General features: G+C 43.5%; 2 protein-coding genes, 1 long non-coding RNA gene and 1 pseudogene across 4 annotated transcripts; 1 reads left to right on the top strand and 3 right to left on the bottom strand.

Annotated features, from left to right (window-relative positions):
- Positions 1–28,899: 28,899 nt before the first annotated feature.
- On the bottom strand, positions 28,900–53,563 carry LOC120872080. The gene is made up of 3 exons (XR_005723161.1): positions 53,549–53,563; positions 38,893–38,898; positions 28,900–29,728 (listed from the first exon to the last, which is right to left on the bottom strand). It is a non-coding gene; the product is annotated as an uncharacterized LOC120872080 (long non-coding RNA).
- Positions 31,361–43,296, bottom strand: ZNF331 (zinc finger protein 331). Of its 2 annotated transcripts, none has more exons than XM_040252121.1 (5): positions 43,122–43,296; positions 41,185–41,256; positions 37,841–37,925; positions 35,524–35,659; positions 31,361–33,041 (listed from the first exon to the last, which is right to left on the bottom strand). In XM_040252121.1, exons 3-5 carry the CDS (start codon positions 37,847–37,849, stop codon positions 31,726–31,728), a joined length of 1,461 nt encoding a protein of 486 aa, XP_040108055.1. In that variant the 5' UTR covers positions 37,850–37,925; positions 41,185–41,256; positions 43,122–43,296; the 3' UTR covers positions 31,361–31,725. The 2 variants fall into 2 exon arrangements, with proteins under 2 accessions (XP_040108055.1, XP_040108054.1); XM_040252120.1 differs by having other exon boundaries at positions 43,190–43,296.
- Positions 51,998–52,510, top strand: LOC120872052 (annotated as a pseudogene).
- A 501-nt stretch (positions 53,564–54,064) lies between the features above and the next one.
- On the bottom strand, positions 54,065–58,659 carry LOC120872070 (cationic amino acid transporter 3-like). The gene is made up of 9 exons (XM_040252220.1): positions 58,287–58,659; positions 57,514–57,672; positions 56,083–56,260; positions 55,766–55,878; positions 55,394–55,616; positions 55,082–55,221; positions 54,875–54,977; positions 54,489–54,688; positions 54,065–54,280 (listed from the first exon to the last, which is right to left on the bottom strand). The coding sequence occupies exons 1-9, from the start codon at positions 58,657–58,659 to the stop codon at positions 54,078–54,080; spliced, it is 1,692 nt and encodes a 563-aa protein (XP_040108154.1). The 3' UTR covers positions 54,065–54,077.
- Positions 58,660–71,918: the final 13,259 nt, after the last annotated feature.

Raw genomic sequence — 71,918 nt, 5'->3', positions numbered from 1 at the left:
GAAGACATACGGATGGCTAACAAACACATGAAAAGATGCTCAACATCACTCATTATTAGAGAAATGCAAATCAAAACCACAATGAGGTATCACTTCACACCAGTCAGAATGTCTGCGATCCAAAAATCTGCAAGCAATAAATGCTGGAGAGGGTGTGGAGAGAAGGGAACCCTCCTACACTGTTGGTGGGAATGCAAACTAGTACAGCCACTATGGAGAACAGTGTGGAGATTCCTTTAAAAATTGCAAATAGAACTGCCTTATGACCCAGCAATCCCACTGCTGGGCATACACATGGAGGAAACCAGAATTGAAAGAGACACATGTACCCTAATGTTCATCGCAGCACTGTTTATAATAGCCAGGACATGGAAACAACCTAGATGTCCATCAGCAGATGAATGGATAAGAAAGCTGTGGTACATATACACAATGGAGTATTACTCAGCCATTAAAAAGAATACATTTGAATCAGTTCTGATGAGATGGATGAAACTAGAGCCGATTATACAGAGTGAAGTAAGCTAGAAAGAAAAACACCAATACAGTATACTAACACATATATATGGAATTTAGAAAGATGGCAATGATGACCCTGTATGCAGGACAGCAAAAAAGACACAGATGTGTATAGCGGACTTTTGGACTCAGTGGGAGAGGGAGAGGGTGAGATGATTTGGGAGAATGGCATTGAAACATGTATAATATCATGTAAGAATCGAATTGCCAGTCTATGTCCGATGCAGGATATGGCACGCTTGGGGCTGGTACACGGGGATGACCCAGAGAGATGTTGTGGGGAGGGGGGTGGGAGGGGGGTTCATGTTTGGGAACGCATGTACACCTGTGGTGGATTCATGTCAATGTATGCCAAAACCAATACAGAATTGTAAAGTAAAAATTAAAAAAATAAATAAATTAATTATTTTTTTTAAAAAAAATAAATAAATAAAAGTAAATTTGCCACCTCAAAAAAAAAAAAAAAAAAAGGAGTTAGGATAGGAATGACTCCCCTTGTTGGCTCTCACAAACAGAGTATTTTTAACAGTTGAAAGTCACCAATTCATGTTGAGAATTCATCATGCTCCATAGAAAGTTAGGATACAAACAATGGAGAAAAGGCTCTGGGACACAGGAAGTAGTCTAAAGGGCAGATCTTCACTATTATAAGAAGAAAATGAAGAAAATAAGATGATAACAAACACCCCCAGGCAGCAAAACTAGGAGCAGAGAGTTAAGGCTTGCAGATTCTCATTCTAGGCATTTCAGGAGGAAAAGCAGACACAGCCCCAGACCCAGGACAGGACGTTTACCTGAGAAGCTGCCATTTCCTCCTCTTCTTCTTCCTGCTCTGCATCATCTCTAGGGATGCTATGCTGCAATTCTGGGACATGACTTCAGGGGATCTATGCTGATGACCTGGTGAAAACAACATCTGAGAGACACCAGGGCCATGTCCCATTATACCCATGGTTAAAGCGGGGCCAAGCGCAGTGCCAACCAGTGTCACATGAGATTTCACACAAGGCATGAAGGTGACACACAGAGCACACCCCGAGGTGAACATCCCCAGAGGAGCAATCCTCTGGCTTCTCCCCACTGGATGTGCTCCAATCCCACCTGCCTCGACCACAGATCAGAATCACAGAAACAGATCTCGGGGCTCTGTTCCACCAACGAAGGAGCAGACCCCACCACAGACAGGGCAGTGACGACCACAGAGCAAAGGGGAAGCTCCCTTCGATATCCAGCGCAGGCTTGGGTCACAATAACAGCAAACAAAATCCCCTGCAAGCGGATAAGGGCACAAGTCTCTGGACCAACCTCACCCCCAGGAGACACACACCAGAGCAAGAGCAACTAAGATCCTTCAGCCTTCAGAACGGAAACCACAAACACAGAAAATGTGACAAAATCAGAGGACAAAGAAGTATGGAGTTGAGGAAGGAGCAAGATAAAAAGCTACAAGAACCACTAAATGAAGAGACAGGCAATCTAATGATTTGTTTTTGCTTTAAGTCATATTAAATGGAGACACCAAACATTTTCAGACATACTATATTCCTTTAATTCTTTAGGCCACTTCTTACCACATGTGTTTTTATTTGAGCATGTTTTATTAGATGTTTCAATCTAAAAATAAATGATATTGATGTAGATTTAGTCAGAAAGTGATGACATGAAGGAAATGGCAACCTTTTCCAGTATTCTTGCCTGGAGAACCCCATGGACAGAGGAGCCTGTCGACCTACAGTCCAACATGACTGAGGTCCAAGGAGCGGTGGCTGTGCGGGTGCAGAAGGGCCGAGAGGAGCTACTCCACGTTCAAGGTCAGGAGGGGCAGCGGTGAGGAGATACCCCCCGTCCAAGGTAAGGAGCAGCGGCTGCGCTTTGCTAGAACAGCCGTGAAGAGATACCCCACGTCCAAGGTAAGAGAAACCCAAGTAAGATGGTAGGTGTTGCAAGAAGGCCACAGATGGCAGACAACAGTGAAGCATACTCACAGAAAACTAGTTAATTTAACAACATTAGGACAACAGCCTTGTCTAACTCAATGAAACTAAGCCATGCCCTGTGGGGCCACCCAAGATGGGCAGGTCATGGTGGAGAGGTCTGACAGAAAGTGGTCCACTGGAGAAGGGGATGGCAAACCACTTCAATATTCTTGCCTTGAGAACCCCATGAATAGTAGGAAAAGGCAAAATGATAGGATACTGAAAGAGGAACTCCCCAGGTCAGTAGATGCCCAATATGCTACAGGAGATCAGTGGAGAAATAACTCCAGAAAGAATGAAGGGATGGAGCCAAAGCAAAAACAATACCCAGCTGTGGTTGTGACTAGTGATAGAAGCAAGGTCTGCGCTGTAAAGCAATATTGCATAGGAACCTGGAATGTCAGGTCCATGAATCAAGGCAAATTGGAAGTGGTCAAACAGGAGATGGCAAGAGTGAACGTCAACATTCTAGGAATCACAAAACTAAAATGGACTGGAATGGGTGAATTGAACTCAGATGACCATTATATCTACTACTGCAGGCAGGAATCCCTCAGAAGAAATGGAGAAGCCATCATGGTCAACAAAAGAGTCTGAAATGCAGTACTTGGATGTAATCTCAAAAACGACAGAATGATCTCTGTTCGTTTCCAAGGCAAACCATTCCATATCACAGTAAACCAAGACTATGCCCCAACCAGTAATGCTGAAGAAGCTAAAGTTGAACGGTTCTATGAAGACCTACAAGACCTTTCAGAACTAACACCCCAAAAAGATGTCCTTTTCATTATAGGGGACTGGAATGCAAAAGTAGGAAGTCAAGAAACACCTGGAGTAACAGGCAAATTTGGCCTTGGAATGTGGAACGAAGCAGGGCAAAGACTAACAGAGTTTTGCCAAGAGAACGCACTGGTCATAGCAAACACCCTCTTCCAACAACACAAGAGAAGACTCTACACATGGACATCACCAGATGGTCAACACCAAAATCAGATTGATGATATTCTTTGCAGCCAAAGATGGAGAAGCTCTATACAGTCAGCAAAAATAAGACTGGGAGCTGACTGCAGCTCAGACCATGAACTCCTTATTTCCAAATTCAGACTTAAATTGAAGAAAGTAGGGAAAACCGCTAGACCATTCAGGTATGACCTATTCAAACCCCTTATGATTATATAGTGGAAGTGAGAAATAGATTTAAGGGACTCAAAAAAGCAAGACAGTTCCAGAAAAACACCTATTTCTGCTTTATTGACTATGCCAAAGTCTTTGACTGTGTGGATCACAATAAACTATGGAAAATTCTGAAAGAGATGGGAATACCAGAGCACCTGACCTGCCTCTTGAGAAACCTGTATGCAGGTCAGGAAGCAACAGTTAGAACTGGACATGGAACAACACACTGGTTCCAAATAGGAAAAGGAGTACGTCAAGGCTGTATATTGTCACCCTGCTTATTTAAATTCTATGCAGATAAAATCATGAGAAACGCTGGACTGGAAGAAGTACAAGCTGGAATCAAGATTTCCGGGAGAAATATCAATAACCTCAGATATGCAGATGACACCACCCTTATAGCAGAAAGTGAAGAGGAACTCAAAAGTCTCTAGATGAAAGAGAAAGAGGAAAGTGAAAAAGTTGGCTTAAAGCTCAACATTCAGAAAACGAAGATCATGGCATCTGGTCCCATCACTTCATGGGAAATAGATGGGGAAACAGTGGAAACAGTGTCAGACTTTATTTTTCTGGGCTCCAAAATCACTGCAGATGGTGATTGCAGTTATGAAATTAAAAGACGCTTACTCCTTGGAAGAAAAGTTATGACCAACATAGATAGCATATTCAAAAGCAGAGACATTACTTTGCCAACAAAGGTCCATCTAGTCAAGGCTGTTTTTTCCAGTGGTCATGTATGGATGCAAGAGTTGGACTGTGAAGAAAGCTGAGCACCAAAGAATTGATGCTTTTGAACTGTCGTGTTGGAGAAGTCTCTTGAGAGTCCTTTGGACTGCAAGGAGATCCAACCAGTCCATTCTGAAGGAGATCAGCCCTGGGTTTTCTTCGAAGGAATGATGCTAGAGCTGAAACTCCAGTACTTTGGCCACCTCATGCGAAGAGTTTACTCATTGGGAAAGACTCTGATGCTGGGAGGGATTGGGGGCGGGAGAAGGGGACGACAGAGGATTAGATGGCTGGATGGCATCACGGACTTGATGGACATGAGTTTGAGTGAACTCCGGGACATGGCGATGGACAGGGAGGCCTGGTATGCTGCGATTCATGGGGTCGCAAAGAGTCAGACACGACTGAGTGACTGAACTGAACTGAGTGACTAACACTTTGACTTCTGGTTCTTTGTCCTGGATCTCTGACATTCTGGACTAATCCTGTTCTCAGTTGTCACCAAATGTAATACATGTACAGTAAATAATCTCTTTGCTGTCTTAGTTGAAGAAAAAAAAAAGTAATGACATATAGGACAAAGTTTAGGGAAGCTGATAAGAAATAGGGTAAACTTAATAAGTAGTAATTAAATAAATAAATCTTTAAAAATATGGTTGGAACTCTATTCAGTAGTCTGTGGAGATCTAACTGGGAAAGAAATCTAAATAAGAGTGGAGATATATATATATATATCTATATGTAATTCTCTTTGCTGTATAGCAGCACAACTTTGTAGAACAGCTATAGCCCAATAAGACCGTTTTTAAAATATTACTTTATATAATCTACAAATCATAATTGTTTGCAACAACCATTAAAAATATGGTGGAAAATGTCTAAGTTCTTATGCCAATTTATTTGAAAATTCTTTCAGTTAATTGAATATATTAAATTATTTTAGCATTGAGGAATTGTGGCAAATACACTTAACATATTTAACATGAGTTCATATAAAGAAAATCGAAACTTTGAAGTAAGCCTGAGAATTGCATTCTTTCATTTTAGGGAGGTTTTGCTTCATGCAGTGAAATTATTTGAGTTTAAATTTTACGAGGTCATATTTGTAGCTTTCAGTGTTTTAGAAATTATAAGTGAGAAACAAAATCTGTCCCCAATATTCCTAGAATTTTGGCAGTGTGTCTACAACTCTACTCACACACTTTTGTCTCAAAGAGTAGAAACAAACTTTCAAAGGAGTGTCATAGAGTTATTCAGAAATGTGCAGAGTTTTCGTATAACCCCTAAGAAATCAAACAGCTGTCAATTCATGCAGGTTGTCACAGACCAAGAAGAGAAGTTCAGTTCTCACTGTGAATGAGAAAACTAATTACTGGAGATGAATTCAGGAATGATTCAACAGACAGAATGGGGAAGGCGATATCCGTCTATCACAGCAACAGAAATAAATCCAGAATTCTCCAAATCATTTCCCCTGAAGCAGATCTTCCCAAACCACATGATAAAGGAAGATACCCTCACTGATCCTTGGACCTCTCACCTGAGTCATCGGCCCCATGTATTCACATATGCCTGTGTATATGGCTGTTGTCTCAACTCTCCTTATATTCCTGGGATCCTTCATTTGCTCCAGAAAGGTGGCCAGGTCTGGCTTAGAGACCACAAAACCTGCTTATCAGAAAAAGAAATATATATATATATATATATATATATATATATATATTTGCTAGAAGATTCATCAGTTTCCAATATAATACATATTGGTGAGAAGAGATGATGTGCTTAATACAGCCTAGAGAATGATTTCCCCAAATACTTTACTGAAAGCACCTTTACAATACTAACAAATACATAAAGAACAGATCCTGAAATTCTGGTCAAGTACTACTAAGGCAAAAGTAAGTAGTGGACATGTGATTTGAAGAGGAGGGTACCACTATTGATACTATGAAACTTATACAATTACCACTAAGCTAGAATGAAGGAGGCAGACTACTTCAAGGAAGCAAAAGGTTACAATCATTTTGAATCATCATAAAGCCTTTTTTCTAAACTCTTAAATTCCCATTTTCCCCTAGAAAGCAGGGATCTGAAACTATTGTGGGAAGGAGAAGATTTCAGAAGACGTTTTAGAAATAACGGAACCAAAACCCAGATAAGGGATTTTGGAAGGCAGTTATCCTCACCCAAGGAGGCCAGGTTCCTGTAGTTCTGTAACATCACGTCCCTGTACAATTCACACTGACCAAGGTCCAGGTATTCCCACTCCTCTTGGGTGAAGTCTATGGCCACATCCTGGAACACCAGCAGTCCCTGAAATACAAAGTACAGATACCATGTGGCTGTGGGAAGACTTCCTAATGTGACCCAAGATGAAAACATCAAGTTTGGAGCACTGGTTTTCATCTAGGAGAGTGGCTGGTATAACACAATAATGTAATTTTTACACAATAATATTGTCTACAGTATTTCCAACCCCAAGAAAAGAGAATGAGATATGACCCACAAAACATTTCAGAAACTATTCTGATCTGGAAGAGAAATCATAAAATAATTGGATCAACATTGGAAAATTTATTTTTGAGTGTTGCACTCGTGTGACCCAGGATAAATTGTTTATCAAAGAAACAAGAAATATTGTTAAAAGGCAGATTCTGATCCAAGAGTTCGGGGGCGGGGGGGGGGGCGTGGACAATGTGCCAGATTTTAACAAGCTTATTTTCACTAGTTAAGTTGAAAATTTTGCTCCATGAATGACCATTTTGAACAGCAATGAAGTAGACTAGTAAGGGAAGAATCCATACTTAACTTTGAACTTTAAGTGTTTTAGATTTTACAGGTCTAATAGGATGGTAGCCTGAGCAGCAACAATTTAGTATATACCATATATCTTTCTAATATCTTTTACAGAATCTTGAAGGTACAATAAAAGTCATTTAAAATCAATAATATTGCTGTTCCACCTTTCTGCAATATTTAACACACATCTGTTCAGTGGCAGAGCTTAAATCTACTTCAGTGTATGTACTAACTAATCAAACACAGACAAAAACACAAGGGCAACTCTAATAAAAAATTATAGAAGCTTCTCTAGTTGTGAAGAATGTAAAAAACAGGAAAAATAATTGATCAAATCATGTTAACATGTTCATGCATAGAGACATACTCTAAAATGTGACTATTACTTATTAAGAGTAAGAGAGAAAACTTTTCATGTCAATAAAATCAGGATAATTTTTAACTGGTTAACAATATATCTATCTATGGGGATGATATTCTTTTTATTTTTGTAAATACACGAGTACAGATATATACAATGATATAAAATAAAACAGAGCTCTGGTTCTGAATTTTTTAATTCACTAAAAATGTGTATGATTTGCAGTTTTGTTTTAAAATTTAATACAGTTGAACATAGATTAGCACTAATGATTCTTGTAAACATTTTGGAAAGTACAAAAATATGATGAGACTATGTTTGTGATGTGAACATGGAGTGTACTGGAAACGATCAGACCTGGACTTGAGTGATGAAAACCCCCGCTCCCAAAACCCAGCATCTCTGCTAAACACAAGAGTGTTCATTTTCCAAAGCAAAGAGAAACTAAGAGTATATGGATTTTCTCCATTAACTGTGGTAGTTTAGGCACATTCCTCACTTCTTTGTTCTAAGGCCCTTGTTAAAGCCTGTCAAGTACAAACTGGCACTTATTAAGAGCATTTACCAGCAACTGAACAACATGGAGAAGGCAATGGCACCTCACTCCAGTACTCTTGCCTGGAAAATCCCATGGGCAGAGGAGCCTGGTAGGCTGCAGTCCATGGGGTCGCTAAGAGTCAGACACAACTGAAAAACTTCACTTTAACTTTTCACTTTCATGCATTCAGTTCAGTTCAGTTCAGTTCAGTCGCTCAGTCATGTCCAACTCTTTGAGACCCCATGAATCAGAGCACGCCAGGCCTCCATGTCCATCATCAACTCCCAGAGTTCAGACTCACATCCCTCGAGTCAGTGATGCCATCCAGCCATCTCATCCTCTGTCGTCCCCTTCTCGTCCTGACTCCAATCCTTCCCAGCATCAGAGTCTTTTCCAATGAGTCCATTCTAAAGGAGATCAGCCTTGGGTGTTCTTTGGAAGGAATCATGCTAAAGCTGAAACTCCAGTACTTTGGCCACCTCATGCGAAGAGTTGACTCATTGGAAAAGACTCTGATGCTGGGAGGGATTGGAGGCAGGAGGAAAAGGGGACGATCGAGGATGAGATGGCTGGATGGCATCACTGACTCGATGGACTTGAGTTTGAGTGAACTCCAGGAGTTGGTGATGGACAGGGAGGCCTGGTTTGCTGCAATTCATGGGGTCACAAAGATTTGGACATGACTGAGCGACTGAACTGATGGTGGTTTTAGTCCTAGTTTTTTTTAAAGAATCTCCATACCATCTTCCACAGTGGCTGTATCAATTTACATTCCCACCAACAGTGCCAGAGGCTTCTCCACAGCCTTTCCAGCATTTATTGATTTTTAGACTTTTTGATGATGGCCATTCTGACTGGTGTGAGGTTATATCTCATTGTAGTTTTGATTTGCATTTCTCTAAATGGATGGCATCACTGACTCAGTGGACATGAGTCTGAGTGAACTCCAGGAGTTGGTGATGGACAGGGAAACCTCAGTTCAGTTCAGTTCAGTCGCTCAGTCATGTCCGACTCTTTGCGACCCCATGAATCGCAGCACATCAGGCCTCCCTGTCCATCACCATCTCCCGGAGTTCACTCAGACTCAAGTCCATCGAGCCATCTCATCCTCAGTCATCCCCTTCTCCTCCTGCCCCCAATCCCTCCCAGCATCAGAGTCTTTTCCAATGAGTCAGCTCTTCGCATGAGGTGGCCAAAGTACTGGAGCTTCAGTTTTAGCATCACTCCTTCCAAAGAAATCCCAGGGTTGATCTCCTTCAGAATGGACTGCTTGGATGTCCTTGAAGTCCAAGGGACTCTCAAGAGTCTTCTCCAACACCACAGTTCAAAAGCATCAATTCTTCGGTGCTCAGCCTTCTTCACAGTCCCACTCTCACATCCATATATGACCACAGGAAAAACCATAGCCTTGACTAGATGGACCTTAGTTGACAAAGTAATGTCTCTGCTTTTGAATATACTATCTAGGTTGGTAATAACTTTTCTTCCAAGGAGTAAGCATCTTTTAATTTCATGGCTGCAGTCACTGGCGTGCTGTAATTCATGGGGTCACAAAGAGTCGGACACAACTGAGCGACTGAACTGAACTGAATAATGAGCAATGTTGAGCATCTTTGCATGTGTTTGTTAGCCATCTGTATGTCTTCTTTGGAGAAATGTGTGTTTAGGTCTTATTTCCACTTTTTGATTCGGTTGTTTGTTTTTCTGGTATTGAGTTTTATGAGTTGCTTGCATTTTTTGGAAATTAATGGGAAATAGATGGGGAAACAGTAGAAACAGTGTCAGACTTTATTTTGGGGGGCTCCAAAATCACTGCAGACGGTGACTGCAGCCATGAAATTAAAAGACGCTTACTCCTTGGAAGAAAAGTTATTACCAACCTAGATAGCATATTCAAAAGCAGAGACATTACTTTGCCAACTAAGGTCCGTATAGTCAAGGCTATGGTTTTTCCTGTGGTCATGTATGGATGTGAGAGTTGGACTGTGAAGAAGGCTGAGCGCTGAAGAATTGATGATTTTGAACTGTGGTGTTGGAGAAGACTCTTGAGAGTCCCTTGGACTTCAAGGACATCCAACCAGTCCATTCTGAAGATCAACCCTGGGATTTCTTTGGAGGGAATGATGCTAAAGCTGAAGCTCCAGTACTTTGGCCACCTCATGCAAAGAGTTGACTCATTGGAAAAGACTCTGATGCTGGGAGGGATTGGGGGCAGGAGGAGAAGGGGACGACCGAGGATGAGATGGCTGGATGGCATCACAGACTCGATGGACGTGAGTCTGAGTGAACTCCAGGAGATGGTGATGCACAGGGAGGACTGGCGTGCTGCGATTCATGGGGTTGCAGAGTCGGATACGACTGAGCGACTGAACTGAACTGAATCCTTTTTCAGTTGTTTCATTTACTATTATTTTCTTCCATTCTGAGGGTTGTCTTTTCACCTTTCTTATAGTTTCCTTTGCTGTGGAAAAGTTTTAAAGTTTAATCAGGTCCCACTTGTTTAATTTGGTTTTTATTTCTCTTACTCTAGGAGGTGGGTCATAGAGGATCTTGCTTTGATTTATGTCATTGAGTGTTCTACCTACATTTTCCTCTAAGAGTTTTATAGTTTCTGGTCTTACATTTAGGTCTTTAATCAATTTTGAGTTTATCTTTGTGAATGGTATTAGGAAGTGTTCTAATTTCATTTTTTTACATGTTCAGTTCAGTTCAGTCGCTCAGTCGTATCCGACTCTGCAACCCCATGAATCGCAGCACGCCAGGCCTCCCTGTCCATCACCATCTCCGGGAATTCACTCAGACTCACGTCCATCGAGTCTGTGATGCCATCCAGCCATCTCATCCTCGGTCGTCCCCTTCTCCTCCTGCCCCCAATCCCTCCCAGCATCAGAGTCTTTTCCAATGAGTCAACTCTTTGCATGAGGTGGCCAAAGTACTGGATCTTCAGCTTCAGCATCATTCCTTCCAAAGAAATCCCAGGGTTGATCTCCTTCAGAATGGACTGCTTGGATCTCCTTGAAGTCCAAGGCACTCTCAAGAGTCTTCTCCAACACCACAGTTCAAAAGCATCAATTCTTCGGTGTTCAGCCTTCTCCACAGTCCCACTCTCACATCCATACATGACCACAGGAAAAACCATAGCCTTGACTAGACGGACCTTAGTCGGCAAAGTATTGTCTCTGCTTTTGAATATGCTATCTAGGTTGGTAATAACTTTTCTTCCAAGGAGTAAGCGTCTTTTAATTTCATAACTGCAATCACCATCTGCAGTGATTTTGGAGCCCAAAAAAATAAAGTCTGACACTGTTTCCACTGTTTCCCCATCTATTTCCCATGAAGTGATGGGACCGGATGCCATGATCTTCGTTTTCTGAATGTTGAGCTTTAAGCCAACTTTTTCACTCTCCTCTTTCACTTTCATCAAGAGGCTTTTTAGCTCCTCTTCACTTTCTGCCATAAGGGTGGTGTCATCTGCACATCTGACGTTATTGATATTTCTCCCAGCAATCTTGATTCCAGCTTGTGCTTCTTCCAGTCCAGCGTTTCTCATGATGTACTCTGCATAGAAGTTAAATAAGCAGGGTGACAATATACAGCCTTGATGTACTCCTTTTCCTATTTGGAACCAGTCTGTTGTTCCATGTCCAGTTCTAACTGTTGCTTCCTGACCTGCATACAGATTTCTCAAGAGGCAGGTTAGGTGGTCTGGTATTCCCATCTCTTTCAGAATTTTCCACAGTTTATTGTGATCCACACAGTCAAAGGCTTTGGCATAGTCAATAAAGCAGAAATAGATGTTTTTCTGGGACTCTCTTACTTTTTCCGTGATCCAGCAGATGTTGGCAATTTGATCTCTGGTTCCTCTGCCTTTTCTAAAACCAGCTTGAACATCAGGGAGTTCACGGTTCATGTATTGCTGAAGCCTGGCTTGGAGAATTTTGAGCATTACTTTACTAGCATGTGAGATGAGTGCAATTGTGTGGTAGCTTGAGCATTCTTTGGCGTTGCCTTTCTTTGGGATTGGAATGAAAACTGACTTTTTCCAGTCCTGTGGCCACTGCTGAGTTTTCCAAATTTGCTGGCATATTGAGTGCAGCACTTTCACAGCATCATCTTTCAGGATTTGAAACAGCTCAACTGGAATTCCATCACCTCCACTAGCTTTGTTCGTAGTGATGCTTTCTAAGGCCCACTTGACTTCACATTCCAAGATTCTGGCTCTAGATTAGTGATCACATCATCATGATTATCTGGGTCGTGAAGATCTTTTTTGCATAGTTCTTCTGTGTATTCTTGCCACCTCTTCTTAATATCTTCTGCTTCTGGTTTTTTACATGTAGCTGTCCAGTATTCCCAGCACCAGTTAGTGAAGAGATTGTCTTTGCCCCATTGTATATTCTTGCCCTTTTTGTCAAAAATAAGGTACCCATAGGTGCATGGGTTTATTTCTAGGCTTTCTATCTTGTTCCATTGGTCTATATTTCTGTTTTTGTGCCAGTACCATACTATCTTGATGACTGTACCCTTGTAGTATAAACTGAAGTCAGGAAGGTTGATTCTTTCAGCTCCATTCTTCTTTTTCAAGACTGCTTTAGCTATTCAGGGTCTTTTGTGTTTCCATATGAATTATAAATGTCTTTGTTCTAGTTGAGTGAAGAATACCATTGCTAATTTGATAGGGATCACATTGAATCTGTAGATTGCGTTTGGTAGTATAGTCATTTTCACAATACTGATTCTTCCTACCCATGAACATGTAATATTTCTCCATCTGTATACGTCATCTTTGATTTCTTTCATTAGTGTCTTATGGTTTTCTATGTACAGTTCTTTTGTTTCCTTAGGTAAATTTATTCCTAGATATTTATTTTTGTTGCAATGGTGAATGGGATTGATTTCTTAATTTCTCTTTCTGATTTTTCATTGTTATATAGAAATGTAAGTGATTTCTGTGTATTGATTTTGTATCCTGAAACTTTGCCAAATTCACTGATTAGCTCTAATAATTTTCTATCTTTAGGGTTTTCCATGTACAGTATCTTGTCATCTGCAAACAGTGAGAGCTTTAATTCTTTTCCAATCTGGATTCATTTCTTTTTCTTTCCTGATTGCTGTAGCTAGACTTCCAGAACTATGTTGAATAATAGTGGTGAACGTGGACACCCTTGTCTTGTTTCTGATCTTAGGGGGAATGCATTCAATTTTTCACCATTGAGAATAATGTTTGCTGTAGGTTTATCATATATGTTGATGTAGATTCCTTCTATGCCCATTTTTAAAAGAATTTTAATCATAAATGGATGCTGAATTTTGTCAAAGACCTTGTCTACATCTATTGAGATGATCATATGGTTTTTATCTTTCAATTTGTTAATATGGTGTATCACATTGATTGATTTGCATATATGGAAGAATCCTTGCATCCCTGGAATAAACCCAACTTGATTGGGTGTATGAGCTTTTTGATGTGTTGCTGAATTCTGTTTGCTAAAATTTTGTTGAGGATTTTTGCATCTATGTTCATCAGTGATATTGGCCTGTAGTCTTTTTTTGTGTTGTCTTTTTCTGGTTTTGGTATCAGGGTGATGGTGGCCTTGTAGAATGAGTTTGGAAGTGTCCCTTCCTCTGCAATTTTTTGAAAGCGTTTTAGAAGGATAGGCATTAGCTCTTCTCTAAATGTTTGATAGAATTCTCCTGTGAAGTCATCTGGTCCTGGGCTTGTTTTTTGGGAGATTTTTGATCACAGCTTCAATATCAGTCCTTGTAATTGGGTTGTTCATAATTTCTTTATCTTCCTGGTTCAGTCTTGGAAGATTGAACTTTTCTAATAATCTGTCCATTTCTTCCAGGTTATCCATTTTATTGCCATATAGTTGTTCGTAATAGTCTCTTATAATTCTTTGTATTTCTGCATTGTCTGCTGTAACCTCTCTTTTTTCATTTCTAATTTTGTTGATTTGATCTTTCTTTTTTTCTTGATGAGTCTGGCCAAAGTTTTGTCAATTTTGTTTATCTTCACAAGGAACTAGCTTTTAGTTTTATTAATCTTTACTGTTTCTTTCATTTCTTTTTCATTTATTTCTGCTCTGATCTTTATGATTTCTTTCCTTCTACTAATTTTTTGTTCTTTTTCCAGTTGCTTTAGGTGTAAAGTTAAGTTGTCTATTCGATGTTTTTCTTGTTTCTTGAGGTAGGATTGTATTGCTATAAACTTCCCTCTTAGAACTGCTTTTGCTGTATCCCATAGGTTTTGAGTTGTCATGTTCTCATTGTCGTTTGTTTCTGGAAATTTTTTGATTTCCTTTTTGATTTCTTCAGTAACCTGTTGGTTATTTAGAAACGTATTGTTTAATCTCCATGTGTTTGTGTTTCTTATAGTTTTTTCTTGTAATTGATATCTATCCTCATAGTGTTGTAGTCAGGGTAGATGCTTGACACAATTTCAATATTCTTAAATTTACTGAGGTTTGATTGTGACCCAAGATGTGGTCTATCCTGGAGAATATTCTATATGCACTTGAGAAGAAGGTGTATTCGTCTGCATTTGGATGGAATGTCCTGAAGATATCAATGAGATTCATCTCATCTAATGTGTCATTTAAGACTTGTGTTTCTGTTTTAATTTTCTGTTTTGATGATCTGTCCATTGGTGTGAATAGGGTGTTAAAGTCTCCTACTATTATTGTGTTACTGTCAGTTTCTCCTTTTATGTCTGTTAGTGTTTGTCTTATGTACTGAGGTGCACCTATGTTGGGTGCATAGATATTTACAATTGTTGTCTTCCTCTTGGACTGATCCCTTGATCATTATGTAGTGTCCTTCCTTATCTCTTGTAATATTCTTTATTTTAAGGTCTATTTTGTCTGATATGAGGATTGCTACTCCAGCTTTCTTTAGCTTCCCATTAGGATGGAATATAATTTTCCATCCTCTCACTTTCATTCTAAATGTGTCTTCAGGTCTGAAGTGGGTTTCTTGTAGACAGCATATCTATGTCTTATTTTTTAATCCATTCAGCCAGTCTGTGTCTTTTGGTTGGAGCATTTAATCCATTTACATTTAAAGTAATTATTGATATATATGTTCCTAGACTGATATATATGTTCCTATTTATTTCTTATATAGTCAAGAAATACAAGAAAAGAAAAAGGTCTACAAAATCAACCCCAAATAATTAAGAAAATGGCAACAGGAACATATAATCAATACCAGAAAAGGGTTATTGACTGAATGCTATCTACTATGATTTTTCTGATATTCATTTAGACCTTATTTTCTTAAATTAAATACTTTTCTATATCTTTTAGATCATTAATTGTTCTTCCCAGTATGAACTACCTAGCATTTCCTGATGTGTATGTTTAGAACAAAACTCTTTCATCACTCATTACATTTGTAGGGTCTTTCCTCAGCATACACTGATGCTGAGTGAGGTGATGGCTCGCTTCAAGGCTTTGTCACATTACTTATATTTGTATGAAGCCACTTATGTTGAGTAAGGTTTGAGTGGCAATTAAAGGCCTTCCACATTCTGTACATTAGTAAGGCTTCTCTCCAGTGTGAATTCATTGATGAACAAGATACGAATGTCTGTTAAAGGCTTTGCCACATTTGTACATTTGTAAGGTTTTTTGTACATTTGTAAGGTTTCTCTCCAGTATGAATTCTCTGATGTTTAGTGATATTTGAGTAACAGTTGAAGGCTTTGTCACATTCTGTACATTTGTAAGGCTTCTCCAGTATGAATTCACTGTTGCTGAGCAAGAGCGGAACGCCAGTTAAAGGCTTTGCCACATTCTGTATATTTGTAAGGTTTCCCTTCAATATGAACTTTCCAATGTCTCTTTAGACTTGATGATTTATTAAAGACTTTCCCACATATATTATACTTATAATGTTCTTTCTTAGTATGACTTTCCTGATGCTAAGATTTGAAGACAGGTTGAGAATTCCACCACATTCACTAAATGTACAATCCTCTCCAGTGTGCATGCTTTCTTGTGTAATAAGATTTGAACTTTGATAAAGTATATTATTACATTAATTCCTTTTACCATGGTTCTCTGAACATTTTCTCTGATACTTCATGAGACCAGAGTCTTGGTCAAAGTGATTCCTAGATTCAAGGCATCGGTAGATTCTGGCTCCATCATAAATACTGTTGTAATGATTGAAAGTGGAGCTGTTGCTTAAGGCCTCACTCGTTGGATTACACATGGAAGGTTGTTCCATGTTATAATATCCATTGAATGATGATGGCTGGATAAAGACTTTTTCATTATTATCAACATTATAGATATTGGAATAGGGAGAAAATGTTTGTTGGTGGGAAAATAATGAGCCCTCACTAAAGGATCTCTCAAATTTATCATAGTGAGATTTTCTTCCCTCATTTTCAAATCTCTGGCTTCCAGACATGTATGACTGACTGTTTGATTCAAACCTATATTCATACTGGTCTGAGTAATTATTTATAGCATAGGCTAGGTGATTTTCCATGTTTTCCAAAATTCATTCAGAGAATATACATATATTTTTTAATCATGTGGGTCTTATAAAAATTTGTTTTTCTGCCAAAATTACTGACTTCCAATGAAAATTTTCCCAATTTGATGTATATCCTCAATTTCTTTTGGCAATCATGTTTTCATTATGAGTAATTGTCCTAATTGGTTACATCCAAAATAACATCCTTTTGGCCCTTCACAGGCCCCCTTTCATTCCCACTCTTTCATTAAGTAAATTTCCAAGCCAAGAGCTCTCAGAATTTCCCAGCACATTACACATGAATTTCCTATGCATGGCTTCTTTGGGAACAAACATTGGATGTCATGAGAAGATATCACTGAAAGATAACAAATAACCAAGAGCCCATTTAGTACTTTGAGTGATATGCTTTATAATTGTATGCAATATTGACAAACCCTTAGCCAGATTAAGAAGAGATGAGATGCAACTAAAATGAGAAATGAAAGGAGAGACATAATAATTGGTACCATAGAGCTAAAAGTAATTATATCATGCTACTCTGAACAATACTACAACAAAAAATTGAAGACCTCAACAACAACAACAAAAAGATTGAATTTCTGGAAATAGAACCCCTTAGGTATTAGCATGAATGAATTAAAAATTACAAAATACCTACAACTATTAAATAAACTAAAAGAGTAACTAAAAAAAACCCTGGAGTAGATGAATTAACTGGATTACTCCAGCAACACTAAGAAAAATTAGCATCAACTCTCCATAAGGGATCAATATGTACACATGGCTATTTTTAAAATGGATAACCAACAAGGACCTACTGCATAGCACAGGGAACTCTGCTCAACATTGTGTGACAGCCTGGATGGGATGGAAGTTTGGGGGCGAATTCATACCTAAATATGTTGGCTGAGTCCCTTTGTTGTTCAGCTTTAACTATCTCATTTTTGTTAGTTGGCTACATTCCAATATGAAATAAAAAGTTAAAGAGAAGTTTAAAAAAATGAATTCTATGAGTTAATAGACATATTAAATGGTTTTACAATTGGGGCAAATACACTTGAAATGTCTAATGTTCATTAGTATTATTTTTCTCAATTCCATACATATGCATTAATATACGATATTTGTTTGTCTTTTTCTGAGTTACTTTACTCCGTGACAATCTCAGGGAATGGAATGGGCATGGGAGGGAGACTCAAGTGGGAGTGAAGATATATGTGTGTGTGTGTGTGTATATATATATATATGTGTGTGTGTGTGTGTGTGTGTGTGTGTGATTGATTTGTGTCGATGTATGGCAGAGATCATCACAACATTGTAAAGCAATTTCCTCCAATCTAAAAAAAAAAATAAGGGAAACAGAATTTTTAAAAATGTCTCGGTTCATTCATATGAAGTAAAACAAAATTGGGAGGTAGAAATTGAGAACTTTATGACTTTAGGGAGGTGCTTTACATTCTGATGAAATGACTAAGTCTGAACTTTGGAGACTCATGTTTGAAATTTCAATCAGAAATTAGAATGCAGGAAATATATATCTGTTCCCAGTATTTCTGGAATTTTTTCAACTAATCTCAGTATCTCCAGGACTGTCCTCACACCTGTCTGACGTGAGGCTGACATAGAACTTCAAAAGGGTTTAACACAGAATTTGTCAGACCTGTTAGTAGCATTTCCTAGGTCCTGCAAAGCAGTGGAAGAGCAACCAGATTATGCAGGTCCTCACAGACAGTGAATGTGAGGGAAAACCACTGGAGCTGAAGAACACATGGAGGTTTAAGAGCCCAAGAATTAGGCCGGAGAACTCCCTCTATGACAACAACAGAAATAAACTCAGGTTTCTCAAAGATCATTCTAATGAAGCAGATTTTCCCAAACCAAATTTTTAGCCTGGTTTCCTCTGTGATCTTTAGACCTCTCACCTGTGTCATCTGCTTCATTCATTCACACTTAGCCCAGGGATTCTTCCTTTACTCCACAAAGAGAACCTGTTCATTAGAAAAATAAACATAATTAGGAGTTTGGGATTAACACATACACTGTGCATGTGTGTGCAAGGTTGCTTCAGTCTTGTCCAACCATAGCCCACGAGGCTCCTTTGTCTATGGGATTCTCCAGGCAAGAATACTGGAGTGAGTTGCCATGCCCTCCCCCAGGGGATCTTCCCAACCCAGGGATCGAACCTGCCTCTCTTATGTCTACCTGCACTGGCAGGTATGTTCTTTACTACTAGTGCCACCTGGGAAGCCCATATATACTGTAGTATATATAAAATAGATAATCAATGAATGCCAACTGTGTAGCACAGGGAACTATACTCAATATCTTGCAATAACATGTAAGGGAAGAGAATCTGATTTGACTGGTGAAAACGTATGGTTACAAAACTGGTTATCTCTACTGAACACAGTTGCCTGTTCATATTTCAAAGCCAACTAAAAACAAAGAGAACTGGAAGAAATGAGCTTCCACATTAACGGGACTGGTTTATCCACATTCTTCACTAAATCTTTCCAAGACATTCATTTAAAGACAAAGGGGAAATTACAGGCTTCCCTCTGGTGGCTCAGTGGTGAAGAATTCGCCTGCCAGCACAAGAGACATGAGTTCAATCCCTGGTCCTGGAAGATCCTACATGCCATGGAGCAACTGAACCCATGTGCCACAAGTACTGAGCCTGCAAGCTAGAGCCTGGGAACTGCAACTACTGAGCCCACGTGCTACACTACTGAAGCCTGCAAGCCCTGGAGCTGGTGCTCTGTAATAAGAAGCCCATTCACCACAACTAGAGAGTAGCCCCCCCACTGCCTCCTCCCCCATACCACAATTAGAGAAAAGCCCTAGCAGCAACAAAGAGCCAGCACAGCAATAAATAAATAAATAAAAGGTAAAGGGTAAATTAGGAACTTCACAGTATGTGAATCTGGCGTCAAACACCTGAATCAGTGAATATCAAGTGTAACTGGATAAATCGGTGTCTGCTGACTGAAACACTAAGGACAACTCTGTCATTGGATGGATGTTTTGGGGGAACATGAGGAAATCTGAATCTTGAAAAAAATATCAATTTCATGGAAATTTCAGTCCATACATACCTCCCATATTCTGTATCCCTAACAGTGCATTTAAATAGTAAGTCTTTTTTTTTTTTTTTTTTTTTTTAACCAGTGTAGAGAATAGACTGATTTTTTCTCAGAATTTTTTTAAGGAATTCTGGACCACTAAGGTCATTCTGTTAATATGTGCCTTTTCTTTCTTAATCCTATTCTAAGAGCTGATCTTGTATCCAGATTTAAGGTTAACTCCTCCACTTTCACTGTATTCACTAAGATCCCAGCACCCACATCCAACCCGATGGGAATCCTGCATATCAATGCCTTCCCGTGTTGATCTCTCACAAAGGGAATCTTTTCAATAACTGAAAGTTATTAATTCATGGTGAGAATGCTTCATGCACTATAGGAAGTCTGAATGCAGACAATGGCAAAGAAACTCAGGGAGAGAGAAGAGAGCTGATTGTGACTCATAAGAATAAAAATAAATAAATAACATAAGTAGCTGAAAATAACCTTGCTAGGCAAGAATATCATAAGTAGAGAATTAAATATTTGTATGTTTTCAATTCAGGGCATTTCAGGAGGAAAAGCAGACACAGCCTCTAACCTGGATCAGATCATTTACCTGAGAATCTGCCATTTGCTCCTCCCTCTTCCTCCTGCCCTGGGTAGTTTTCTCACCAAGGTTACATGGAGAAATGACAGCAGCATCATGAGAATATACCTTCAAAGGCATCAGCCAGCTCCTTTGCCTACTCCCAACACCCTCACAGGCAGAAGGACCTTAAAAATCTGAGAAGACCAACGTCGTGGTTTCAGAAAAGATTCAGGAACAATCAACTCCTATGTGAACTCCCCCCTGTGAGTTATTCTTTGTTTACCTCTCTCCTCTCCTATAGAGGTCCCCAAGTTCTGCTCTCCCAGGGTAAGGGCTGCCTGACTTGCCCTTCAAACCCGTGTTGAACAGAACTTACTGCTTCTCCTTGGACTAAATGTTCTAAACTCCCTCAGGAGCTCAAGGATTTAACGCTGGCACACCTCAGGATCATCTGGAGCACTTCATCTAAAGAACACTGACGCTCCCACAGGACCAACTGATGGACTCTGTAAGGAAGGCACATGTGATATTACTTATTAATGCTGGTCATATGACCCTAATGAGAAACCAATAGGAACCACTTAGCCAAATGTTAATCCCACACCCCCCGCCCTTGAGGCGTTACAAAGTCTCCCTCAGTCGTGTCCAACTCTTTGCGACCTCATGGGCTATAGCCTGTCAGGCTCCTCTGTCCATGGGGATTCTCTAGACAGACATACTGGAGTGGGTTGCCATGCCCTAGTCCAGGGGGTCTTCCCAACCCAGGGATCAAACCCATGTCTCCCACATTGCAGGCGGATTCTTTACCATCTGAGCCACCAGGGAGACTACAAAGCCCTTTGGGATTGGTTCTTTCCTCTCAGAAGTTAGTCAGCAGGTTGGAAGGGGGGCCATGAAATGACTCTTTAAAAAGTTCCTTTTAGTGCTGACGCTCCCTCAAGACCTGTCTCCTTTGCAAAACTTCTTGAACCGCCACTGCACTGTATGTTCATTAGCAGTTCCTGGGCCAAATTGTTGTTGATGTTGTCTGTTGTCTTCGCTGCTTTAAGAGCCATGTTGAACTCCAATAAAAATGTTGCTCAAATTTGCTTTTTGTCTAACATCATTTCCATAGTCTAAAATAAATAGCAAGTGATGTCATTAGCAAAAATAAGTAAGTGTGAAATGCACATCAAAATGATGTATAACATAGCCACGTTTCAGAATGTATTCCAATATCAAATCCCAAAGTTCAACAGTGAAAAACTGCAATTACTTTGCACTTCATCTAGAGAAAGCCCCAATCAGCAATGAAGACCCAGCATAACCAAAAATGAATAAATAAATAAATAAACTATTAAAAATGAGGATATTATATCTTCGCTATATGTTAGTTAGAATTCTTCTCTAGAACAGTCCAGTCATGGACCTTTCTTTTTTTTTTTTTTTTGGTTATCTTTATTACAAATTTAATCTATTAGTGATGGGTCTGTTCAGATTTCCCTTTCTTCCTCAGTCAGTCCTGGCAGGTTGTTTTCTGGCTTTCTCTGAGAGTTTCAAAATTATCGGTAGAAATAATTAGGTGTCCTGAAAATTTCCTGAAGCCATTGATTAGCTCTCATAGATTCGTGGTGGAGGCTTCAGGGATTTCTATGTACAGCATTCTGTTATCTGCAAGTGGTGACAGTTTTACTTCTTCCCTTCTCATTAGGATTCCATTTATTCCATAGGCTGATTGCTATGCTAGGTCTTTTAACACTGCGTTAATAGAAATGGTGAGGGTGGGCATCCTTAATCTTGTTATTGATCTTAGGGAAAAGTCTCTCAGCGGGTCCTGGATCCATGGAAATGAGGACAGGGTGATGGACTGGATGCTTATGAGGGCACAGTTATTAATAAAAACGCAAGAAATGAAAGCATCAAAACACACCTCCCATTTATCTATTTTTGGGTTTGGGGAAATTTTGAACACCAGCTGTGGAGAAGTGCACGAAGGAGCCAAACTAAACTCTGATGTTTTCTCATCTGTTCAGTGAGGTGAGGTCCACAGGTGGGCTTAGACCTGACATAGCCTCAGGGGCAGTGGGATTTGTGTAATGTTGGTTTGTAGGAAGTAAAAGAAAACTGGGAGGTAGAAAGAGGGGACTACATTTTATGATTTTAAGGTGCTTTAGCCTCTGATGAAATGCCCGAGTCTGAACTTTGGAGACTTATGTTTTAAGAGTCTATTGAAAATTAGAAAGCAGGAAGCATATATCCTTCCCCAGTATTTCTGGAATCTTGTCAACTAGTCCCAGGATCTCCTCAACTCTCCTCACACTTTTCTGACTTGAGGCAGACACAAAAATTTTAAACGGGTTTAACACAGAGTTTGTCAGAACTGTTAGCAGCTTTTCCTAGGTCCCCCAGAACAGTGGAAGAGCAGCCAGAGTATGCAGGTCCCCACAGACCAGGGGGAAGGCTTTGGCTCTCAGTGAATGTGAGGGCAAACCACTGGAGCTGAAGAACACGTGGAGGATTTAAGAGCACAGAATGGGGTGTCATGTCCCTCTTCGACAGAAATAAACCCAGGCTTCTCAAAACTCCTTCTAGGGAAGCCAATCCCCCCGAACTATCTGAATAAATCTGGCTTCCTCTGTGATCTTTGGATCTCTCACCTGTGTTATCTGCTTCATTCATTCACATCTAGCCCAGGGATCCTTCCTTCACTCCAAAATGGGGACGCGTTCATTAGAAAAATACACATAATTAGGAGTTTGGGATTAACATATACACTTTAGTATATATAAAATAGATAACCAACAAGGATCTGCTGCTAGCACAGGAAACTATACTCAATACCTATAATAATTTATAAAGGAAAAGAACCTGACTTGACTCATGAAAAGCTCTGCTTACAAAACTCAGTATCTCTACTAAAACAATTGCCTGTTCATATTTCAAAGCCAACTATGAGTAAAGAGAAACTAGAAGAAATGGAGTTTCCATATTAACCAGGATGGCTTACGCACATCCCTCACTAAATCTTTCCAAGGTCAGTATTAAAGATAATGGGGAGAAACAAGAACTTCGTAAGTGTGGGAATCGGACAGAAAACACTTGAATCACGAACTTCAGGTGTAAGGGGATAAACTGGTGTCAGGTGACTGGAACACTCAAGAGGACTCATTGTCAGTGCTCAGATATTTTTGACAAAAAAAAGGAAATATCAATCTATCTTTAAAAAATGTTTTATGCAAATTTCAATCCACAGATAACTACTCTTTTTCTGTGTCCCTAACCATGCATTTAAATAGTTGAGTCTTTCTCACCAGTGCATAGTCTCTAGTTTTTTTTCAGAACTTTCTAAGGAATCCTGGACCACTAAGGTCATCCTGATTATATGTGCGTTGTCTTATTTCAGCTCTAAAGAGGTGATGTTGTATCCAGATATAAGGAAATGACTCCACTTTCCCCTTATTCACTAAGATACCAATATCCCACCCCATCCCAATGGGTATCTTAGATGTTGATCCCTTCCTGTGTCGATCTCTCACAAAGGCCGTATTTTCAATACTTGAAATTCACTCATTCATACTGAGAATTCATCATGCTTTACAGGGAGCCTGGATGCAAACAGTGGAGATGTGAGAAAAAGTAGTCTAAAGGGCTGGGTCTTCATTATTGTAATAAATAAAAGTTTAAAAATACACTTTCAAAACAAGCTACCTAGGCAAGAACACCAAAAGTAGATATAGGTTTGCAGGACCTCAAACCATGACATTTCCGGAGGAAAACCAAACCCGGTCTCTAAACACAGGCAGGACATTTACCTGAGAAGCTGCCATTTCTTCCTCTTCTTCCTCCTGCCCTGGATCATTTTCTCATCAAGGTTATGTGGAAGAATCACATTAGATTCGTGAGATTATGCCTTCAAAGGTGTCAGCATAGCTCCTTGCCTGCTCCCAACATACCTATAGGCAGAAGGACCTTGAAAAGCTGAAAAGGCCACACTCTCCTGTCCTTTGTCTCAGGAGAGATTTGGGAACAATCAGCTCCTACGTGGAGATCAATCTATGAGCTTTTCCTTGTTGTCAACACTTCTTCTCTCTTCATATAAATACCCGCACAAATTCTGCTAACATGAGGTGTGTGGGATGCACTGACTTGCCCCTTCAAAGCCCATGGAGAGCAGAACTTGTTGCCTGTCCTCGGACTAAAGCATGGTCTGAACTCACAATCATACCCAGAAAACCACGTGCTTAACCGGGCCTCCCCTTACAATTCCCTAGAGCCACTTCCTACAAGCCACACTGATGTTCCCACAGAGCCAACTGAGAAGTCTGTGAGGAGGGCACCGGTGAGGTCATTTCTTAACACTGGTCACGTGCTCTTGATGGGAAATCACCTGGCTGAATGGTTTTTATCTGAACCTTGAAAATGAAGAAAATCTTTGGGATCATGGCCCCACTCTAAGAAGCTATGAATCTGGAGGTTTGAGGTGGAGCCCGTGAAATGAGTCTTTAACTAAAGTTTTCTGCTGGTGCTGATGCTGCTTTCCCAAGATCCATTTTCAGTAGCCCTGAGCTAGAGATACCACACCCGGCACACCTGAGACCTCTAAGCAGTGTGAGCATTTGGGGTTGGAACTTCTAGAAGCACAAGTTCTGTCAGATTGATATCCCGAGGAGAAGGTTTAAACATGGGAAATTTGCTTAAATAGTTCAATAAATCTTTTTTTTTTTTCTCTTTCTCTCCTATCTTTATTGGCTATGGTGGGTCTTTGTTGTATGTGGGCTTCTCATTGCAGTGGTTTCTTTTTTTGTGGAGCACAGGTTCTAAGGCACCTGGACTTCAGCAGTTGCAGCTCCTAGGTTCTAGAGCACAGACTCAGTAGTTGTGATGCAAGAGCTTAGTTGCCCCAAGGCATGTGGGATCTTCCCAGACCAGGGGCTGAACCAGTGTCCCTTGCACTGAAAGATGTATTCTTAACCACTGGACCACCAGGGAAGCCACCAATAAACCTTAATTGGTAAACAGGGCTCTCAACTTTTCTGTTTCCTACTGGGAGAAACGTGTTCAGTTTCTCATAGAGAAATTGAGGTTCAAGCCATTCAAATTGTCAACAAAGGCACTCAGGCTACATCCTATCCTATCACGCCCCCTACTGGCAGACAGTGGAGGAGCTCGTCTCACTAACTTCCTGCGCTATTCCTGACAGGGATGTTGTTCAGTCCCTCAGTTCTATCCGACCCTTTGCCACCCCATGAAAGACCCTATGCAGCATGCCAGGCTTCCCTGTACTTCACCATCTTCCAGAGTTTGCTCAAACTCCTGTCCACTGAGTGGGTGAAGCCATCCAACCATCTCATCCTCTATATCCCCTTCTCCTCCTTCAATCCTTCCCAGCATCAGGGTCTTTTCCAACGAGTCGGCTCTTCGCATCAGGTGGCCAAAGTATTGGAGTTTCAGCTTCAGTCCTTCCAATGAATATTCATTGATTTCCTTTAGAATTGACTGGTTTGATATCCATGCTGTTCAAGGGACTCCCAAGAGTCTTCTCCAGCACCACGATTTGAAAGAACCAATTCTTTAGCACTCAGCCTTTTTTATGGTCAACACAAAGTCAGGGAAGTAGTCAATACATCATAGAACACAATTCCTGCTATAAATTCTGAAGCAACAAAGAAAAATAATAGGATGTTGAATTCATCCAAAAGGTTCTGTTTTGTTATGGTAATGTCCTTCCCTGCTGTGCATGCAGGCTAAGTCGCTTTCAGTCATGTACGATTCTTTGCAATGCCATGAACTGTAGCCCACCAGGTTGCTCTGTCCATGGAATTCTCCAGGCAAGAATATTGGAGTGGGTTGCCAGTCCCTTCTCCAGGAGATCTTTCCCACCTAGAGTTGGAACTCACATCTCCTCCAGTGTCCTATTTTGGCAGGTGGGTTCTTTACCACTAGCGCCACCTGGCATAGTTCAGTTCAGTTCAGTTCAGTCGCTCAGTCGTGTCCGACTTTTTGTGAGCCCAAGAATCGCAGCACGCCAGGCCTCCATGTCCATCACCAACTCCCGGAGTTCACTCACACTCACGTCCATCGAGTCAGTGACGCCATTCAGCCATCTCATCCTCTGTCATCCCCTTCTCCCCCTGCCCCTAATCCCTCCCAGCATCAGAGTCTTTTCCAATGAGTTAACTCTTCGCGTGAGGTGGCCAAAGTACGGGAGTTTCAGCTTTAGCATCATTCCCTCCAAAGAAATCCCAGGGCTGATCTTCAGAATGGACTGGTTGGATCTCCGTGCAGGGACTCTCAAGAGTCTTCTCCAACACCACAGTTCAAAAGCATCAGTTCTTCGGCACTCAGCTTTCTTCACAGTCCAACTCTCACATCCATACTTGACTACTGAAAAAACCATAGCCTTGATTAGACGGACCTTAGTTGGCAAAGTAATGTCTCTGCTTTTCAACATGCTATCTAGGTTGGTCATAACTTTCCTTCCAAGGAGTAAGCGTCTTTTAATTTCATGGCTGCAATCACCATCAGCAGTGATTTTGGAGCCCCCCAAAATAAAGTCTGACACTGTTTCCACTGTTTCCCATGAAGTGATGGGATCAGATGCCATGATCTTCGTTTTCTGAATGTTGAACTTTAAGCCAACTTTTTCACTTTCCTCTTTCACTTTCATCAAGAGGCTTTTTAGTTCCTCTTCACTTTCTGCCATAAGGGTGGTGTCATCTGCATATCTGAGGTTATTGATATTTCTCCTGGCAATCTTGATTCCAGCTTGTGCTTCTTCCAGTCCAGCGTATCTCATGATGTACTCTGCATAGAAGTTAAATAAGCAGGGTGACAATATACAGGCTTGATGTACTCCTTTTCCTATTTGGAACCAGTCTGTTGTTCCATGTCCAGTTCTAACTGTTGCTTCCTGACCTGCATATAGGTTTCTCAAGAGGCAGGTCAGGTGCTCTGGTATTCCTACCTCTTTCATAATTTTCCAGTTTATTCTGATCCACACAGTCAAAGGGTTTGCCATAGTCAATAAAGCAGAAATAGATGTTTTTCTGGAACTATCTTGCTTTTTCGATGATCCAGGATTTTTTCAATTTGCCAGGAGTTTTCAAATTGCCAGGATGTTGGCAATTTGATCTCTGATTCCTCTGCCTTTTCTAAAACCAGTTTGAACATCTAGAAGTTCACAGTTCACGTATTGCTGAAGTCTGCCTTGGAGAATTTTGAGCCTTACTTTACTAGCATGTGAGATGAGTGCAATTGTGCGGTAGTTTGAGCATTCTTTGGCATTGCCTTTCTTTGGGATTGGAATGAAAACTGACCTTTTCCAGTCCTGTGGCCACTGCTGAGTTTTCCAAATTTGCTGGCATATTGAGGGCAGCATTTTGACAGCAACATCTTTCAGGATTTGAAACAGCTCAACTGGAATTCCATCACCTCCACTAGCTTTGTTCATAGTGATGCTTTCTATGGCCCACTTGACTTCACATTCCAGGATGTCTGGCTCTAGATGAGTGATCACACCATCGTGATTATCCAGGTCATGAAGATCTTTTTTGTACAGTTCTTCTGTGTATTCTTGCCATCTCTTCTTAATATCTTCTGCTTCTGTTAGGTCCAGACCATTTCTGTCCTTTATCGAGCCCATCTTTGCATGAAATGTTCCCTTGGTATCTCTAATTTTCTTGAAGAGATCTCTAGTCTTTCCCATTTTGTTGTTTGCCTCTATTTCTTTGCATTGATTGCTGAGGAAGGCTTTCTTATCTCTTCTTGCTATTTGGATCTCTGCATTCAGATGCTTATATCTTTCCTTTTCTCCTTTGCTTTTCACTTCTCTTCTTTTCACAGCTATTTGTAAGGCCTCCTCAGACAGCCATTTTGCTTTTTTGCATTGTTAGGTAGGTAGAATAGGGAAAAGGGAGTTCAAAATGGCGGTAGCTAAAAGACAAGGGAAAAGCCCACAAAAATAGAACAAAAGAAGGTCCGAGGACCGGACTGAGGACCTCAGGTAAAACAACACTCCTGGCTGGCCCAATTTACATAGGACAGGCCCAGGGAGAGATAAACATATAAAAAGAGGAGCCAAAGCTAGCTCTCTCTCTCCCCTGCACACTGGGGCGCTCTTCTCTTTGAGTCTTTGGATCAACGTGCCCTCACGCCTGAGAGATGGATTTTCCTGCTAGCTTCTAAATAAAATCGAGCTGTAACACTGAGCTGTAACACTGATTTGTCTAAGAGCTATAACATGGTCTATCCAAGACCCAAGAGCTGTGACACACCTAGGGGGCTTTAACATCCATCACTCCAAATCTTTGTTGTAATGAGACAAAGAACCAAGGAACATACATTCACATGAGAGTGATACATGTACCTGTGGGGCTTCCCTTGTGGCTCAGCTGGTAAAAAAATCTGCCTGCAATGCAGCAGAGATACATTCGACCCTTTGATCGGTCAGGAAGGTCCCCTGGAGAAGTGACTGACTTACCCACTCCAGCATTCTTGCCTGGAAAATCCCATGGACAGAGAAGGCTGTCATTCCTTCCACGGGTCACAAAGAGTTGGACATGACTGAAGCGACTTAGCATGCATGCACACACACACACACCGACTCACAGCAAACAAACCTAAATTACACTAATTCATAAATAATATAAAATGGAATGATATACAAAAAGATCACATACAAAAATACTTCATGGCTTTCTTTATTGAAAACAATGGTTGTATCATAACTGAAGGAAACCAGGAACATCACCCTAAAATACACCTGACATAGAATTTATTTTGAGCTGAAGGCAATTAAACAGCAAACACAAAAAGGCAGGAAATCAATTCTCCTTTTGATGAAGATACTCTAACCAGCCTACAGATGGCGCCAGAGGAATTTGCAAATAAATTAAATGAAGATAAGGATTTTTTTTAGTCGCTCAGTCATCTCTGACTCTTTTGCAACCCCATGTACTGTAGTCCCCCTGGCTCCTGTATCCATGCGATTCCCCAAGCCAGAACACTGGAGTGGGTTGCCATTTCCTTCTCCAGGGGATCTTACTGACCCAGGGATCAAACCCATGTCTCTTACATCTCCTATGTCAGCAGGTGGGTTCTTCACCACTAGCACCACCTGGGAAGCCGTTAAGGTATACATAACCCAAGGACAAAACAGCTTTAATGGAGCTGTAACCACAACGCTGAGATACGCCACACATAAGCCCTACTTCAGCTGGGTTCAGGATCCTCTGTTGGCCTTCACAGGACATGCCGCTGGACTCTAACCACCCAGCCACCCCGTGCCACAGTTCTCCCACTGGCTTTAGCTCTCACCCCAGGTCTCCCAAGCTGTATTCATCCACAGCATTCGAGTCCTCCAGCTCTCAAAGGCTCCCTCTCCTGGACTTTTTCTCCAGTCTCCCGGACCTGTCTGAGCCCTGGCTGCTGTGAGCCCCGCTCCAAGCTTATCAAACACTCCTATGGGCTCTAGTCCTCCCCTGCCCAGACTCTCAGATTCCCCACCACGGGCTCAAGTCCTTTCCCCAAGTCAACCCCCATCGTCACTTAGGAGTGACCCTCTTAAGATGGCCGACAAAGGTCCATATGGTCAAAGTTATGGTTTTTCCAATAGTCATGTATGGATGTGAGCCGGACAACAAACGCTGAGCACCAAAGACTTGATGCTTTTGAACTGTGGTGTTGGAGGAGACTTGAGAGTCCCTAGAACGGCAAGGAGATCAAACCAGTCCATCCTAAAGGAAATCAGTCCTGAATGTTCATTGGAGGGACTGATACTTAAGCTGAAGCTCCCATACTTTGGCCACCTGATGAAAAGAGCTGACACACTGGAAAAAGACCCTGATGCTGGGAGAGATTGAAGGCGGGAGAAGGGGATGACAGAGGATGAGCTGGTTACATGGCACCACCGACTCAGTGGGCATGAGTTTGAACAAGCTCCGGGAGATGGTGAAGGATAGGGAAGCCTAGTGTGCTGCAGTCCAAGGGGCTGCAGAGAGTCAAATACAACTGAGTGACTGAATGATAACTCATAAGACAGCTCAGGTCCCTTCTGAGTCTACCTGCTCCTTCCACACTCAGGACTTGACCCTGGGCCCCAGCCCCTCCCCCAGGGAAAATCCACTTGCATCCCTGGAGCACTGACCTCCCCAACCCCCACCCCCAACCCCCTGCTTTGGGACCTCCAGAACCTGGAGAGGTCCAGTGTGCTGGTTCTGTTCCTTCAACAGGCCATGTGTGAACATTCAGCAAAGACACTGGCTCATATGCAATTTCAGTGTCAGCCATTCTGGTGTTTAGTGACTCCCAGGGCAACCTGACTTTGCATATCCCTAGAATGATGACATTTAACTCATCTCCACTTACTTGACATTTGATGATCTTACACGATTACCTAGGTCTTTCACCTTGTATTTATTATTTTTATTGGCCACACTGTGCAGCTTGTGGGATCTTAGTCCTTCAACCAGGGGCTGAACCAACACCCTCAGCAGTGAAAGCGTGGAGTCCTAACCACTGGACTGCCAGGGAAGCCCCTCCTCTCACCTTTCAATTGACTTGCTGTTTTATTATTGACTTGAAGAATTCTTTTTATCCTTTGTGAATCCTTCATCACATTTAGGTAAACGTCTTCTTCCAGTCTGCTTCTTGCTTTTTCATCACCTTCATGATGTCACTCGATGACCGGAACTTTGAACTTTTGATAAATTCCAAGTTAATAATTTTTCATTTTCCGTTGAGAGTTTTCTGTGTACTAAGAAATGTTGCCCACCCCACGGTTATGGCAATCTCCTCTATTTTCTTCTTTCTCTTGCGGTGCACCATGTGGTTTGTGGGATCTTAGTTCCCTGACCAGGGACTGAACCTGCATCCTCCACAGTGGAAGCACAGAGTCCTAACCACTGGACCACTAGGGAAGTCCCTATATTTTCTTACAGAACTCTGATAGACTTTTCTCAACTCACTGCTCCTACAGGATGTCTTCCTGTAATAACTAATGGCAATGCTAATGCTAATAAGAACAACAACAGCAGCTAATATTTATTGAGCTTACACAATATTCCAGATACATGTTCAGGGAGTTCACATGTACCAAACTCATCTAATCACCACGAGAGCAGGATTAGGTGTGATTATCCCCACTTCACGAATAAAGCACAGCAGGTAAGAGCTCCTTTTTCCAGTGTCTCTCAGGCAGTGAGAGGTAGGAGGGTGGTGGTAACAGGTTGGGTTAAGTGCCACAAGAAAAGCTCTCCCACAAACTCACTAGCAGAGTTTCACCTTAGAACACATCTGAAATACGACAGAGATGAAGCGGTACTGGAAGGTTTCTATGCTCTCCTTGAAACTAACCTAATCCAGGAGATAACCGCTGACAGCTGAGTATGCTGTGATCAATAAGAAAAAGCGATTTTCCAAATTCACCACTCACATGACTTCTGATAGTCTATAAGCAGAAGGGCGACCAGTGAAGGCTTCCTTGCATTCACTCTCAACACAAATTTTCCTCATGTCGTGGAAGAAATGAATGTTGAAGGGAGGCCTTTGTACACGAAAGGCTTTTCAACAGCGGGAATCCTCTCATGGTCTCGAAGGTGGTTTCCGTGGTTACATGTGGCCTTTCCACATTCCTTACATTCAGAGGGCTTCTCACCAGTGTGGGTTTTCTGATGCTGTGTCAGCTGGTGGCTGTGACTGAAGGCCTTCCCACACTCCTGACACCCATAGGGCTTAAACCCCGTGTGAATGCGCTCATGCTTGACAAGGCTCGAGCCGTAGATGAAGGCCTTTCCACACTCCTTGCATTTGTAAGGCGTTTCACCAGTGTGGATCCTCTCGTGCTGAGTGAGGTGGTAGCCACAGTTAAAGGCCTTTCCGCATTCTGTACATTTATACGGCTTCTCCCCCGTGTGAATTCTCTCGTGCTTCACGAGACTCGAACCCCAACGGAAGGCCTTCCCACACTCCTTACACTCATGAGGCTTCTCCCCCGTGTGGATTTTCTGATGCTGGGTGAGATAGTTGACACGGGTGAAGGCCTTGCCGCACTCCTGGCACTCATAGGGCTTCTCCCCCGTGTGGATTCTCTTATGTTGCACGAGGCTCGAGCCGCAGATGAAGGCCTTCCCGCAGTCCTTACACTCAAAGGGCTTCTCGCCACTGTGAATTCGCTTGTGCTGAATGAGTTTGTACACCCGGCTGAAGGTCTTGCCACAGTCTTTGCACTCATAGTCCTTCTCACCGGTGTGGAATCTCTGATGCTGGGTGAGCTCGTCACCGCGCCGGAAGGCCTTCCCACAGTCCTTACACTCGTAGGGCTTCTCTCCCGTGTGGATTCGCCTATGGATCACGAGGCTTGAGCCCCATCGGAAGGCCTTCCCGCAGTCTTTACATTCATAAGGTTTCTCACCGGTGTGGATTTTCTGATGCTGAGTAAGCTGATTGCCCCAACGGAAGGCCTTTTTACATTCTTTACATTGATAAGGCTTCTCACCTGTATGAATCTTCTGATGTTGAGTAAGCTGATAGCCTCGGCTAAAGGCCTTCCCACATTCCTTACATTCATAGGAATTTTCCCTGTTAGAGAGTCTCTGCTGTGGCCGAACAGGGGTGCTTTCTCTATAAGCGGGGGTATCCCCACAGCTGATTATCCTTTGACTGGCACGTCCTTCTTGAGGGGCCCGTGATCTGTCCAGCTCACCTTCACATGTCCAGCCAAGGCCACGGGATTTACTTTTTCTATTTGAGGTCCGTTTGGAAAAATTCATCCCATAAGTGTTCTTTTGTGAAGGTAAACTCTTGGTCTCGTATGGTGATTCCAAATCTGGAAAAAAAAAAACCACACACACACACAAACAAAAAAATCCAACATGTTTTGTTATTTTTTAAGGAAACAAAACCAAAACTAATCACAAACCAAAACCTTCTCTAACAGAAATAAAACTTCTCCAGTGGGAAAAATATGAATCACCTAGAGCTCTTATTAAGATGCAGATTCCATGTCTAGCATCACAATACTTAATGAGGAAGCACTGGAGACATTCCTGATAAAATCAAACCCAAAAGGCACTGACTATTATGAATAGCTCTATTTCCTATCACCTATAAAAATTAAGCAAAAAAAAAACCCCAAAAACAAAAAAACGTGGAGGGACAAATCTCAAAAATGAAAATGAAAAAGATCACAATTTGTAGATGTGATGACAAGCCTGGAAAACCAAGAAAATCAAATATACTACGACTGTAAAAAACAAAAAGATATAGTTGGGTGGCTGTATATATATATATATATATATATATACACACACACACACATGTACTACCATTAGAAGTAATTCCTGATACAAAGATTCAACATTCAAAAGATGATGTGTAGAACTAAATTTAATAATAAAACTGTGAAACACTTACGAGGCAATGTTTAGTATAATCTGAACATCGATAAAGATGCTAACTCAAGGGACTACAAAACATCAAACATTTAAATTCATGAGTTTATAAAGACACTAGAAAAATGTTAAATGGCCAACTTAGAGCAGGCTAGGACACCAACCCTTTGTTATTAAAAGCTAATACTTTTTTTTTTTCCTTAGAAGAACAAAGATTTAGCTTTCAACGTGAGCAGTTCCACTACACCACCAGTAAGCAGGTGGATCAAGGTTTCTCTTTAAAGAATTATTACAGTGCACAAATGAAGAGGCAATGATAGAATATCATCATTTTGAACCCTAATGAAATACTGAATCTTGGTACTGAGTGTCAGCAACTGCTAACGACACAAAAAGAGACACAAGCAGTGTTGCTTCATGATGGAAGAATAGAGCACCCAAGAAGCAGTATCACCAAAAAATAATAATAATAATAATTATATATATATACACACATATATATATAAAGAAAATGAAAAAAGCACATGAAGCTAGGAAAATAACCACATTTCAGAAACTACCAATGGCACAGGGTCCTGTTTCCTATGCCCTTGTCTTTCAACAGGGGTGAAACATGAGAAGGAAAATCAATTGGGAGGGAAACAGTAAAGATCAAGTTCAAGGTGGTAACTTCTTCCTCAGAGGCCCTGGACCTGAGACCTTTGTGGAGAACCCCCCCAAACACCTCAGGGGGGGCAACTGCTCCCTGCCCGAGGTCTGCTCTGCACTGTTTTGGTATCTTTTCCCCTCAACCATCAAACCTCTCTCCCTTGCTTCCATAACAGCATTGTGTCTGGCATAGAAATGAGACGTCTTGCTTTCAAAAGAAGAGAAACTTCACAAGAGGCAGAACTTGGGAAAAAACTTATTGGCTCAAGATTTTTTTGATTGCGTTTCAGTCAAATGTGTCACAATCTAAATGTCAAAATGATAAAAGACTTCAGGAAACAGAAAGGACTGGAGGACAAAGAGGAAACCAGATGGGTAGATAAAGGGTCTTGTTTTAAGCTTATAGAGGCAAGTAGAACATGGTGGTTGAATGTATGGATTTGGGGGCCAGAAACCTTAGGTTCCATTTTTGCTTCTGCCTTCTTGACTGACCAAGTCACCCTGTGCCCCAGCATACTGATCTACAGTAATATAATAACTGCTCCCATCAATAAACTAGTGAGAATGGGATGAAATATAGTAATACACACACACACCATGCTCAGGATGCTTCCTGGTATATAGTAAGCACAATATTAGCCATGCATATTATGGCTGTTATTTCTCTAACAGAAAAATATGAAATTTCCTTATAAACAAGATGATATCATCTGGTGTTTAACTCAGAATTCACAGATTATAACTTTCAACCTCACTTCAGGTCCAGTGTGTAGGGAGTGGAATATGCTCAGCGTGGTTCTATATGGATTCTGTTTGTTTGGTTTGCATCTACACAGAAGCTGATATGCTAGAGAAACTCATGTCATGTGTCAGGCTGTCTTCCCTAAAGGTGGGTCCCCACAGCACCACCAACAGCAATCTGGGTGTAAACATGGGCTCATAGCATGAAGCTTGGTTTCTCCAAAGATGGTCATGAAATAAATAAATACATTCATTTTCATAAGTTAAATAACCCTAATCAACCCTTTGGTCATTAAGGAAGAGAAATAATTACATGAGGGCCAGACAGTGGTAGGAAGATTGCTGATGGGTGAGGAAGTAAAGGGGTACACGTGATGCCCATTTCCAACTGGACAAAGCTCAAAATGTCCCTTGGGAGCAGGAAGAAAGAAGTTCAATGAGGCTCTTGAAAGGTGGTCCTGAAGCTCACCATGGAGGGAGCTGATGGTGCGGACACAGAGTCCGGGTTGTCCGAGGCAGGGAACTTACCAAGTGAGACCAGGTTACTGTAGTTCTCCAGCATCACATCCCAGTACAAGTCCCTCTGCCTGGAGTCCAGACATGCCCACTCCTCCTGAGAGAAGTCGATGGCCACATCCGAGAAGGTCACCAAACCCTCGCGTCCCTGATGGAGCAGAAGGACATAACTTCAAGATGAAGGAGGGGGAGGGAGGCCCCTACTCTGTGCAGGGGTGGACACAGTGAGCAGACTAAAGGCCTGGGACCTGGGTCGGGGCCAGGGAGGTCACCGCTGCGACTCACGCTTAGCCGCTCCTGCTGCAAGGAAGACAATCGACACTCTGGGGTACTCTAACCATGCCATTCTGCCAGGAAATGGCTAAAACAAGCCCAGGTTTATCTTGTTCACAAGTACTGAGCCTGCTACATACCTGTCTCATAAATTCTCAGCAAGCGTGCATTCCTACAGCATTTCTGTTTTGTTTAAGGAGAAAGAAAAGAAAAAAAAAAAAAAAAAAAGCCAGGGGTTTGCTTCCTGAATATAAAATCTTTTATCTTAGAAAATCAGGCTTGCAGGTTTGAATGTTTTCAAGCTTCAGGCTCATCATTTTGACAGGTTATCTTTTACGTGGTCGGCCTTTGTGATGACAAAAGCAGTTTTTGTTTTTGTTTTTTACTCCATCATATTGAGAGGGTAACAGGTAGGAAGGCCAAGGGTCTCCAAACAAGGAAACAGGCTGTAACTCTTTAATCTCTCCCTGAAGTGGCAGGAAGAAACGAACTACAAGTGTCAAGTTTTTTTCCTTGTCTATACAAAATTAAAAGGAGGTTTCTCTTAAAATTCTGTGTTGCCATGACAACACCTGGTTCCACCTGAATTCAACTTTCCTCAAACCTTGAGCTAACCAATGCGCTTCTCTTATGGAAATACTTTTCTTAAGCTATGTTAATGAAATCATGTATTTGCTTTGGAATTTGCCTTTCTTCAAAATGGTTCCACCTAAGACTAACTTTTTTTCCTTTTCTCAAACCTTGGGCTGATAAGAGCTCAACAAACCAGTATTCATATCAATTGTTTTATGGCTGGGGGATGACACACCTATCCTATCTCAAAAATGCATATTGTAGGAGAGAGGGCTGGTTAAACTCCCTCAGCCTTGAGGTGTCTCTCTTATCTGATTAATAGCTTTCTAATAAACAAAAAACAGCTTGCTAAAATCTAACAAGGGGGGCACTCTCCATCCCTCTTCTGATGTTTGTCAGAAGCTTCTCTGTCTCTTAATAAAACTCTACTACACAAAAGTTCTTGAGTGATCAAGCCTGGTTCCTGATCCTGAAGCTAAATCTTCTTCAGAGATCACAAATCTGACACTGTTCACTGTAAGCTGTCAATATGAATGGATGAGACTGAATTATTACAGTCACACATTAGGTTGAGTCAAATGTCTTAAGTTCCCCGATTCCAGGAGTATATGATCATCTATTACTTTTACCTGAAATGACCTTCTCACCTGTTAATTATCCACTAACCCTGCCTTTTCTTTTTTCCTGATTTAGAGGAAATAAGTATCAAACGATTTGGAAACACAGAGACAGGTCTGTTTAAAACAAAATTCAGGGACTTCCCTGACGGTCCAGTGGTTAAGAATCTGCCTGCCAATGCAGAAGACACAGGTTTGATTCCTGGTCCAGGAAGATCCCACATGCCTCAGGGCAACTAGGCCCATGTGCTACAACTACTGAGCATGCCCACCCTAGAGCTCATGTTCCAAAACAAGAGAAACCTCCACAATGAAAACCCTGGGCACAGCAACTAGAGAGTAGCCCTCTAGTTACTGCAACAAGAGAAAGTCTACGTGCAGCAACGAAGACTCAGGGCAGCCAAAAATAAACAAAATTAAAACAAACAAACAAAATTCATCTCCTGGGTCTCCTGACAGGAACATGATCTCTGAGCCAGGGCTTCATCACACTCCAGTTCTTCATAAAGCATGAGCCTGGGAAGATCAGTGGAGGTGAAAGAGGACTCTCATGTGGTCATATGGGACCAACATCTATAACTCATCAAATCGTGGACCTGACTCAAATATTTCTCCCGAGGTAGTTTTCTGCTTCCATTGTTGCAATTACTCTTGACAAAAAAAGTGAGCAGAGGAGGGTTCAGTGAAAAACTTTAGCCACAGAAGTGAGCACAGAGCTACATGGCATCATTATTTGCTGGAGCAGGAAGAGCAGGGGAGCAGGTCTTCAATGGAACTCACTTGGGCAGGAGGCTTCACAGTATTTCACAGAAGTATGCACAGGACCCAGACATCACAGCTCAAGATGGAAAGAGAAACACACTCACGTGGGCCATAGTTCTAGAATTCAAGGACTGATCAGCGCTCCTGGGGTCTCCTTTACTGAAGACACAAAATCCAGAGATGCCAGATCTACAAGAGGAAAACAAGGCTTGAAAATAAGTGCACCCTGGTGCCCAAATGACTTAGTACAGCCTTCTCACTCCTCCACCTTCGCTGCCAAAGAACCCCATCTTCTTCCCCTATAGCTCCCCCACAAAAAACACACCTGGAGAAGATTAAAAGGATTCTGGAAAAATCAAGTTCTCCTTGAAACTCCAGGAAACCCAGCTCCATAGATGGGGCAGAGGAGTGCTTATTTTATGTCTTGAAATTAGATCTGACACCGGAGTGGGAGGATTCCTGGCCAGCTCCCTGGTGGGGGATATGGCTGAAAATCCGGCCTTGACCAAAGAAAGGTGCAGCCTTTGCCCTCAGCCTCTGAGAGGTAATGGACATTGCATATAACAGGGATGCTTTTGCTTTGGGTAGGGGCAGGTCACACCGCACCTTAGGGTGGGTACTGGCCACACCAGGAAGACCACTCAGGTGATGGGTGGGGATGGGGAGACCATGGGTCATGGGCTATGAGTTGACTTGGGACTGAGATCAACATCTGGACAACAAATCAATCACCTACGTCCACAAGACCAATCAATTATGTCCACGTGATGAAGCCGCGGTGAAAACTCCAAACACTGAAGCTCAGGTGTGCTTCCCTGGCTGGCAGTACTCTGAGCATACTGTCACTCGCTGATGTTGGCACAATAGCTGGGGTCCTGACTTCACCGGGAGAAGGCACCGGAAGCCCCAGGGTGGGAACTTGCTGGGCCTTACCCTGTGCACCTGCCTCCTTGGCGGCTATTAGTCTGCATCCTGCCCTGTCATTCACAGGAACCGGGAATAGTGCAGCATTTGGTGAGTTCCAGGAGTCCCTTCTAGTCCTGAGTTATGAAACCTCAGGGTGGTTTAGGGAAGCTCCTGAACCTGCCTTCAGTGTGACGACAGAGTGGGGTTTTGTGTGGAGACCAGGCCCTCGAATTTCACTGAAGGTGGCTACGGGACTCTGGGCAGAGGGCCCATTATGGTCATTCACACCGTCCCAGGTGGGAGGGGCTGCACCATGCCAACTCGAGCTCTTCCGGCCTCTGGACAGGGTGAAGTCACCAAGACTTGGCAGGCGGACAAGGCGGAGAGAGAACTACCCAGATAGGGTCTGGCATTCTGAATTCAGCAAAGCTGGCTGCATAAATACAGGTAGAATATCAAAGTGAAAATGTACTAGAGGGCTATTCAATGCTAAGTCAGAAGAAATACTTGAAGATATGAAAAATTTTTCAGGTATATTGTCAGTAGGAAAACCAGGCTATTGAAACAACGTTTCTCAATATGCATATATACGTATTTATATACAATATACACCATGATCAAGATATTTGTACCTATATAGATATAAACACACATACATGTTGAGACAGATTCTCAAAAGATAAAGATCCACTCTCTTTTTCAAAGGGGACCTCTTGAACTTGCAGAAATATCTCTGAATAACTTATTTTGGGGATTTTTTTTTTTTTTAATCTGAATGACATCTCATTTCTTTTTACTTCCTAATACCTAAACCAACTCTGTGATGTCTACATCTTCCCATATATGTTAGAGGACTGACTGGGAAAAAAAATGGCTAAAATGCCAAGATGCCCCACAGATACTGATAGGTACCTTGATGTTGCTTAGTCTTAGTCTTGAAAGGAGGGTGAGCTCTGCTTTTGAACCTATCCTTCATCCAGTGTCCTGTAGATAAACACTAAATCACCTAATCCTGCTAGCATTTTCGTTGCATGCAACGCTATTAGAAGAAAATATGTAAGGTATAAAACATAGAAAATAAATTCATTTATTGACACATAGAATCCGTCATTTGAAAGTACTTTGGTCATGATCTGAAATCATGAGAATGAAGCCCTCTTCCTAGCAGCTCTCAGGGTACATCACCCAGAATTCTCCAAACCCATAAATCCATAAGCTCATGAGGAAAACCTCTGATTGCAACAGAGTGGCAGCCTACAAAATACCTGACCAGTTCCTCTTAAAACCACCAATGTTGTCAGAAACAAGGGAAGTGTGAGAAATCAACACAGCCTAGAGGAGCTTAAGGAGACATGACAACATTACATGAAATGTAATGTGGTATCCTGGATGGGATCCCAGGATCCCACAGATGAAAACCACTATGTAAAAACTAGGGAAACCTGTGGGACTTCCCTGGTGGTCCAGTGGTTAAGATGTTGGCAGTTCCACTGCAGGGGGTGAGGGTTCAATCCCTGGTGGAGGAACTAACACCCCACATGCCTCACAGCCAGATAATAACAAAATAAATAAATAAATAAACGTAGTCAAAACTGTTTTTAAAAAAGCACTAAGGAAATCTGAATAAAGCATGGATTTCAGTTAACAGTAAGGTTCCAGAATCGGTTCATTAATTCTAACTAATATCCTATACTAATATGAGTTGTAAATAATAGGAGAAACTGGGTGCAGGGTACCTGGGAATTCTGTGTACTATCTTTGCAATTTTTCTGTAAAACTAAAACTGTTCTAACTGAAAAAAAAAAAAAGTAAAATGGTTCTAAAAATATAATCTATTAAAAAGAACAATTTGCAACCACATGTGGCCCACAAAGCACAAAATATTTAATACGTGACCCTTTAGAGAAAAAGTTTGCCAAACCCTGCTCGAGATCCAGAACCCACACGCAGTATCAAACCATACTGCCTCTCACCATTAGTAAAAAGATGTAACTGAAACTGTCAGACCTCAAATAAGACCTGGCTGATACAACAAATTTCTATTTACTGATTACTAGAGGAAAAAAAAAACACCTTGCCTTCAATGACAAAGACCTTTACTCAAACGCCATTCATAAAAACCTCACAAAGCTGAACACTTTGTCATTAACTGACTAAAACAATCAAACCCTTCTCCTTTCTTACTGTGTTCTGAAAGTCAGTCCTGTGCAAAAGACCAAAGATATGTAGCCTTTGAGTCCACCTAAAAATTAATATCATAATGATATTATATTACCATATCACATGCTAAAATTGCTAACATTAACCTCCCGGTAGTATCCCTCGATTCTATCAGATTCTTAGAAGATCACATGGGAAGATGTGAACAATTTGCCTGCTGAATACGCGAGTACTCATGGGAGAGGGCTGGTCAATGGGGAAGACACCTGCACAATTGCTTGGAAAGCAATTACTGAGTTAATACCGAGGACATTTCAGGTCAAGGAAGGCAAATATTCTTAAGTGCTACAGATTCAGGTCATTTACTGAACAAAAAGTTCACCTGGAACTTGATGTGAAGGTCTGTGATAATCTGTCTTCTTCTTCAGAATGCTTTTTCTGGAGGACAGCTGGCCTGGAGGAAAGAAAGGACAGAATGAGACACTGGGGCCTTTCCGGAGCACAGACTACATCAGGAAATACCCTCCCATTTCCAGTCTCAAAATGAAGTAATCGCTTTCCTCAAAGACTAAATTGGCGAACCAAAAACTACACTCCCTGATACATAACTGTACTTTTTTGTTGCCTGCCTAAGTTCAGCTATTTCACACCAGTATTTTTGAACCAAACCCTTTCAGGGAAAGCTGTGTCAGTCTTGAAAAATCGAAGTTACATAGTTAAAGGCCATAAAGAGATGTTTTCATTCTTCCTAGTTTAAAGAGAATAGACTTTAAGTAGTGAGCGTCACACAGAAAAATCTAATTAAAGAGCTAAAATTAATTTTAAGGAAAGCATGGGCCCAACCCTGGGTAAGAGCATAAGTCTTTAAAAAGCTAAAAAAAAAAGAGAGAGAGAGAAAATACCCTCCAAGACCACACCTAAGATGTGGTACATATGTACAATGGAATATTACTCAGTCATAAAAAACAATGAAACTGGATCATTTGTAGAGATGTGGATGGACCTACAGTCTCTCATACAGAGTGAAGTTAGAAAAACAAATATCATATATTAACGCATATGTGTGGAATCTAGAAAAATAGTACAGATGAACCTAGTTCCAGGGCAGGAATGGGGACGCGGATCTACAGAATGGACATGTGGACCCAGGGCTGGGGCAGGGAGAGGTGGGTGGGATGAACTGGAGATTAGGACTGACATATACACACTACCAAGTGTAAAACAACCCGTGGGGAGCTGCTGTATAGCAAGGAGCTCAGCTTGGTGCTCTGTGATGACCTAGAGGGGTGGGATTGGTGGGGGGTGCTGGGAGGCAGGTCCAAGAGGAAGGGGATATAAATATACTTACAGCTGATCCACTTCGTTGTACAGCAGAAATTAACACAACATTGTGAAGCAATTATACTCAAAAAAAGCACCAAAAACAAGAAGGGTGCACCCAGACGTATTTCAGAGATTCCGGGAAACTAGCTCTACTAATTGAAGGTACCCCGCCCGCGCCCCGCCCCCCCTCCCCGCACCTCCCAGGTCAGGGACCTCTCCCTTCCAAAATAAGAATCTTTTCCCCCCAAGACCCTTCCATCTTGTCACTCAGGTGGCCTGGACATTAGAAGGACGGCACCTCTAGCTCTAAAGTCGCCATCTCATGACGACACCTGTGTCAATTCCTGTCATTTTCATTACAAAGTTCGGGCTCCCACGTCTCTTGGAGGCCGCTGCGCCCCCGCAAGTGCTGCACGGTAGGAGGGCGGAGGGACCCGCGGAGACACCGGAGCTACAGGTGATACCGTCACACCCCCCCTCCCCGTGCTCACTCAATCCGTGCCCACACACCCGGGGACCAGCCTGCACCTGTCACAGCTGAACAACCTCACACACCGCGGCTGCGACACACCGCCTGACGCCCCCGCCAGAGACACGGCGCCCGGCTCCGCCAACCCCACAGACACGTCAAGGAGGCTCTCACAGCCCCGCCGTCCGCGCCAGAGCCCACGCGCGTGGAACTCACGCGGAGCGGAGCGGAGCGGAGGCGTCCGAGCCCGAGGCTCACACGCACCAGGGATGGGTGGGCACAGCCGCGGGGATGAGGTCGGGTCGCCTCCCCGCTTCACACACGCGCAAGTGCGTCACACCCGCAGGGACCCGGCCCGTGTCCCTCACCGACGCCCACGCGCACCTCAGTCTGTAGACAAGGCCGAGCCTCATCACACACACACACACACACATACCCACACATATACACACACACGCACACGCTCGCACTCCCTCCGCAGCGGCTCCCGAAGCCACAGGCCGACGCTCCGCTTCAGGCCTCTGGACCTTTTTCCTCACCGCCACCGCCCGCCGCTTTCCACTTCAGGTTTCCTCCCGGGATGCTAATTACTCACGGCTCTGGGCCCAACAACTAACAGGGTGTCGGGAAGGAGTGAGCGCAGCCGTGCAGGTTAACTCCGGACAGCGTCGCCAGGAAACCAGAGCTTGAAAAAAAAAAAAAAAAAACGCGCAGAAAGCGCATCTCCCAGCATGCAACTCCCGGCGAGGCTAATGGGCTCGTGCCCCCAGAGCCCTCTGGGAAACGTAGTCCAAAAAACGGGGAATTTGCGGAGCTGAAAGCTCATGGGTCCTTTTTCCCAGCATGCAACTCCGCACCGGCCCCACTAGAGCTGTGCCTCAGAGCCTTCTGGGAAGTGTAGTTCTCATCTCGGGTAATACACAGGGTTCCTCAGAAGGCATCCCTCCCTGCGTATAAAGGAGCTGTGGCCCCCAGACTTGCTACGGAGTGTATTGCAGAGTCGCAGAGTTATGCTGGGAGTCCTGCCAGCCGTTCAGATTTCTTTTATTACTCATTTTAGTATTAGTATCATTACCGCTACTACTTAAAAAAAGAAAAAATCCTTTTTATTTTATACTGGAGTATAAATGCAACCCACACCAGTATTGTTTGCCTGGAAAATTCTAAGGACAGAGGAGCCTGGCGAGCTGCAGTCTATGAGGATGCAAAGAGTCAGACAGGGCTGAGCACAAATTACACTTATAGCTGATTAATAATGTGGTGATAGTTTCAGGTACACAGCAAAGGGACTCAGCCATGCATATATATGTATCCATTCTCCCCCAAATTCCCCTCCCATCCAGGCTGCCAGGTGACTTTGAGCAGAGTTCCCTGTTATACAGTAGGACCTTGTTGGTTATTCATCTTAAATATAGCACTGTACATGTCCATCCCAAACTTCCTAACTATCCCTTTCCTCCTCCTTCTAACAGGAAAAAAAGCTTTATTAAGTTCTTACATATACATGTAAGTTCTTAAATGTACATCTTGGACTTCCCAGATGGCGCTAATAGTAAAGAACCCCCCCTGCAAATGCAGGAGATTTAAGAGACCAGGGTTTGATCCCTGGGTCAGGAAGATCATCTGGAGTAGAGCATGGCAACCCACTCCAGTATTCTTGCCCGGAGAATCCCATGGACAGAGGAGCCGGGTGGGCTACAGTCCATGGGGTCGCACAAAGACAGACACAGCTGAAGCAACTTAGCATGCACGCATGTACGTGAGAGTTTTCAGAAGAGAATGAAGACCTGAAGGACTGACCAGAGCAGTAAGTTTTTATACCTTTTAGACAAAGAAAGGGTAAATTTGTTAAGTATTGACAGTGCAGTGGGCAAGTGAGAGTTCAGTTAGGGCTTGGTAATCAACCAGTCCATTCTGAAGGAGATCTGCCCTGGGATTTCTTTGCAAGGAATGATGCTAAAGCTGAAACTCCAGTACTTTGGCCACCTCATGAGAAGAGTTGAGTCATTGGAAAAGACTCTGATGCTGGGAGGGATTGGGGGCAGGAGGAGAAGGGGACGACCGAGGATGAGATGGCTGGATGACATCTCTGACTCGATGGACGTGAGTCTGAGTGAACTCCGGGAGATAGTGATGGGCAGGGAGGCCTGGCATGCTGCAATTCATGGGGTTGAAAATAGTCCAACACAACTGAGCAACTGAACTGAACTGAATCCTTGTCTTTAGACTTCCCTGGTGGGTCAGTGGTAAACAACCCGCTGCCTGCAAATGCAGGAGAACAGGAGACTCAGGTTTGATCCCTGGAAGCACTGAGGATGGTGGGGTTAAATAAACATGGCTGCTTTTACGGGCAGATAGAGGGAAGCTTCTTATCCTGGTCACTCTCTAGGTGGTGGTAGCTACAAAGAGAAATAGGCAACAGAGATTTCAGGGTGAAGAGTGAAAGGAAAATGAAATGTCCCTGGGACCTAGACAACCCTTCATGGTAGCCCTTCATAACTACCCTTTGAATTCTTTCCAACACTTGGAAATTGTAATATTGCTAGAGCATCTGATATTTTCAGGTGTTTAAATCCCTCAGTTCAGTTCAGTCGCTTAGTCATGTCCGACTCTTTGTGACCCCATGAATTGCAGCACGCCAGGCCTCCCTGTCCATCACTATCTCCCGGAGTTCACTCAGACTCACGTCCATCCAGTCAGTGATGCCATCCAACCATCTCATCCTCTGTCGTCCCCTTCTCCTCCTGCCCCCAATCCCTCCCCACATCAGAGTCTTTTCCAATGAGTCAACTCTTCGCATGAGGTGGCCAAAGTACTGGAGCTTCAGCTTTAGCATCATTCCTTCCAAAGAACACCCAGGACTGATTTCCTTTAGAATGGACTGGTTGGATCTCCGTGCAGTCCAAGCGACTCTCAAGAGTCTTCTCCAACACCACAGTTCAAAAGCATCAATTCTTCGGCACTCAGCCTTCTTCACAGTCCAACTCTCACATCCATACATGACCACAGGAAAAACCATAGCCTTGATTAGACGGCCTTTGTTGACAAAGTAATGTCTCTGCTTTTCAACATGCTATCTGGGTTGGTCATAATTTTATTTCCAAGGAGTAAGGCAAGAACACTGGAGTGGGTTGCCATTTCCTTCTCCAATGCATGAAAGTGAAAAGTGAAAGCAAAGTCGCTCAGTCCTGTCTGACTCGTAGCGACCCCATGGACTGCAGCCCACCAGGCTCCCCCGTCCATGGGATTTTCCAGGCAATAGTATTGGAGTGGGGTGCCATTGCCTTCTCCATAGTGACCACTTTGAACTTGCTGTTTTTGCAAAGAATTCACACCAGGTGGCGCTAGTGTTAACCGCCTGCGAAAGCAGGAGCCAAAAGAGACACAGGTTTGATCCCTGGGTTCAGATGATCCCCTGGAGAAGGGCATGGCAACCCACTCCAGTATTCTTGCCTGGAAAATCCCATGGACAGATGAGCCTGGAAGGCTACAGTCCATAGGGTCGCAAAGAGTTGAACATGACTGAAGCGACTTAGCACACACTCACCATCAGGGAAGGAAGTTACCATAACAAAACAGAAACTTTTGGATGAATCCAACATCCTGTTATTTTTCTTTGCTGCTTCAGAATTTATAGCAGGAATCGATGTGCTCCATGAAATATCGAATATTTCCCTGTCTTTGTGTTCACCATAAAGAAGGCTGAACGCCAAAGAATTGATGCTTCAAATTGTGGTGCTGGAGAAGACTCTTGAGAGTCACTTGGACAGCAAGGAGATAAAGCCGGTCAATCCTAAAGGAAATGAATTGCAAGGACTGATGCTGAAGCCGAAGCTCCAATCCTTTGGCCACCTGATGTGAAGAGCCAACACACTGGAAAAGGCCCTGATGCTGGGAAAGAGTGAGGGCAGGAGGAAAAGGGGATGACAGAGGATGAGATGGTTGGATGGCCTCACCGACTCAATGGACATGAGTTTGAGCCAACTCTGGAAGATGGTGAAGGACAGGGCAGCCTAGCGTGCTGCAGTCCATAGGGTGGCAAAGAATCAGAAATGACTGAGTGACTAAACAACAAAACAAAACACTGTGTCAGTCAGGCCTGTGGGGTTCCAGGTGGGCTAAATCTGTCCATGACAGGATCAGGTGCTCTTTCCTTACTGAGAAGCAGAAAATCATTGTGAAAGTATTGAGAGCATAAGCACAAAGTCAGAAACCTAGGGGGGAAAAAAGTGAAGCTTTTTTGAGTGATAAAAAAATCAAGAAGCCAAAAAAATTTCAAAAAGAAAAAACCTCAAGTTGATAAACTAAAAAAAAAAAGTCAGAAAAGCAAACAACCAAAACAAGAAGGCAAAATATAATAGGGATTAGAGTGGAGAAAAGTGAGTTCAGTTCAGTCGCTCAGTTGTGTTCGACTCTTTGCGACCCCATGAATCGCAGCACACCAGGCCTCCCTGTCCATCACCAACTCCTGGAGTTCACTCAGACTCACGTCCATCGAGTCTGTGATGCCATCCAGCCATCTCATCCTCGGTCGTCCCCTTCTTCTCCTGCCCTTAATCCCTCCCAGCATCAGAGTCTTTTCCAATGAGTCAACTCTTCGCATGAAGTGGCCAAAGTACTGGAGCTTCAGCTTTAGCATCATTCCTTCCAAAGAAATCCCAGGGCTGATCTTCAGAGGGACTGGTTGGATCTCCGTGCAGTCCAAGGGACTCTCAAGAGTCTTCTCCAACACCACAGTTCAAAAGCATCAATTCTTCGGCACTCAGCCTTCTTCACAGTCCAACTCTCACATCCATACATAACTACTGGAAAAAACATAGCCTTGACTAGATGGACCTTTGTTGGCAAACTAATGTCTCTGCTTTTGAATATGCTATCTACGTTGGTAATAACTTTTCTTCCAAGGAGTAAGTGTCTTTTAATTTCATGGCTGCAGTCACCATCTGCAGTGATTTTGGAGCCCCCAAAAACAAAGTCTGACACTGTTTCCACTGTTTTCCCATCTATTTCCCATGAAGTGATGGGACCAGATGCCATGATCTTCGTTTTCTGAATGTTGAGCTTTGAGCTAACTTTTTCACTCTCCTCTTTCACTTTCATCAAGAGGCTTTTTAGTTCCTCTTCACTTTCTGCCATAAGGGTGGTGTTATCTGCATATCTGAGGTTATTGATATTTCTCCTGGCAATCTTGATTCCAGCTTGTGCTTCTTCCAGTCCAGCGTTTCTCATGATGTACTCTGCATAGAAGTTAAATAAGCAGGATGACAATATACAGCCTTGACGTACTCCTTTTCCTATTTGGAACCAGTCTGTCGTTCCATGTCCAGTTCTAACTGTTGCTTCCTGACCTGCATACAAATTTCTCAAAAGGCAGGTCAGGTGGTCTGGTATTCCCATCTCTTTCAGAATTTTCCACAGTTTATTGTGACCCACACAGTCAAAGGCTTTGGCATAGTCAATAAAGCAGAAATAGATGTTTTTCTGGAACTTTCTTGCTTTTTCCATGATCCAGCGGATGTTGGCAATTTGATCTCTGGTTCCTCTGCCTTTTCTAAAACCAGCTTGATCATCAGGGAGTTCACGGTTCACGTATTGCTGAAGCCTGGTTTGGAGAATTTTGAGCATTACTTTACTAGCATGTGAGATGAGTGCAATTGTGTGGTAGTTTGAGCATTCTTTGGCATTGTCTTTCTTTGGGATTGGAATGAAAACTGACCTTTTCCAGTCCTGTGGCCACTGCTGAGTTTTCCAAATTTGCTGGCATATTGAGGGCAGCATTTTGACAGCAACATCTTTCAGGATTTGAAATAGCTCAACTGGAATTCCGTCACCTCCACTAGCTTTGTTCACAGTGATGCTTTCTAAGGCCCACTTGACTTCACATTCCAAGATGTCTGGCTCTAGATGAGTGATCACATCATCGTGATTATCCAGGTCGTGAAGATCTTTTTTGTACAGTTCTTCTGTGTATTCTTGCCACCTCTTCTTAATATCTTCTGCTTCTGTTACGTCCATACCATTTCTGTCCTTTATCGAGCCCATCTTTGCATGAAATGTGCCCTTGGTATCTCTGATTTTCTTGAAGAGATCTCTAGTCTTTCCCATTCTGTTGTTTTCCTCTGTTTCTTTGCATTGATCGCTGAAGAAGGCTTTCTTATCTCTTCTTGCTATTCTTTGGATCTCTGCATTCAGATGCTTATATCTTTCCTTTTCTCCTTTGCTTTTCTCTTCTCTTCTTTTCACAGCTATTTGTAAGGTCTCCCCAGACAGCCATTTTGCTTTTTTGCATTTCTTTTCCATGGGGATGGTCTTGATCCCTGTCTCCTGTACAATGTGAAATTGTACAGGGGAAAAGTGGAAAAGTGAAGTAGATGGGAGTTCCCTGGCAGTCCAGTGGTTAGGACTCTTTTACAGCTGAGGTCTCAGGTTCAATCCTGGTCGGGGAACAAAGATCCTGCAAGCCAAGGGACATAGCAAAAAAAAAAAAAAAGAAAGAAAGAAAATTTAAACATGATATGAGGAATCAATGGAGCTAGAAGTTGGTTCTTTGAAAATGGGAAAATCTTTAGCTAGATTGACCGGGGCAGGGGGAGAAGAACTGATTATGCAAGAAGTCAAAGATCACTAGAGATGCTTCTAGTCTCATCTAGGTATGTGTGTGGCTAAGGTGAAGCATCACAAAAGCAAAAAAACGTGAATACATTGACACTGCAAATAAACAAACCTGAGTTACACCAGACCAGAGTTTGCCAAAGTGTTTCTCTTGAGAGCCAAATAGTCAATATTTTAGGTTGTTTAGGCCACATATGCTCTGGACCACATATTCCTCTGTATTTTTATTAGCAACTTTTTGAAAATAAAAACCACTCAGCCTCTGGCCCATACAAAATCAGGGCCACAGGCAAGATTTGAGCTATGGACCAGAATTTACCCGACTGCTCCCCTGAACCAATAGGTAAGGATGGGGAAAACAAATTCTAAATCAGCATTATCCAGTATGGTACATAGTCTTGAGCACTTGAAATGTGGCTAAGTGGGAAATAAGTGTAAAATGTACACTGAGATTTGAGGACTGTTCAGAAATAAAAAGATAAAGTATCTTATTAGTGATTTTTACATTATATGTTTAAATGATAAAATTTTTATATTTTGAGCTAAATACATTATTAAAATTAGTTGTATCTGTTTCTTTTTCTGTTTCTAATGTGATACTAAGAAAATTTTAATTATATACATGGATTTCATACTTGCTTAGACAGCACTATCCTCTTCTGCAATTTGTCAAATTTGACAGCATTTGCCAAATTTTAAAATGTGCCTGTCTTTGACTCAACGGTCTCACATAAGATATACACTATTTTATACATTAATTAAAGCTTTCTTATGACATATACATGGACACTTATCACCTTTCCTGAAGAACCTCCTCTTATCCTCAAGAGCTCACATGGACCCAGGGATCAACGATCGTTGACTTTTGGATTTGTTTTGTTTTGTTTTGGAGAGTTTTGTTTTTTCTGTTTTGCTATGTTTTGATTTTGTGGGGTGGGGCTTGTTTTGTTTTCTTGTTGGGGAGGGATTTGTTTTGGTTGTTTGCAGAGTGTGGGGAATATCACAGTATTTGTATGAAGCAGAAAGTGTGTATGTTAGTCACTCAGTCACGTCTGACTCTTAGTGACTCCATGGACTGCCGGGCTCCTCTGTCCTCGGGATTCTCCAGGCAAGTATACTGGAGTGGGTTGCCATTTCCTTCTGCAGGGATCTTCCCAGGGATCGAACCTAGGTCTCCCACATTCCAGGCAGATTCTTTACCATCTGAGCCACTGGGGAAGCAGAACTCAGGCACAAATCCATTAGGTTCTCCTGGAGGCTGTCTTCTCCTAGACAGAATTCACCATTTTTTAGGGCTTCCCAGGTGGTGTTAGTAGTAAAGAATCCACCTGCCAAGGCAGAGGGGTTGATCCCTGAGTTGAGAAGATCCCCTGGAGGAGGAAATGGCAACCCACTCCAGGATTCTTGCCTGGAAAATCACATGGATGGAGAAACCTGGCAGGCTACAGTCCATGGGGTTGGAAAGAGTCAGGCATGACTAACATTCTTTAAACTTTTATGTAATGAATGACCTGGCCAATTGTGAAATTTCAAATAAGGTGAAAACTTACAGTATTTAAGTTAACTGAAATACTCACCTGAAATGAACTCAACTGGCCCACAGGCAGGATATTTGTGGACGTGGAAAACAGAGTACAGCTGTATTTCAGGGCTGCAGGCAAACAGATGAGGTGAAGGGAGAAGCTGGATTGCAGATGCTATGAAAACAGTATGGAGGGTCCTCAAAAAACCAAAATAACTACCACAGAACAACGATTCCACTGCAGGTTATGTATCTCGGTGAAAAAATTAACTTGAATAGATACATGCAGCCCAATATTCAGTTCAGTTCAGTCGCTCAGTTGTGTCCGACTCTTTGCGACCCCATGAATCGCAGCACGCCAGGCCTCCCTGTCCATCACCAGCTCCCGGAGTTCACTCAGACTCACGTCCATCGAGTCAGTGATGCCATCCAGCCATCTCATCCTTGGTCGTCCCCTTCTTCTCCTGCCCCCAATCCCTCCCAGCATCAGAGTCTTTTCCAATATTATTAGCATTATTTACAATAGTCAAGATACAGAAGCAACTCAAGTGCCCACCAAAAGACAAATGGATAAAAAAAAAGATGTCTATGTATGAAATAGAATACTACGAAGGCATAAGAAAGAACAAAGTTCTCCATTTGCAACATAGATGTACCTGAAGGTTATTATACTTAGTGAAATAAAGTAAGACAAACTACTTACATGTGAAATCTAAAAAATAAATGACTGTGTATTAACAAAAGAGAAGCAGATTCACTGATAGAATAAGCTAGTTAGTGGTTACCAGCCAGGTAAGAGAAGGGTGAGGGACAAATGTGGTAGAGGATTAAGAGATACAGACTACTATGTATAAAATAAGCTACAGGATATATGGTGCAGCACAGGAAACTAAAGCCATTATATGAATACGTAATTACTCTAAATGAAATACAATCTATAAAATTATGTCACTGTGTTGTACACCTGGAACTAATATAATATTGTAAATCAACTGTACCTCAATCTAAAAAAAAAAAAAAAAAAAAAATGAATGAATGGGTAAAGACAGCCGATGGTGTATTAAAATATTGCAGTGGAAACATAGACATCAAAAACCCAACGTTTAAGAATCACTCTATGATGATACCGTCTTCAAAATGAATGATGAATGTGCTAAAGTCTATTTCCCTCTTTTATCTGGATTCCAGCTTTACTGAGGTATAATGGTAAATTTAAAATTGTATATATTTAGGTTTTTTTAAGAAAATTTTGGGGCCGCGTCGGCTGGGCATGGCGGCGGCGTGGAGCTGGGCCACGGCAGTGCCTCTGCTTCGCGGAATCCGCCGGCTTCCTCTTCTCCACTGGGCCCAGCGCATGTTTGCCTCACAGACCGAGGGGGAGCTCAAAGTGACCCAGATTCTCAGAGAAAAGTTTCCTCGAGCTACAGCTATCAAAGTCACTGACATTTCAGGAGGCTGTGGGGTAATGTATGAAATTAAAATTGAATCAGAAGAATTTAAAGAGAACTGCCCAGCCACACCAGATGGTTAATCAGGCACTAAAAGAAGAAATCACAGGTATGCATGGATTGCGGATATTTACCTTTGTCCCCAAACACTGACCATACTCTGGCTGCGTTGATGCTGCTGCTAAAACTTTGGATGAATCTTACCACCACCGTTCGTTCCTCAGCATATGACAAAAAATGTATCTATTTTGTTCATAGACATTTCCATATTGTAATTATAGAAGAATATGGTATCTATTTAGATACTAAATTAAAGGCAACAGATAAGTAAAAATGTTTTTCATTACCAAAAAAAAAAAAGAAAATTTCAAATAAACACACAAAACTGCGTTTCATTTCAACAGTAACAAAAAGAAATCCCCACAGCATCAATGAAAAAACAAAAGATTTGGATATACCACATGACTTGAAGGACCTTAGTTCCCCCATCAAGGATCCAACCTGAACCCAGCAGTGAAAGTTCGGACCCCTAACCACTGAACCGCCAAGGAAGTCCCTCAACATTTTTTAATATTAGGAACAATTTCCAGAGAGTTCTTGGGAAATAAAAACAAAGAGTCAGTGAATGACATTAAAGAAGATTAATGAAATGAAGAGTCACGTCACAGAAAGCTAAATAAACACAGTGCAACCCTTGACACAGTGTGTCATTACCCGCATTTTCTTCCTGTGTAGCAATCTATATGTTTTTGTTGGAAAAAGGCACACAATGATATTTCTTCCATGCAGGTTAGTAGTTTATTTTTTTCTGGTTAGCTTGTTGTACTCTCTGTGAAAATTCATCTTGCTGCACAGGTATGAGATATGCACTTTTCTGTACATATCTATCATGCTTTGAAACGTTTACTAAAACACTAGACAACAGATAAGTCATTTCATCCACTAGCAATGAGTAAAGGGCCTTAAATTCACCCCCGCCGTCACAGTCCATAGAGACTTAAAGTGCCCCTGGAACCAGCAGATTCTCCAGTGCCTGGAGGGATTCCACCCAGCATCTACGTCCTGTGGTTAAGATGACCCAGCACCTGGGGTGTTCTTGTCAAGAGTCTGCGAAGTGGAGGCTGCCTGCCGGCCATTGCTCACTGTTCTCCAAGCTGTGTCGGATCCCGTATCCAAAGTATACGATAAATCCTAGGAGGAAAATGAGAAGGAAAAATAGGAGCTGCACCCAGTTACAAATGCCCAAAAGGCCTCCTATTATGGTGGCCAAGACACTTCAGGGGAGATGCTCTAGAAGAGTATTGGGTTCAGTCCCTCAAGTGGTCTCTTTATCCTAGAAAACTTCTTACCAATCATATTCCAGACTCCAAACTGGGCCCAAGTCCTAGAGCTCATCTGTATCATCAGGTAAACGTTCACGAAGATGCTGACCAGTGGGACGACAGGCAGAGCCGGGACCTGTGGGCAGAGTCAGGTCATCCCTGAGCACAGCCCAGACGTCTGAGAGGGAGACCCGACCCCAGGTGGGCGAGAAGACCAGTCCTCAGGCTGTGTGTTCAGTGGCTACTCAGGTTGTATATGTAAAGCACATATACAATGTGGACCAGGAAAGTGGTCTAGGAAAGGGTTTTAACAACTCTCTTCCCTGGTACAGCAAAGGATGATTAGACAGATTTTTTTAAGTATTTCTTTATTTGACGGCACTAGGTCTTAGCTGCAGTGGATGGGATCATTCATCTTCATTGCACACATGGATCTCTAGTTGCACCCCATGGGATTCGCTCCCTGACCAGGGAGGGAACCCGGGCCCCCTGCATTGGGAGCTCAGAGTTTAGCCGCTGGACCACCAGGGAAGTCCCAGTGAAGGATGTTTAGACCTAAAGCACACAGATTTCCTTCACTCAAGGTGGACACTCTGGGCACATAAGGTCACCTACCTTGAAGTGAAGAGGACTGAGGCTCTGGGGCTGCCTCCAGATGATGACCGTGACCCCAGTGATCATCAGCAGCAGCAGCACAGCCACTATTGTGAGCACGGAGTCTCCAGAGAACACACGTCTGGGCCATTGGGCCAGGATCACACTCAGGATGGTCAACAGGAGAACTGCAAGGGTCAAGGTGGAGGAGAATAGAACAGGTTCGACTCCAGAAGCCAAAGATGTCAAGACCTTGGGTCACACTCCTCCCCAAAACTTCCCACATCATGAAGGCTGCTCATCCTATCTCCAGCATTCCTCAACTGATTGAAATACACATTCCCACCTTATCTTGTCAATTTCAGAATACCACCAGAGAAAGATCCCAATGCTCACCAAGCAGTAAGGCACATCCATAAACAATCTGGCCAGATGTCTGGGTGGGGATGGTTCTGGGAGGGTGACAGAGACTCTTGAGAATCTTTGAGGTTCCCGCTTCAGGTGCAGTGTCCAAAGGACTTGCTTCAACTACAGATTCCATCTCAGTTCCTTTCTCTGTTTTCTTGGTCTCGCTTAAATTCTCATCCTGTTGATATCTGAATTAGAGATATTAAAGCAATGTTAACAGCAGCCCCTACTCATCCAGCTCACACAGCCTGTTCCAAATCTGCTGCCTTAAGCAGAGCAGACATTAAGAAGGCGGCATGAAAGCAGAAGACAGTTCCCTCCTCATCAATCCCGAGTATCCAAGACCCCCCACCCAAGGTGTCGTGGGGCCTCACCTGAGGACAAGGACAGAAAATGCCACCAGGGAGTAAGCCAGCAGGGTCCCGATGGACATGAGGTCCACCAGGTCATGGAGCTCGAAGAATAACGCCATGACCCCTAGAAGGAGGGCACAGACAAGGTCGGGGAGAGGAGTGAGAACCCAGGAGAAATATCCAAGCTAAGAAAATTGACCAAAGAAGGCATGGCCGTTATTTCTTTACCTGCAAGAATTCCAGAAGCCAAGGTGGCTGTGATGGGGGTACGGGTGCGGGCGTGGATGCGGGCAAGTCCCCGGAAAAGGAGCCCGTCATCTGCCATTGAGTAGATCACACGGGGCATGGGGAACATGGCACCCAGGAGGCTGGGAGAGACAACGAGGACACGTGTGGGGACGTGGAGAAGCAGGAGAGACCACGGCATCCACTCCCTCGTCTACATGGGGCAAGATGATCTTGCTCTCTTTTTCTCTCATTTCCAAGGGCTGGGATACCCGAGCATCTGACAGTCAATGGGCAGAAACCCACGACACTGACCTGGACGTAAGAGCACAGAGGGTGCCAACAGCCACCACGTATCTGGCAGGGCCCCAGCCAACGTGGAGGAAAGCCTGCGGCAAGGAGCTTGCAGGATGAATCTGGTAGTAGGGCACCATGAGGGTGAGTGAGGCTGAGACACCAAAATACGCCAAAAAGCAGATGAAGAGTGAGATCACGATGCCCAAGGGGATGGACCGTTGGGGATTTTGGGCTTCTTCCCCTGCAGGATTGGAGGAAGTACTGGATCAGGAAACAAGCCAGGCTGAAAGCACAAAATCCCCTTTCCTGTTGAACCTCCAAAAGAAAGCCCTACACCCAAGCGCAGCCCAATCTGTGCCCACACCCTGGATGGGGCCATGACCACATTACCTGTAGTAGCAATGACATCAAAACCGACAAATGCGTAGAAACACGTAGCTGCTCCTTGGAAAATCCCATCAAAGCCAAAAGGCACAAACCCTCCTGCACCCAGAGGGCCTGAGCTATGGTGAGAGAAGGAACAAGATAGAACGTGGTTGAGGTGTGTTCAGCCATCACTTCTGGACTCTTCCCTTCACACCACTAGCCCTGAGCTCCAGGAGCCCCACCACCTGGCTTCATCAGCCCAGGTCTGTTTAGTCTCCACCACGTTCCCATTTCTGCACCTTCTTCCACGTGCATGACTAAGGCCCAGAGAACCCCCTAACCTAGAGGAATCATTGGATCCAGATATGTTCGGTTTGTAGTCCTCTTCTGTGAGCTTCCAGTTGTGTGGGTCTCCCTTAATGATGCCAGAGATGATGATGAAGCTGAGAACCAAAAGGTTCAAGCCCGTGAACACTTTGTTAACCAGGGCCGACTCACCAGCTCCCATAGTGAGTAGTCCTGTGAGAAAGACGGAATATGAGACATCCAAAAGGGGCTACTAGGGGCTGGGGTCCTGAGGAGGTGGACAGTGACTGCTCAGTGGATCCAGGGTTTCCTTTTGTTGTGATGACCATGTTTGGAGCTAGACAGAGGTGATGGCTACAGAACACTGTGAATATACCAGGTCCCCTGAATCACACACTTTAAGATCGTTAATTTCTTACTGTGGCTATCGTCTCCCAGTAGACAGGTCTATTAAATCATTAGGTTGTACACCTTAAATTTATACAATGTTGGATGTTAATTATATCTCAATAAGGCTGGGAAAAATAATAAGATGCTTGATTTTATGCTATGTAAATTACCTCTTAATTTAAAAAAAAAATCTTTGATCTCAGTACAGAGGAAGAAACTTGTTGGTCTAAGTGAATGGTTCTCAGTGGGGTGATCTTGTCCCCCAAGCAGTTGGCACTGTCTGGAGACATTCTTATTGTCACACTTTGGGGGGAAGGCGGGCATCACTGGTGTCTAGAGAGTGAAGGCCAGGGATGCCACTCAACACCCGACAGCGATTTAAAACAACAAAAACAAAACCCAGGGACTTCCCTGGTGGTCCAGCGCTTAAGACTCTGTGCCTCCACCTGAGGGGGCACAGGTCTGACCCCTGATAAGGGACAGAGGAGCCTGGCAGGCTACAGTCATAGGGTCGCAAAGAGTTGGAGGTGACTGAAGTGACTTAGCAGGCATGCACACAGGGGAACTAAGGGGCTTCCCAGGTGGCACTAGTGGTAAAGATTCTCCTGTCAATGCAGGAGATGCAGGTTCAATCCCTGGGTCTGGAAGATTCCCTGGAGAAGGGAATGGCAACTCACTCCAGTATTCTTGCCTGGAGAATTCCATGGACACAGGAACCCGGCGGGCTACAGTCTATGGGGTCGCAAAGAGTCAGATACGACTGAGAGACTCAGCACATACACACGCGTGCACAGGGGAACCAAGATCCGGCATGCATTGCAGCACAGTCCAAAAAATAAATAAATAAATAAATGCAAAGGACAGCCACCCACACTTACGAATGATCCAGCCCCAAACTGTCAGTAGTGCCAACAGTGGGAAACAATGGTCTATGTCTCACCTTCCTGTCTCTCATATCCTAGAGCCTTCAATCCAGTTGTAATTCTTCTACCGTTCTTCCACCCCAAGCCTTTCCTACCCCAGCCCCCCACCTCCACACCCCATTCTTCCCATCCTATCGGTGATCCCTGTTTTACCCGTGAGCAGAAGCACCAGGCCCAGTGCAAAAAAGTCTGGGTACTTGGCCAAGAAATGGGGCACATGCAGAGAGAAAGTTCCCTGTAACGCCTGAGAGATGTGGTCCCCTATCAAGCTGTCAAAGGCAGAGCTCCAGGCTCTGGACACACTGGCGGTACCTGCCGGAGCAGAAGATAGAACATTCATTAGCAAACACTCATTGAACCCCTACCTGGTGTCACTGGCTATCTTTGGGCAGGGGAAGGGGCTGGGGAGAAACATACAAAATGTTCTAATCTCAAAGAGATTCTTTCCACGGGTTGGGAAGAGTAGACTAGGATGACCCACAAAATAGATCAACTGTTTGATGTTAGGAGATAAATGTTATGCAAAAGAAAAAAGAAAAAAAAAAAGAACACAGGTCATTGGGAGCAGGAGGTCTGGGAGATGAGGGTTGAAATTTTCAATCAAGTAGCAGAGGGAAATCCCGTGAAGGCAACAGCTGAACAAAGACCCTCGATATGGTGAGAGGATGAGCCTGTGGGCCCTGCCTCCCTCTCACCCACTTCCTGCAGTTCCCTTCCCTTCTTTGTTCTGGGTCCATCCTTTAAAGATAACAGGAGAGAGCTGAGAAGAAGGGAGCTATGAGGTTTGCCTGCTGCTATGACCCACGTCTCCCCGCCACCATCAAAGTCAATAGTAGCAAAGTTCTCATGAATGAGTGAAGACCTAAATCCCTGCTCCTAGTTTCTTCATCTTAAGCCCCACACCTCCCCCCTCCCCATCAACTCACCAATGACATAGGACAATATAAGATTCCAGCCAGTGATGAAGGCACATAGCTGTCCCACAGTGACGTAGCTGTAGAGATATGCAGAACCAGAGCCTGGTACCCGGGCCCCAAACTCAGCATAGCAGATCCCAGACAACATAGAAGACAGGGCAGCCACCAGGAAGCAGATGACGATTGCTGGTCCAGCTTTATCCCTGGCCACCTCTCCAGCCAGGATGTACACGCCAGCCCCTAGGGTGCTGCCCACACCCAAAGCCACCAGGTCGAGGGTGTTCAGACAACGAGACAGGCGACTCTCAGACTCCGCTATGGGCTCCAGTGGCCTCCGGCGGACCAGCTTCTGACCAAACTGGCGAACACAGTGACACAGCATCCTAGATGGAGCTGAGGAGACCACGATCTGCTGAGAAAACAAGACACAAAGTCATCAGGAAGGTCCATCTGCCCTCGGCCCTGGGAGTCCAATTTCACGGAGCAATGGAGTGATGGCAGGTGGTATAAAGACATGGGGCAAGTTCTCCATCTCTGAATGTTGCTTTCCTCAAACATAAAGAAGACTTTTGATATGTTTCAAAGTTACTGGAAGAGTTGCTTGAAGAGAAGGGAGAGGGAGAAGAATACGTCTCCGTAAACATGCCGCTTTGGCTTGTGGGTTGTTTTGAGCTGAAGGCAATTAAGACACAGAAGATTCAGAAAAATCTCCTTGCTTAGGCTTAAGTTAGTCTCCCTTAACTGATCAAAATCATTTAGATTAGGGGACCTATGGCAGGAAGAGAGCTGTTACCAGAGATTAACTCTATCTCAGGAAGACTTACCTGCAGTGAGTGGCAAACATTAATTTACCAACCTTCCCATCTTCCTGCGGGTTCTCTCTCCTTGAAGCCCCAGATCCCCACCCCCTTCTCTTTAGCTCAGGGGAACCTTTAAACCTCAATTGTTTGTCTTTGAACCTCAGCGCATTTATGGGACTCCCATACATAGGAGTTTATTTAATCTGTCCTATATAAGTTTAATGATTAGAACCTAGACAGAAAAGTTTCCCACCCCTGCACAGAAGCAAATGGTGGCAACCCACTCCAATATCCTTGCCTGGAGAATTCCAGGGACAGAGGAACCTGGTGAGCTATAGTCCATGGGGTCACAAAGAGTCAAACATGACTGAGCGACTAACACACACAGAGAAGCAAAATCTTTCAACAAAGAGCCTGGCACACAGTAGCTGCTTAAAAGGTATTAGCTAAATGGGTAAGAATGCTGGATTTTTTTTTTTTTTTAATCTTTTGGCCCTGCAGCATAGTTTGTGGGATCTTAGTTCCCTGACCAAGGCTCAAACCCATGCCGTTTTCACTGGTAGCACTGAGTCTTAACCGCTAGACCACCAGGGAGGCCCCAAGAATGTTGATTTTTAAAGCAAAATCGGCTAGCTCTGCTGGTTCAAATCTGGCACTGTGGTGTGTGGCTTATGTGACTACCCACAAGCTTACATACTGCTGTGTCCTCCTTTCTCCTATAAAACAGAGAGATTAGTTATGACCATCATTATTCCCCCCTTCCCTATTACATATGATATGACAGCTGACAGGGGCTCAGTGATCAGAGCAGTGAAACCAAGTCCGCCAGTAACCGAGTTCCCCTGCCGACTCTATGATTCGTCTCTCCATCCAAAACTTTATTCGCTTTCTGGTTCCAGTCCTATTCCCCTCGGGGAATCCAAAAAAGGAGGGTCGGCGGGGAAGACTAGGGGAAAGAGATTGTTAGGCAGTTTGGGATGGACATGCACACATGCTGTATTTAAAACGGATAGTCAACAAGAATCTACTATATAGCAGGGAACTCTGCTATACAGGGAACTCCACTCAGTGTTATGTGCAGCCTGGATGGGAGGGGAGTTTGGGGAAGAATGGATACATGTATATATATATGGTTGAGTCCCTTTATCTACCTGAAACTATTACATTTTTAATCGGCTATATTCCAATAAAAAAGCTTAAAAAAAAAAAGGGAAAAAGGAGGGATTCAACTCAAGGAGGACCCTGCAGGACCCTTCTGGTACAAAAGTCTCTCCATCCTCTCATTCATTTGTAGACAAAAGATTTAATCTCCAAGGTCTTACCTGAGTTCCAAAATGCAGATTCCACAGTACTAATTAGAGAAGTGATAGAAACAAAGAAAAAGTAGCATCAAATAGTCTCCAAGGGAAAAACAGCTTGATGTTCTTATTTGTTCCCCAGGCTCTAAGTAAATAACACAGTACCTCAACCATTGATTTTGCTCTCCTAGAAAGAAGTTGAGGGATCCCAGAGATCTTGATTTGCTAGTTTACCTTGCAGCAACACACAGATCAAACACAATCGCCAGTAACCCACTGAGTCACTAAAATGCTGACAGGATGTCTGCAACCGAGATCTTATCCAGAAGCTGAAATCACAAAGACCACCTCCTCTCTGGGCTCCCCAGGAGGCTCAGGGGTAAAGAATCCACCTGCCAATGAAGGAGTTCCCTGCCTGGGTCAAGGAGATGCCCTGGAGGAGGAAATGGCAACCAGCTCCAGTATTCTTGCCTGGAGAATCCCGTTGACAGAGGAGCCTGGTGGGCTATAGTCCACGGGATCACAAAGTCAGACACCACTGAGTGACTAAGCAGACTGTGCCTCAGGCACAAGATTCCACACTCTACCCATCTCTCCACTAAGGATCCTAAAACCTGAAGCTTTCTCCTCCACGGCTTGCAGAGTTGACAAGGAATTGGATCTCTGCTCTGGGACAGAAAGCAGATGGAATTCACAGGGAGGGACAGACTGTGGCCCAGCTCAGTCAAAGCATCAAACCAGAGTGCCCTCCCAACTGCCTGGAGAAGAGGGAACTGCCTTCATTCTGGATCAGAAATGGCAGGACTGTTTCCTGCTGCTGTGGGGCCTGAAACGTCTCCTCCCTACACGGCTCCACAGGGTTAGGCTGATTCAGAGACCACAAGTCACCATCAGGGGCTTCCACCCTGATACTCCAAAGTCCAAGGTTAGCATTTGGATTAAGAGTCAGGAAACTCATTAGAATCTTGGTTCCTCAAACACCCCTGTGGAGTCATATACTTCTCTGAACATGCATTTCCTTCTTGCTCAGATGCTGCTGCTGAATACTTTAGCCCTGTTAGTAGGAATACAAATGGTGCAGCTGCTGCTGATAAAGTATGTTTTTTCCAGGGACTTTCCTGTCTGTCCAGTGGTTAAAAGAGTCCACCTTCTAGCGCAGGGGATACAGGCTCAATCCATAGTCAAGGAATAAGATTCCACATGCCCTGCTGTGTAGCACAACCAAAAAATGAATTCAGTCAGTTCAGTCGCTTAGTGACCCCATGTTGTGTCTGACTGTTTGTGACCCCATGAACTGCAGCATGCCAGGCCTCCCTGTCCATCACCAACTCCTGGAGTTTACTCAAACTCATGTCCATCGAGTCAGTGATGCCATCCAACCATCTCATCCTCTGTCGTCCCCTTCTCCTCCCGCCTTCGATCTTTCCTAGCATCAGGGTCTTTTCCAATGAGTCAGTCATTCGAATCTTTCTTTAGAAAAAAAAAAAAGTATGGTGGTTCCTTCAAAAACTAAAAATGGATTTATCATTATGGTCCAGCAACTTCCTCTATGGGTGTATACCCCAAAGAACTGAAAATAAGGTCTCAAAGAGATATTTGTACACCTATGTCCAAAGCAGCAGTATTCACAGTAGCTGAAAGACAGAAGCCTCTCAGAAGTCCATCCTCAAAGGAATGGATGAACACTACACAGACAATGAAATATTACTCAGCCTTAAGAAGGAACTAAAAAGAGCCTCTTGATGAAGGTGAAAAAGGAGAGTGAAAAAGCTGGCTTAAAACTCAACATTCGAAAAACTAAGATCATGGCATCCAGTCCCATAACTTCATGGCAAATAGATGAGGAAACAATGGAAACAGTGACAAACTTTATTTTCTTGGGTTCCAAAATCACTGCAGACTGTGACTGCAGCCATGAAATTAAAAGACACTTGTTCTGTGGAAGAAAAGCTATGACAAACATAGACAGCATATTAAAAAGCAGAGGCACCAGCTTGTTGACAAAGGTCCATTTAGTCAAAGCTATGGTTTTTTCAGTAGTCATGAATGGATCATAAAGAAGGCTGAGCATTGAAGAACTGAGGCTTTCAAACTGTACTGCTGGAGAAGACTCTTGAGAGTCCCTTGGACAGCAAGGAGATCACACCAGTCAACCCTAAAGGAAATCAACCCTGAATACTCATTGGAAGGACTGATGCTGAAGCTCCAATACTTTGGCCCCCTGGTGTGACGAGTCGATATTGGGAATGATTGAGCGCAGGAGGGGATAGCAAGGGATGAGATGGTTGGATGGCATCACCGATTCAATGGACGTAAGTCTGAGTCAACTCTGGGAGACAGTGAAGGACAAGGAAGCCTGGCGTGCTGCAGCCCACGGGGTCGCAAAGAGTTCGACATGACTGAGCAACTAAACAACAACAAAGAATAAACAGGCAAGGGAATTCTCTGGTGATCCAGTGGTTAAGACTCTGGGCAATCACTGCAGGGGACACAGGCTGGACCCCTGGTCTGAGAATTAACATCGAACCTGCTGTATGGTGCAGTCAGGGGGGATGAGGGGGCGGGAAGGAAATTCTGACACAGGCTACAACATGGAAGAATCTTGAGAACATTATGCTAAGTGATGTTTGCCAGGCACTAAAAGACAAAAACTGTATGATTCCACTTCTATGAAGTACCTAGTTAAAGTTACTTGACTAGAGACAGAAAGCAGAATGGGGCTTTTCCAGGGTCTGGGTGAGAGGGGAATTGATAAGGGAGGACACGTTTCAGTTTTACAAGAAGAGAAGAGCTCTAGAGATGGGCTGCTCAGTAATGTGACTATACTTAACATTACTGAACTCGAAGTTTAAAAATAGTTAAGATGGCAAATTTTACGTCACATGGTATTACGTGTATTTCTGCTGTTGCTTAGTTGCAAAGTCACGTGCAAGCCCATGGACTGTAGCCCACCAGGCTTCTCTGTCCATGGGATTCTCCAGGCAAGAATACTGGAGTAGGGTGCCATGCCCTCCTCCAGGGGATCTTCCCAATCCAAGGATCGAACCCACATCTAATTGGCAGGCAGATTCTTTACCACTGAGGCACTTGGGAAGCCCCTACGTGTATTTTTACCAATGTTTTAAAAAAATTCTGCCAATGATAAATAATAGAGCCAGCTTCACAGAATTGCTGGGTGTAAGGAACCTGAAAGTGATTTAAAGTAAATCACCACACAGCCCTCCTCCATAGGTACCAAACTCTAGACGATTAAGTCCCTTACAGTTGCCCCAAGATCCAGAGAGGAGGAACCTACAGAAGCAGACAGTACACAGGAGACTGAAATCAGTGGCCCACATGTCATAAATCCTACATAACAGCAATCTTTACTAGTGTTTGAACACTAGTGAAAAAGTTAGTCTGAAAGCCTCAAGATCTGATGCAATCTCCTCCCCTGCCCATCTCTCCTCACACAAGCTTACAACTCCTAACTCCTGCTCTCATCTGGAAAATGGGTCTTTCCACCCTCCAGCTGGAGCCAATTGCACACATGGGTGGATTGAAGAGGTCTCTTTAGGGGAGGGTTCAGTCGTTTTCGACTGTCTGCGACCCCATGGATTGTAGCCGGCCAGGCTCCTCTGTCCATGGGATTCTCCAGGCAAGAGCACTGGAGGGGGTTGCCATTCCCTTCTCCAGGGATCTTCCTGACCCAGGGATGGAGTGGTCTCCAGTGTCGCCTGCATTGGCAGGCAGGTTCTTGACTGCTGAGCCACGTGGGAAGCTCTTAGGCTTTTAGGAGGTCTCTTTAGGAGGATCTGAACTCAGCACCCAGTCTCCGACAGAAAAGGGGGTGACCCAGGACTTACCAAATCTTAGGAGCAGAGCCTGGAGGATATCGGTAAGTGCGGTTGAGTTTAAAGCTGCTGTAGGGTTGGAGCTGATCTGGAAAAAACAAATCTGGGAACTCTCCCACAACAAAAAGACAATTCTTAAACCCTGGCCGGGGATGGGCGGGGATGGGAGGGGCAGGTCTGCAGTGGTGCAATCAGCCACTTCTCTTCTGAGCTTGCCCTCAGGGGATAGTTCTGAGATTCTTGAATCTGCAAGTGGTAAAAATACACAGAACGTAAAATTTAGCCACTTCAGTCGTGTTAAGTACCTTCACATCTTGTGCAATGGAACCCCAGGACTTTTTTTCATCTGGCAAAATGGAACCTCTGTCCCCATTCAACCACAATTTCCTCTTTCTTCTCCACCAGCTCCTGACAATCTCATTTCCATTCTCTGTCGTTATGAATCTGAGCACTCCAGGTGTTTCATTTAAGTAGAATCACTTAATTTCACTTACCAGTATGTCCATAAGATTCACTTACACTGTAGCATGTTAGAATTCCCTTCCTTTCTCTCTCTCTCTCTCTTTTTAGCTGCTGGACACCTGGCATCTTAGTTCCTCAACCTGGGATCGAACCTGTGTCTCTTGCTTTGGAAACTTGGGAGTCTTCACAACAGAATCAAAGAGAAGTCCCCCTTCTTTTTTTAATGCTGAATAATACTCTAGTACATGTGCCTGCCCTACCGGCTTATCCATTGTTTGATCATGGGCACTTGAATTGCTTTCGTGCTTTACTTACTGTGAATAATGCTGCTATGAACGTGGGTGTACAAGGCACCAGAGTGTGCTTTCAATTCTTCTGAGTATTTCCTCATAGGTAGAATTGCTGGAGCGTATGGTTCTAAGATTTTTATATCCTGTGATGGAGAAAATGTTCACATACTGAGGTATGGGGCAGTTGATTTGGCTTATCCATGGTTCAGCCTGAACTTTATGTGAACTGAGACAGCCTGTCAGACTCTCACAACAGATTAGCTTTAATTGTTGGGGTAAAGAATGGCTGTCCAGCACACAAAGATGGACCCCCTCTTCTCATGGTGTCCATGTTGACACTCTCTGGAAGATGAGGTTCCCTTCCCAGACCCCAGGGTCCTGCTGTCTCACTATCTGTGTACGAAGTCTGTCTCTTAAGAAAGCTTGAAGGAATACACTCTGTCACGTGAAATGTGTGTTCTTTGCTTGGATGAGGTGCAAGATTGTGCTAGACACCATGTTTCAATAGAGCAGCTCCTCAGAGTTTTCTGAGAAGGTGCCTCCCAGACTACAACCCTCAATTTGGCTCAAATAAAACTCTTTCCTATTCCTATCAGAGATTGTTTATTGATTATTTCTATGGACACTTGCATTCACTTGTTCATCAAGGACCCCGAGAATTAGCGGCTATAAAACTGAAGACCCTGCTCCCACCTTCCCTATCCTTTTGCACTACTTGGCTCCCCACAGTCTGCACACCACTTGAGACACTCCAGTGTGGGGACCCCCAAGCCCAGCTGGACCCCAGCCAGGAGAAGGGGAGCTTAATATCTCTGATGTGAATTCAAACAACACAAGCATGGAACAAGCATTGAGCCTGCATCCAGACTTGCACAAAGGGTTGGAAGAGGATAAAGGGGATACGACTTGGTTCCCTTCTTCAGGTTTGCTGGGAGGGCTGAGCACAGAGGCAGGGAAGCGGAACAGGGTGTAAGGGGTCAGGAGCTCTACACGTAACAGGAGGAGCAAAAACCCAGGAGCAAGTGAGGTGGGGTCACTGGTGAGGGGCCGAGAAGATTTAGACACACAGCAAAAACACTGGACACAAACCACTGAAATGGGATTTAAATGCCAGAATTGACTCTTACAGGGCTTCCCAGGTGGCTGGGTGATAAAGAATCCTCCTGACAATGCAGGAGACACCGGAGATGTGAGTTCAACCCTGGGTGGGGAAGATCCCCTGGAGAAAGAAATGGCAACCCAGTATTCTTGCCTGGGGAATTCCATGGACAGAGGAGCTTGGTGGGCTACCGTCCATGGGGTCACAAAGAGTGGGACACAACTGAGCGACTGAGCGTGCACACTTACATTATGATGTTGATGCTTACATCAGCTTTTGAAAAGTCAGCTACACAAGATGGAATGAAATTGCTTAAGCTGTTGTGCAGAGTTTTAGTTGGTTGTGTGGGGACTCACGGGAAACCCCAGAGTTGGTTGAAACAATTATTTTAAGGGAAGACATTTGAGATGCAAGGGACGTAGAAAGAAGCCTTCTCTGAGCCTCCCTTTTCTGACTCAAAGCAAAAAATTCTGGTTAAGTATGGCTGCCAGAAACTGCCTCTTTGGGGAAGTTAAACTATGACAATAACTATGCTCTCTTGGAGTTTTCTAGCCTGAAGAAGCTGGAAAGTCCACTTATACCTGCAGAGATAGCATTATCACAAAGTATCTCACCTCATGTTTGCTCTCTCAGCCTATTTGCTTTTCCTAAAGGAACTCAATGAAAAAAAAGAAACTCATTTGTTCTTCCCATAGAAGCCTTTTCTCCCTACCCCCACCCCCTACTCCCCTACTCCCCTGCTGAACTGGGTGTTGTTTGCTGTTTAGTCGCTCAGTTGTGTCCGTGTCCAACTCCTTGCGACCCCTTGTACTACAGCCCACCAGGCTCCTCTGTCCATGGAATTCCCCAGGCAAGAATACTGGAGTGAGTTGCCATTTCCTTTTCCAGGGGATCTTCCCGATGCAGGGATCAAACCCGTGTCTCTTGCATTGGCAAGTGGATTCTTTACCACTGAGCCACCTGAGAAGCCCGTTGGATATATAAGCCTGTAATTTTAATCATTTTAGCAAGTTATACCTTCTTTTAGCTTCCATACAGAATCCTTTCCTCCTGTTAATCTGTCTTCTTTTTTTTTTTTTTTTTTTTTTTTTTTGGCAAGCTTCAGTCACAGAACCTAAGAGGAGAGAGGAAATGTTTTTCTGCTCCAACAGCGGCAAGGTTTAAATGTTTCAACAATGTAATGTGCTACAGAATAAAATATGTGGCCAAGTTTAGGAAGTAGAGTCTAGAGTTCATCCATTTAACAGTGCCAAAGGGACCTCTCTGTGCCAGACACTAAACTAGGCATCAGGGATTTAGAAGCAAAGAACACTGTTGACTTTAACAACAGTGAGACATTTGGAGACACCTTATGCTGCTGCCGCTGCTAAGTGGCTTCAGTCCTTTTACTGAAATAAATTTCACGTGGTTGAAAGATTAGGCCATGCCGAACAGCATGTGGGATCTTAGTCCCCCGATCAGGGATCAAACCCACACCTCCTGCATAGGAAGTGCAGAGTCTTAATCACAGGACCACGACGGAAATCCTTAAAGATGATAACTTTTCAAAACAACAAGAACGTAATAGAACGCACACAAAGCATTTAAAATTACTCTTGGAAATTGTTGCTGTTCCCTTGCTAAGTAATGTCCGATTCTTTGTGAGCCAGTGGACTGCAGCACGCCAGGCTTCCCTGTCCTTCACCGTCTCCCTGAGTTTGCTCAAACTCATGTCCATTGAGTCTGTGATGCCATCCTACTGTTCCATCCTCTGTCGCTTGCTTCTCCTCCTGCCCTCAATCTTTTCCAGTATCAGGGTCTTTACCAGTGAGTGGACTCTTCCCATCAAGTGGCCAAAGTATTGGAGCTTTAGCATCAGTCTTTCCAGTGAATATTCAGGTTTGATTTCCTTTAGGATAATATTAAGACAGATATTTAAGCCTTGAGAATTTTTATGTCCAATATCACATTGATCATATTGTATAGAATTTAGAAGATCCCAATTGTCAGGCTGTTATGATTCATATGAGCTTTTTTTTTTTTTCCCTGCTGCAGACTTGTGGGACCCTAGTTCCTCAACCAGGGATCAAACTCAGGGCCTCCACAGTGAAAGCACAGAGTTGTAACCAATGGACCGCCAGGGAATTCCCAACTCATGAGAATGCAATGCAGGTCCACCCCTGCTGCTTTCTCCTCACCCTCTCGTCTCTCCAGTGTAATTTACCTTTGCATTGCACTCATCTCATGGTTACTATAAAAATGTAAGAGAGATGCTTACGTGGCTTTTTCATTTTCATTCAACAATTACCCTTATTTTTTGTTTTAATTTTTATTTATTTTTGGCTGTGCTGGGTCTTTGTTGCTGCCCAGACTTTTGCTAGTTGTGACGAGTAAGGGCTACTCTCTAGTTGCAGTGGGCAAGCTACTCCCTGGGGTGGCTTCTCTTGCTGGCGGAGCATGGGCTGTAGGGCCCATGGGCTTCAGAAGTTGTGGGTCATGGGCTCTAGAGCACAGGCTCAGTAGTTGTGGTACATGGCTTAGTTGCTCCGTGGCATGTGGAATCTTCCTGGACCAGGGATTGAACCATATCTCCGGCATTGACTAGGGAATTCTTTACTATTGAACTATCAGGGAAGCCCTGCCCTTACGAGATGGCTCACTCTCTCCACTGGTTTCCCAGCCTCATGACCTCTGTCTCTTAAATAGTAGCATCTGTTCTTTTTCATATGTATCTCCAAGTTTATGAAATTAAATCTCAGATGTATAACCATGGTTGAGATTGGGTACTTTGTGTATATATTCAGTTCAGTTCAGTTCAGTCGCTCAGTCGTGTCTGACTCTTTGCATTAAATATGAATGTTTTAAGTTGACCCTGAAAACACTGGCCTGTGATTCACAAGTAGAAGACCTGTCCTCAGAGGCATACATTGATTTTGTTTCACATCCTGTACTACATAAATGGACTCAGGACTCCCCTGGTGGTCCAATGGTTAAGATTCCAAGCTCCCAATGCACAGGGCCTGCGTTTGACCTCTGGTCAGCAATCTAGATCCCATATGCTGCAACTAAGACCCAGCACAACCAAATATATATATATATATATAAGTAAAGAAAGATACATGGACTCAGGCCACGTGCTCCTTTTGGTTTGGTTTTTTTCACTTGGTTTGGGGTTTGCAGGTCCTTCTGTGGGACTGTTGCATGAGGCTGAGACGACCCCTACTCATCACAGCCGTAGGTTACCACATCATATTGGACACCTTAAACCTACCCAGGGCTATTAGTCAATTGCATATTAGTGAAGCTGAAAGGGAAAAACACAGCAATATTACAGAGTACCCATAAATCATGTAGACATTTTATTTTTGCTTCTTTTCATTCTTTTTCCTTTGTACACACTATTGAAAGTTCCTATCCTCTAATCCGCTTATTACTTATTTATTTATTTTTGGCCAGGCTCGTTGGCCTGCAAGATCTTAATTTCCTGACCAGGGATTGAACCCGTACCCCTACACTGGGAGCTTGGAATCTTAACCACTGGACCACCAGGGAAGTCCCTAACTCACTTATCATCTTTTCCATTTTCTCTTCTCTCCTACAGATGCTCTCGAGCGAGATGTGAGATAACATCAGTGACTCAGCGGACATGAATCTGAGCAAACTCTGGGAGGTACTGTAGGCCAGGGGAAGCCTGGCATGCTGCAGTCCATGGGGTGGCGAAGAGTCGGACACGACCAAGAGACTGAAAACAACAGATGCTCTCTATTGTATTTTTCATCTCCTCCACTGAGTTTCTCAGGTCCAGAATTTCTGTTTGGTTCTTTTTTTAAGATCTGCATCTCACTGGCAAAAATTCCACTTTATTTTTTTGAGATTTCATTGAATTTTCCTTTGGCGTTTTCTCATGGAGTTTCTTCAAAACAGCATTTTTGAATTGCTTATATGCTTGTGCACAAAATTCTGTGTCTTGAGGAATCCAGTGATTAGGACTCTGTGCTTCCACTGTTGGGGGCAGGTTCAATCCCTGGTTGGGGAATTAAGATCCCACTAGCAGAGCAGGCAGAAAAGGAAAGAAAAAGTTTATGTGCCTATGTGCATTTCAGATCGATAATTAGGAAAGTGTCACTTTCTGTTTGTAATGACATGTTTCTTTGATTTTTCTTTTTCTTTTTCTTTTTTTGTAGTTTTCCATTGGTGCTTTCGCATTTTAAGGAGAAAGCACTTCCTTAAGCCTTTGCTAGCCACATTCAGTGGGGTATTCTTTTAAATGATAGTGGTGTATTATCTGGGGCTTTCTCTTTCTCTCCCTACGCTTGCTCCACTTTTCTTGCTCCCTCCTGTGGGAGAATTCTTAAGCTTTTCTGTCTCTGCTCTGACAACTCACAAGGCTGCCTCCTGGAAACCTGTCTGGATTCCCAGAAGGTGGCTCTAGAGCTCCAGCCTGTGGGCGCCCTCGCCCAGAGCAGGGGCCGGATTGCTGAGCCTGCTTCTTGTCTGTAGAGTTCCTATGGGCACTGCAGGGAGGGTCCCACAAGGAGCCCCTGGAGAGTGGGGTCAGGTGTGGGTCCAGCACTTGGGGCACTGAGGGTGCCCGCGGACCCTGTAGGGAGATTCCCCGGTGTGGTGCTCCCAGAGGCTCTTGACTGGACTCGCCATTGAAAGCAATTGTTTTAGTGCCCTTTGGAATGCCTGTCTGCCTCTTTCCCAAGATCCTTCCTCTCCACCTTCATGGAGGTCCCGCCTCGGGACGCTGGTGCCGCTGTAGACAAACTGGTGTTTCCAGGGGTGCCTTGCCTTTCTAAGGGAGCAGAGCACTCACTCACCACTTTTCTTCTCCTTGGTGGGAGAAGTGGTCTCTGGGTAGATCAGCCCCCAGACATGTTCCCTGGGGAAGGGGGCGGGCTGAGAGCTGAAAAATCCTCTTTTTTTTTTTTTTCTCGATTTTTATTGAAGAACAAGTCATCTATTTCCACTCTAACTAATCTTTTTTTTTTTTTTTTTTACTTTATTTTACTTTACAATACTGTATTGGTTTTGCCATACACTGACATGAATCCGCCACAGGTGTACGTGAGTTCCCAAACCTGAACCCCTCTCCCACCTCCCACCCCATATCATCTCTCTGGATCATCCCCGTGCACCAGCTGGATGAAACTGGAGCCGATTATACAGAGTGAAGTAAGTCAGAAACAAAAACACCAATACAGTATACTAACACATATATATGGAATTTGAAAGATGTTTGAAAAATCCTCTCTTACTGCCCCCTCTGCTGTGACTACATTGTCTTGGCATGCTGGAATCTCCCCCAGGGAAAACTCGCTTTCTGCAATTACTCTCTGTGTGTTGGAATTTGCCCAGGTCAGTTTTCCCCACCACCACCACCGCAAGGGGGATGGGAGCAGGCTCACCAGCCCTGCAGGTTCCACAGCCCATGCAGAGGTCCATCTGCCTGGCACCAAGATGCACAGATAGGCGAGATTCCTCCCAGGTTCCTTGACACGTGGCGCTAGGTCTCACAGGCACCTGCTTTTGCTCTGTCTGTTGTTTTGTGCTTCGTCGCTCAGTTGTGTCCGACTCTTTGCACCCCATGGACGGTAGCCCGCCAGGCTCCTCTGTCCTTGGGGATTCTCCAGGCAAGAATACTGCAGAGGGTTGCCATCCCCAACTCAGGCATTGAACCTCGGTCTCCTGCATTGCAGGAGGATTCGTTTTAGAAGGAGGCTAAAAAGGAGAAGGAGGCAGCAGAGGATGACATCACTGACTCAATGGACATGGGTCTGAGCAAACTCTGGGAGATAGTGGAAGACAGGGAGGCCTGGCGTGCTGCAGTCCATAGGGTCGCAAAGAGTCCGACATGACTGAGCACATACGTACATT

The sequence above is a fragment of the Oryx dammah genome, unplaced genomic scaffold (genome assembly GCF_014754425.2).
Source record: "Oryx dammah isolate SB20612 unplaced genomic scaffold, SCBI_Odam_1.1 HiC_scaffold_13, whole genome shotgun sequence".
Lineage (NCBI taxonomy): Eukaryota > Metazoa > Chordata > Mammalia > Artiodactyla > Bovidae > Oryx > Oryx dammah.
Note: the sequence above shows the minus strand (reverse complement) of the source record. Positions and strands in the feature narration are given on the sequence as shown.

Excerpts from the sequence above, each read along its gene's own strand:
- ZNF331 (XM_040252121.1), bottom strand. Across the intron at positions 33,042-35,523 it reads CAGTAACCTGGTCTCACTTG|ATTTGGAATCACCATACGAG; the intron begins GTAAGTTCCCTG and ends TTTTTTTTCCAG.
- LOC120872070 (XM_040252220.1), bottom strand. The coding sequence starts at position 58,659 with ATGCTGTGTCACTGTGTTCGCCAGTTTGGTCAGAAGCTGGTCCGCCGG. Across the intron at positions 54,978-55,081 it reads GGCTTCTGGAATTCTTGCAG|GGGTCATGGCGTTATTCTTC; the intron begins GTAAAGAAATAA and ends CCCTCCTTCTAG. Across the intron at positions 54,689-54,874 it reads TTTTCTGTCCTTGTCCTCAG|ATATCAACAGGATGAGAATT; the intron begins GTGAGGCCCCAC and ends TCTCTAATTCAG.